The following is a 72089-nucleotide window of genomic DNA, read 5'->3' as shown; positions in this document are numbered from 1 at the left end:
ATGAGGATTCTCCCCCCCATGCCTCTTACAAAAGGGGAATTGAAGGGGGGTTTAAAAAGTTTTGGGCCAGGGGGATGAGAATATGGTTTGGCTGATCGTTAGTGGGTGGATTACAGTAGAGGCTGGGTCTGTAGCTTTAGACATGGCTGCCAACGTTGGCACATGGCGGCATAATCACCGGCATAATAATGAACAAGTGTGTGCAAGAAAAGAAAATACGTAAAAAAGAAACACTGAAAAATGTTACTTTTTTCCAAAAACTTGATTATGTTGAGTGTCCCCTCGCCTGCATCCCGAATTAGACTGGTGGCTGCTGCACTGTCTTTCTTATTTAGTTTGATTGATGGTGCTGCCTTACTGCTCACGTTCCCACAGGAGCATTTCACTTGTTCCATAGGCACTGGACCATGACCACGTAGCTTGGGCTCAGAAAGCTAAAGTTGATGTCCAGACAACCTGGCCCTCGTGGACATGGTTGTGGAATACAGTTTTGGTTATAAGATGGGTTCAGGCTCAGAATGCCTGCTCGCCAAATATACAGCGAAACGCACGGTTTAAGAGTATTTCTGAAAACTGCAAAATAGCACGTCAGTGTTTTTTAAAAACTGTAAAATAGTGCTGAGTGTGGTTTTAAAGTTTCAGATGCTGCGCTAATACAAAACCCTAGTTTTGGCGCTGATACCAAAATAATACTCTTTTCAATAGCTTTGTTAAATAAAAAGAGACAAGAAAAGAGTTTTTCTTCTTTCCATTTTTCTACCTGACAAAATATGTCTCAGTGCATCATTGTTCATTGTGCCTTAATATAAGCCTGCTGTACAAGAACTTGCATAGTCTCAAATTCACAATGTTACAATTTAGATGAGGAAATATCTCGTCAAGACTAAGAATCCTAAGCCTGCTATGCCTATCAGTGATACCCAGTTGCACACATTAAGACTGGTACAAAGTGTATTCAGCAGAAAAGGCAGTCAACTCTTTTCACTTTCATTTATTTTTTTTGTTTTTTTCCTATTTGTTCCACCTATCGACTTAAAGCCTTTTTAGTTTTGCCAGAAGTTTCTCACAAGTTACTTTTAATCACATCAGCAAAGCTGCCACTTTCTATTTCCAAGCAGTTTTATTTTGCAAATAGAATTGTTTTTAGAGGCCATGATTTCTGCTCCGCTGGTCCTCTGTATCTCTCTCCCAATTTGAACAATAATGTGAAACCAGGCGTTTTATTGCTGCTAGATTAGAGCACCTGGCAGAGCTGTATACCTGTCTCTCGGCTTAACAGATCGTGTTGCAGACAGTCTTCAAGTCATTGTGACACCCTGCGCTGGCCCTCTGGCAGATGTTTGACAACCAATCACTAAGAGGCAATTCCAAGTGATTTGAAGGAATACTACTCTCCAAATAACTGAACAGTGCCAGGGATCACACTGACTTAAAAGAATCTGTTTATTTCAAATTGTGCTCCCACAGACATTCAGAAAAAGTCACACTGGAGATCTTAAGACTGGCAGAATTTTCCTAATATAATTTATTCTGATTTGTTTGCAAAAAAATAAAAAAATCTATCATTTTTGTACCATAGAAGAGGAGCTCTGATTACTGCAGTGTGAACAGCAGGGCCAAACCAACTCTTCGCGATCTTCACACAGCCCCACTTCTTTCCACCCCTCGCCTGCTGCTGATGAACTTTGTAATGCGATTCGATGTGCTTTGGGATGTATTTTTCCAATCTACTTGTTGTTTTGAGAAGTTGCACAAGCAACTCTGTGGACTTCACCCTCCATAATACCTCCAGCTGGTGCAGATGGCATTAAATGAACCGACCTGGAGCTGCAGTGGCTGCACTGGGATTTGTTGAAAGTGCTGTACTCCAGTTTCTAAAGCAGTGAGGCAGCCTTCAACATAATTTCATTCAGAGCATACTGCAACTTAAATTGCCTTTAGGTGTGAATAGTTTAGTGAGAAGTGTGTGAGTGACGGATTTCGTCACTGGCAGATATTTGATCACTGTAATCATTTCATTCTGGTTGTGAAATGACCCCTTTGTACGATATCTTCATTCTGAACAAGCCCGCCTGAAGCTTTAGCGGTCCGAGTTAACCAAACCAAGTGCCTATTTTAATCAAGAGGGTATTAAAAAGTCTGCAGCTTTGTAAAATACCCACTCGATTTGGGTAACTCGGACTACAAATTCAAATAAGGTGAAGCCAAGCATTCAATAACTCTTGAAATCTACATATAGGAATCATTGTTGTATGAAGACAGACTTAAAAATCTGTCTGTCGGTTAAAATTTCATACCGGCTCAACGGTTTTTCTTTCACTTTGAGAGGCAGATGTTGATGTGAATATTTGTGTTAATGCATTAGATGTGTCAGAGCTGGTGGATGAAGTGGCGTGTCTCTCGGACTCCACCTCGGAGGATCACTCGCTCAGTTCCTACACTTCCGAGTCCTTCGATGACAACGGTAAGGCTGCTAAAACGCACAAAACAACCCACAACATTTTGCACTCCTTAATCTCTCACAAGCACAAAAGGCTGGAAACCACTGCTGTAAATACCATTCCCTGAATGCCTGGCACTATAATGCATTAACTGTAAGCAAGCAAACAATAGACCAGCGGAAATGTTTCATGGAAGGTACCTTCATGCACTCAAATCCATACATCAAAGGCAAATATACAGGGCCTTCTGTGAAAGGAAAAACATCATCTCCTTTTTTTTTCTGAAAAACTTCTCGAGAATTCTGTAGGATGCCTTTTTCCCAGATAACTCGATACCATTGATCTTTCCTCAGCTAAGTATAAGGAAGTCAAACACTCTAATGATCATGTGTGCGTGCATGTGTGGGGTTGTGTTCCTGAGACAGAGAATCCATGTCGATGCTTTCTTTCCTGTCTAATTAGTGGAGCGCCGAAGAAAAGAGTTCTCATGTGTCTCACTCTCCCTTATAAAACACATGTCACATGTATGGAAATGTGCTGGTGAGATTAAACATGCCTCCTTTGTGTTCTCAACGCATGTGCACACACATGCTCGCACACATTCCCCATATCATCTCAGTTACACTGAAAACATGAAACTATATCCTATTCATAAATACACTGACATTGTCTCTGCTCTTGTTCTTCTCTTCTTTGTGTTCTGCCCAGCCTCCATAGTGACAGTCATACGTCTTGTCAATGATGCTGTTGATGATATTGAAAGTGAAGGTATGAAAGAAAATCTTTTGTTAACTCCTCTATGTCTTTTGTGTCTGTCTTCTGACGCCAAAATGTTTGTTCAGTGCTGGAGCACAAAGATACAATATACTGTACTGATTGCAGCCTCCTCTCTGCTGCTCCGTCCCCTTTCTTATTGAGAATAAAAACATTCTGCTTAGATTTCTAATATTTTTGTCGGTTTCTGACACCGGATCTGTCCGTGTTTCAATTTTTCCCCTTTGGTTTCTGTGTTGTTTGCCTCAGTCTTTCTCTGACTTTCGCTTTCTCGCTCTCTTTGTAGTGTCAAACATGGACAAAGAACAGCGGCGGAACAGCCCTGGTGAGTGAGATGCAAAGCAGCTGAAAAACACTGTATGAACTTGCCATCCTTTTGACTCAATTTCTCAAGCTGTGATCCCAAAACCCAACCTTTTACTTGCACTACATTATTCTCTCCTAATACTTTTATCAGACCCCATACAGTATGGATTACCATCTCTGTTTGTGCCATTATCTTGTTTCCAGACTTTCAATGTAAATCAAGACTTCCAGTTTATAGTTTTTCGACCTTGAAGGTCAAGAAGAATAACTACAGACTGATAGGTTGTATTGTTGGGAATCCAGCAAGAAGCACAGAACATTCAAGAAGCAGACATCTCATTGTTGATTTTGGTCAGTTAAAATAAAGGATTGCCTACATGCAACACATTTCCAATGAAAGCCACAGTTTGGTACTTAAAAAAAAAAAAGCATTTGGTCAAAAATATTCCAGAGCTATTATATACAGTAAATAAAATAATTTGAGTTATGATGACAGTTAAATTGGGTTCAGTAGTCCTCGTGCCAAGCAAAGCAAAGCTTTCACTGCGGCCTTTTAGAGAGTCTCGGTGGATTTTAGGGCCACTTTGAGCCAAGTCTCCCATCTGCACACAACAGTGGAGGCGAAGGCAGCTTCAAAAGCTTTCTTTCTTTTTTTTTTTTGCACTAAATGTGGAATCATTTACAGTCTGACCGCTGACTTTCCGTTATTGCAACAAATGCTTGGTTTTCCTTTTAAAAAAAAAACAAATCAGGGTAATCATGATCCAGTTGCACCTATCCTATAAGATCTGCATGTCCCTGGGTGTTGCTTGTGCTACACTCTTACAATCAATATTAATTGGCTCATAGTTACCAAGTCTGTTTGTTCTCAGTTGCATGTAATTTACTAGGTCTACAAAGCACTTCATTACTTACCCAGAGCAAGGCTGTGTTTATGCCTCTGTCACTGCCAGCCTACTGGAGCAGAGGCAGCTTTATATCAGACAGAGAGAATTACATGATGATTGAAATTGTTGTCCAGTTGGTTGTTCCAAATAGCTCACTGGGTTCAGTATTTTGTGTTGATTTAATGTACACCTATTTTGTTTTCTCCTTTTTCTATAGATGTTGTCATATGTTTATTCTTAAGTAAAGAAAGGTGACAGGACAAAAATCTGATTTATAATGAGGTGAACAGTATTTGTGTCTGCTGTTCTGAAATAGGACCATTAGACATTTTATCTCTATTTTGCTATATTATTAATGGTGGTTGCATGAGATTCCATTTTGTGTTTGTGAGTACAATTACAGTGTGCATGTGCACATGTATATTATGTGTTGTCAATTTTGTTTGTGGGTGTTTTTGTCTGTTTACATGTATCAGTGATGTGCTAAATGGCTCTCAGCCAGCCTCCCATTATCTAGTGTGTTTTTCTTCTCTGTCATAATTCACTACGTCTCTTGCAGTGTCTGTGTCAGCTGTTTTTTTGTTGGTTTTTTTTTTGGTGAGACTTTCATCATCAAAGGTTTCTTGTCCCATGAGATATTTGTTTTGTTTCCCACTCCATTGACAGCAAGTCGCCACCTGCAGAGCAAAGATGAGATTTGTGTAGAGTTCATCAAAGAGTACATTGTGGATTGTAAGAGCATTTATTTTTCTCCCCCCCCCCTTCCTTAATTTGAAAGTATTTCAATTAGAGGTTTCAGCAGCATGGCATGGCTGTGAGAACTCCCGAATGCTTTGTGGTTTGTTGGCACGTGAGTCTATTAGGTATCTCTGTCCACACATGTGTCATGCATTAGGAGCTGGCACTACCCAGCCCATTAATGAAGTCTAGTCTCCATCCTACACAGAGGGTGACTTCTCTGGCTCCTCACTTCATCAATATGATATTTTTTTTCACTCACAGCTCATTAACCTAACGATAAATTATGCAACCTGCATGCTGTAGTTTGTAGGAAGTAGTTGTGGATTAGTGGGGAGTTCTATGTCAGTCCATTTAGCAGCAGCATGAACTGAAATATATTTGTAAAAAAAAGGAATCTTGTCGACTGATTTTATTTGCACATTAGTAAATAGTAAATGAGAAATGGAACAATTATGCAACATAAACACACAGGAGAAACTCCAGCGAACACATAGTAAGCCCCATAGTGACACAGTAAGAAACAAAGCCATTCACGAGCCTCCTGCCGCATCCGACACACAAACTCTCAAATATGCAGCACACATGCACACAACAACCAAGCAGCACTTTTCTGCAAAAATAAACCAGATCAAGGAGATGAAATAATAAGCACAGGAAACACTAAAGAGGAGGAAAAAATAGAAACAAACAACAACAAGGCAGGTTAGAAACATGCAATTCATGAATGAAAATTGGCCGGCATACTTAATTTTAAGCGAAGGAAGTTTGCTTAATAGGAGGCAGTAAATTCCAGATTCTGGCACCTTGTGTTTGCGGTTTTACACCTCGAGATAACTGTTGTGGCTTTACAAGGGCAGAGATGGAATCTGCAGGGATTTGAGTAATTGTGAAAATCTTCAGATCAGTCCTGCAGTAACTGAGGCACAGAAGCATGCTCACTGGTGTCACCTTACTTTACCTCCCATAGATAAGATTGCAATGATACTGTTGTTTTAGAAGTGAAGTTGATTTATTGATGTGGCACCTTTCGCCGGCTGATCCTATTAGAAAGATAATCTCTTTCTTCCTCACTTTCCTGTGAAATGCAGAGAGGCTGTTTGTAACACACACACACACACACACACACACACGCTCAAGTGAGAACTACATACTTCCAGTGATTTAGTAGTGATTGTTTGTCCAGGGAATAAAGCCTCGGGCTCCTAACACAGAATGTTAACTCAGATCCCTTTCTTAACTCTCCATTAAATCACACAGTTTGCCACTGAACCTTTTCCAAACTGTTAAAAAGATATTTTTTTATTCTTTCTAACTGTCTTTTCTTTTCAGCATACCGCTGGGAGTCTTCCTGTCAGACTTCGAGCTGGTTGTCACCATCCCGTCTCCGTCCGCCGGAGGTAGGATCCCATTACGACCTCAGTGACACTCAGCAGAACATCAGACGTGGAGGGAGCACGCGCTCTCTCCAGCTGGACTACAGAGTGATGGGCTACAGTGGTGACAGAGGCTGTGAGGTGGGACAGGAAACCAGGAGGAGAACCTTCCAGTGGGAGAGGAATCAGTCTGGCGAGTGGGAGAAAAAGCAAACCCTGGAAACGGAAGAAACGAGGAGGCAGGGTGCAGAAGGGAAGAACGCGGGAGGCGTCAGGAGCAGAGACATGGGGGCCCACCTGGAGCACCAGCACCACGGCCACGACAGCTGCGAAGACAGCTCCTCGCCTGTTTACGAGGAGTACCAAGAGTCCGGGCGTGATCCAGAGCAAAACGAAGACACCGAGAGCCTTTATGACACTCTACCCCCAACCCGGCGAGCCTACGAAGGATACCCATCAAGCCCCCCGGGCCTCAACCTGCACCCGGCTCAACTCCTGCCCCCCCTCAGGGCCTGGGACCTACAGACAGGCGAATGGAGGGGATCGCAGGAGGATGGCGGCGGGCTTGGCTCCAGCGGCCTGGCAGGCTCCGGGGATGAGCTAGAAAGACTACTGAACCTGGTGTCGCTCAGAGCCAGGAGAGCCACGCGAATAAACAGAGCTTCGACTGGATCTGAACCGGCAACAGGCTGGGAGGGATTTAAATGAGCACACAGGACTGTTTATAACAAATAGATTTAATAATCCTTTATAAATTACAGAGAGGCAGTGATCCTCTGTGATTATACTTGACATTTATGATACGCCACCATTGGTCCACCACCTAAAAATAATTGAACAAGAATATTACCATATGTACTTTTATGATCCCGCATTATTATCCCGGCGTAAACAAGCAGTAATCCACCACCGATCCCCTGGCTCACTTATAAGCTGGAGGAACAAGAGGAAATATATATGGGTTCTCTAGACAGCTTCACCTGTGTCTGCATGAGAAATGGCCACGATTGGCTGTGAATCAATGTTTTTATGATTATTACTTAGAGTCAATGAAGCACAGCATCGGGAGCAAGTCTGTCTCTGTTTTAGACGACACCAATGTATGTACATGTGTTATCGTGTGTTTTATATACGTTGCTCTCTCGGATTGCAGGCGCACACACACACAGTAATTTTGTTAACCGAACCATTTAATACTTAATGCACTTATTATTTTTACTGACACATGCTCAGGGTTGTTTTGAAGAAAACTGTTCGCCCACATCCTAGACGTAGCCTGAGAGATGCTACTTAGATTACCAGAAGCTGATACCAGGGGATCTTTACTTAATCATTTAATTACTCGATATTTATTTATTTAATAATTACACTATTCATTTGTGTGGGTTGCGTATGAGCCTCTTAAAACACACACACACACACACCGTGGCTATCTGGCTTGTGTAACTATGATTAAATACAGCACTTTAGGTAATACAACATATTTTTTTTTTTGTTCTACTCAACGATAGTTTTGACATCTCATTATGCTCCGCAGTTATGAAAGACAGCGTGTGGACTTATCTATTGTAGTATGACTACAAATGTACATTATGTATTTTGTATATATATATTGCCAAAGCTGAACTTTTAGCAGTGCTTTCAGATAGAGTTAAACCCACCTTACACCTGGTATTAACATGTGAAATGAATTCTCAGCCATTATGTGCCGAAAGGCTTAGAGATTTGTGTGGAAATGCGACCGTGAAATGCAGAATCACTCACCCAGGACATGTGCACATGGTTGGCTCGCTGATAACACAGTGTAAATGCTGCTGTGTTCCCAGTTCACACACAACAGAGGGAATGCAAATGGAGGTAAATTCCATGTTAAACAACTATGGAACGCATTCAGAACAAACAGGTGGCAGATAACTCGGAGTATTTCAGGATAAACGTACTGTATTCGTAATGGCAGTTGAAGACAATTGGGGATCACGAACAATGCCAGATGCCTGCTATCAGAAGTACAGTTTGAAATGGAAGTGACTGCGCTAACCGACGTCTCAAGCCTACCATATGCGTCTTTCTGGTAAACACGCGTGCAGCAAATCACAGCAAATATACATAGCAAACGGTTTTGGACTAGATGCATAAAGTGTAAATACAAATCATCTACATCTGACAATATGTAATGAAAACTCAAGGGCACACAGCACAGTTGTGCCGTGATCAATTTGTTGTCGCTAGAATGTTTTTCAGCTGCAGAGAATGTCATAACGTGGTTGTGACCTGGTTTAGTGTCAGCTAATGCATCCGTGTCTCACAGTATGGTGTCCATCCATCCATTCATCCTCTTCGCCCATTCTTATTCAGGTCTACTCTGTGAGTAGGTTTGCTGAAGTGTGTCCCAGCTTGCATCGCGCAACAAGCACAGAAACATCCTGGACAGGTCAGACTAACACGTGGACAAACACATTCACACCTGTGGGCACTTTACAGTTTCCAGTTCACCTGGCCTTCATGTCTGTGCACCGTGGAGGGAAACCGGGGCACCCGAAGGAAACCCACAGGAATACTGTGAGACCATGCAAACTCAACACAGACCAGCAGCTTCCAAAGGCTAAAATTTTAAACTCAGAACCTCAGTGCTCCGAATCAACACTGCTAACAAGTGAGACACCTTTGCTGTCATGTTTTAATACCTTATTTCCGTGCATTGCTGTTGAATCATCTTGTAAACTACCTTTCAAGTCCACTGGGTTTTAAGGTATTTCAGGTTGATGATGTGCTGAAGCACAATTTTGTACTTGCGGGGATGTTTGAGTGGCTGCACATTACAAGGACTTGAAGAATGTGCTCCAATCAAGCAGATTCATGCTTTATTGGAAAGAGAGCGGTAATTGTCCTGAGGGTGAATGTGTACCTGGTGTGCTCTAGCAGGTTAGCTATATCTCAACCCAGACTACATGAGATAAATAATCCCCATAAAATATTTAATCCTATCAAGTCAGTCTTGTCACGCCTCTTATATGTTTTTCTTTCCCTCCCCACCGGAATCTGGCAGATCCATTTAGCAGAGCTTAAAGTCATCTATGTCCTGGGAAGACGTGAAGGCGTAAGAATGTCTTCTGGAATGTTGACTGCATAAACTGTGTGATCAGTCAAACAATGATTTTTTATTTTGAAATCATTTGAGGTTTTATGAAAAGGCTGTTATGATCATGGCTTAGATTGCTTTGGCTGTCTACACTGTCAACAGTTGAGCAGATTGCAGCATAATCTTCGCATTATCCCTTTTTGTTTACCTCAGGAACTGATTTCTTTGCTGACTTGAATAAATGTATCCGGCTTATTGTGTGGTACTCTTTGTCCCTGTGAGTTTGAGTTTATTTCCACGCTGACCCAGCGATATGATGAAATTATGCAAACCGTGCATCTCTAAAAACATGTATCTGTGATTAGATAATACCGCTGCTCTCTCAAATTTGTTGAATCCTGTGCATCAGCTGTGCATGAAAACAAGAACATTCCAGAGCCTGGGTCGCTATTTGGTTACATGCACATCTGCACAATATCCAGATTAATAAAGCAGCCCTAATGTTACAAGATCTGCTCCTGGCGAGTAAGGTGGCATTTCCTAATCGCTTTATCTATGTCCTCAAAAGGTGACCAGCCATTAATTCTTGACTGGTGACAAAAGGTTGAAGGCAGGCGGTGGTCAGCGTGCTCCGTGTCTTCACTCTGCACCCACTCTGTTTGTAACTAACAAGGAGATGCACCAAGGAACCTTTGTGGTTTTTGATTATTTCCTCCCCCCCACCCCGTGGAATTGACACACAAACTTGTCCTTGTTATCATCCAACCCTCCTCCTATAAACACCACCAGGCTGACTATGTGCCAGAAAACATTCCCATGGCAACCAGACATTCCCCTGATTGTGTTAGTGTTTTATTTTTCTCTGTCACATTCAACACATTTTGGCCAATTAAGAATCGAGGAGGCGTGTATGTGTCTGCGTGCATACGTTATGCGTGCACATTTACTGTATATATTTACATGATATTTTTCCCTGCACGCTGTTCAACAGAACACACCTGTCTTCAAAACAGTTCATGTTTCCAAGATGCAGTGCTATATAAGAATTGGGCCAAACACAGTTGTTTGGCACAAGAGTATGCACTCACCCACTCCTAACCATGTGATATGTAAGTGCAGTATGTGAATCCATTGAGATAAGTCAGGATTTAGTTTTAACATGCGTGCCAGGGTCTTGGGTTATGAGGCAAAAAAAAAGCTACCTTAAAATTGTTTTCTTTAAAAACATTTCAAGAATCTGTCATTTGTTTAAATGGTTATTTGCAAAGTGTGCATTTTAAGATAGCCAACAAATGCAGCTTTAGCTGTATTTCCATGACAGCAATCATTTTGCCAGAGTAAGTGTAACATTTTCTGAACAGTGGATATCATCTTTTGAGTGAAACACTTCATATATCTTTTAGTGCATGCCAGTTTGTGTCAGTGCAATAGATGGAAATAGCTCATAGTTAAATGTTGGCTGGCTTGTTCCAGTTCTGTTCTCTCTCCCTGCAGGAACCGTGAACCACAAAAGACTCAAACAGGTACAAGGCAGAACTCGAGGGAGATGAATCTCTATTTTTCTCAGCCCAGGAAAAAAAAAAAATGCATTACCGTGTAAAATGTTCATAAAACTTGATGAAACTTGTCACTGCAGGAAACACTCGAAAACTTCTATTAGCAACTTTAACTGCATCAAAAATAATCAGCCCTATTTTACTCCCTAATGTGATCACAACACCTGAATTTATGTTTCTTCTATTACCCCAGCCTGTCACAACAAGGCAACACAGGAAATTAGATTTGATCAATTAGCATAATATGCTACGTATTTCTCAAGTGATAGCAGCCAGGGGTCTCTAGAAGGTGCAGGTGCAGCTTTCTCTGAATCGACGCATTTGTGTGTTGTTTTTGTGCTCATCCACTCTTCATTTAGGTCTTCACAGGGAGGTTAAAAAGAAAAGACGAAAAAAAAAAGGAGTCATTACCCTTCTGGGTAAAACCTTGCATTACATTACCTCTGCCTCCAGCTGCTATGTGTGGCACACGCATAATCAACAACAAAAATGTAAGCAGCGCACCACAGGTGAATATGGCCCTGCTGTTTGGTCAGAGGGAGGGGAAACACTACAAGCAATTTATTCATCCAGATTTAGAGTTTATTAAATTATTCTGACAAGGATTATGCAACATGTCCCAATAAGTTACATAGTCTCTCTGGCAAACTCTTTTGATGACCGTCCTGTTTGTTTAACGTATTCCAAGCATGCTGGCTGTCCTAGTGACAGGCACTGGGTCAAACCAAAGGCAAATATGAGGGAGTGCGAGAGAAAAGAGAGACAGAGCAATAAACAAAGTGACTGTTGTGTTTATTCATCATGCATCAGAGGAAACTGATGAGGACCTGCCAGTCCCTTTAGCTCTGCTGGCTTTTCATTGGACCATCTGGCATTTACAACATAGAGTCAGCTAAGCCACTTAAAACCTCTTTTTACCCCCCATTTTTCCCCTCCCCTTCTTCTTCTTCTCCTCCTCCTCCTTCTTCTCCTTCTTCTTCTCTGTTCCATTTTTCACAATGACTTTCCTCCAGATCTGGCTGGACACAGCGGGGGAAGAGAAGGGATGGACAGAAGGATGAAAGGATGTTACATAAAGGAGGAGGGGATTGAAGGATAGATCATGTAAGAAAGGCGAGAGATGAGTGGAGAAGTGGGAAAAGTACGAGAGATTACCATTCCCCAGTTCTTGCTTATTGAGGGGTAGCTGTGTGGGTGATTATAAATCCATGCTGTTCTCAGTAACACCAGGATTACACACCCAGCCAGACCTAATCTATGTGCCCAACATCTGCCTCTGATGACACAGACACATGCATGCACGCACGCACGGTCACGCATTGCACATAAACAATCACGTGACCCTAATGGTTACGAATGCAGCCGTTGTCTGAAGCAATCTCACAGCATGTATTATTTATGAATACTTTAATCTCATGAGTATGATCACACAATATGCCCCGCACCGCTAAGGCAACAGGGGATGGAGAAAATTGAATGGGAGGAGGTGACGTCCGTATACATGCATGAGAATATGAATTCACATCAGAGAGCCGCCCTCAGCCATGTGTGGAGGAAGCTGTGTGCCAGCCCTATCCCCATCGCACCCCTCCCCCTGCTGTTTTAAGAGATTATTACTAAGGCAATCCTCTGGCATATGCCTGCAAAACTGCTATGTGTGAGACAGCGAAGTTAACCGTGCACTTCATGTCCTTTATTGGATTTTCTTATGTGATGAAAGTGCATAAATGCCATCGGATTATGTCACATTTACACTACATTAAAATACAGTAATTGCCTCAAACTTTGGGACATTTCTTTGGGTGGGATGTTTTTCTTTTTCCCTCTCTCTTTCTCTTTCTCTCTCATGGCCACTTTCTGCGAATTACACAAAGAGCACAGGGGAAGGAAAAAAAAAAAAAAGTTGAATCCCATTTTCCAGGATGTGTTTATTTTACCCTCTATAAGTCTTGGCTTGAGCTCCGATATGCTGATTTGACAGGGGCCTTCAGTGTTAACGCTGTTGGAGTTTATTAAAACGCTCCCTCGGTTTGTTCTGATCTTGTAAAGAAGTGCTGCCTTAAACAGAGGTGAGACAGAATGATGGATCAACACGCTGCTGAGAAATTTGGCTGCATCATGGGCCTCAGAGCTCAGCTTGTTATCTGCTTTAGCTCTAAGGAATTGGTACGCTGTCACCCTCGAGATTGCTGAGGTCTGATTTTGTTAAGAAGGAGGTCTGCTCTGTGTTGTGCTTTGATCATCAGGGTTTTTTTTTTTTTTTTTATGCTCACCAGCAGAATAAGCATCTAGATTTGCTGAAGCCGCTACAGTTGTAAGATTTTTATTAGGTCCTTGTAGGACTGTGCGAGCGTAAAATGCCGATGGTAATAACCTTTACAGTTCATCCGATGACTCAAATGTTAGAACAATGCTAATGCGCTAGATATCTATCGCTGCTACACCTGGGGATACTGTTCCTATCGCTAACACTACCACGAAGGGAGTAGCAGCATCTACCTCTTCCCTCTAAGTCTTTGTCTCTCTGCCAGACTCCATGTTGTGGCTATAAAATGATAATCTAATGACACACATTCCAAATCCAGATTACACCAAAATCTCTTCATGTGTTACTTGGCTCGGGACCCATTAACACAAAATTTCACACGCTATTTTTGCGCCAAATTTTATGAACCGAGAGACCGGCTGCACGATGAATGAGATAACTGCTCAAAACAATCATTCAGCACAAGCAATATAACAAATTGTGATGCCACTTTCTAACCAGAGATTATTTATAAAGGGTTTTTATGCATTACTAACGTGATAACAAAATCTGTTTTATGCAGGTACTCGTTGAGTAATTATAGCTGGTGAAATTCTATTATGTCACCTGCAAAGATAAATGTCATTAAAAAAAAAAGAATAATCAAGCAATTGGTCTAATCTGCAGGTATAAATGGCGATCATTTAGTATTAAACTGGTTTTTGTACGAGTATTGTGCAGTTTCTTTTTTAAACAAACAAAGAAAAGTGGTCTAATGGTCTGTTGGGTCCCTATGAATTACAGCTAAAAAGACAAAGCATTAGGAGGCTGGAGGAGAATAAAATGCAGCCAACCTGAAAGCTGCTTATAACTGACCATCAGGGTTTTTTTAAACATAACATGAGATGCACTAATACTGACCCCTCCATTACACGTTGTTTGTTACTTGAATAGAACACAAAAAGAGCCATCCTAGGAGCTATGTGAGGACAGAGTTTGGAGGAGTTTTTTTCTTCTTTCTTTCTTTCCTTCTTTGAGCTAAGTAATAGTCAGTCAGGATTCAACTTTCGAGGATCATCAAAATTCTGTACCCATCCATCATGTACGTGTCAAAATATCTCACATAATACCGCGGAACAGCTGGTAGCAGGGATAAAATGAATGCATTTATTCAATAGTTGTCAAAATGTTTCATTAAAAGACAAAAACTTTAGTCTCACGGAGGTGCTGGAGAAAATATCAGGGGATCGCCAAAGTAAGTAAAATGCATCCTCTGGGGACCATAAACCTCTGCAGATAAACATTAGATCCCCTCCATAGGCTGTATATACAACGGAATGACCTTGACATCATTGACTGGTTTATGTATGACAGTTCTGAAGCCTCGACTTTGGAATTTGGCCATCTGGCTCTTTTGAAACCAGACACAACAAGAGAGGAATGGATCTAACTGAGAGGTGGCGCCACCCTAAAGCATACATTGCTTTATCGTCTATTTTACTCTAAATGAGACCTAAATTTACTAAATTAACATAACGGCGCATTGAAAAAGCTTTAAAACTAGCAATTGAGACCATAAACTCATTAGGAAAAGGTTTACCGAGGTAACAAATGGAATGAGAAGTGGGCACATTTTCCTCTATGCAATTGCAGATTTAATTCCAGTTCGTGTTGGCTTCATTTTTCAAACCTACAGGCTACACCTACTAGAATGTTTTATATCCAGTCTAAGGTTCCCACATGTAATAAAATTACTAATAACAAAGATCGGCCCACAAGTTCATCAGAATCCCCTCACACATCCATTACACAACCGTTAAGAAACATATCTGAATAATAATTACGTTTCAACCGGATAATTAATGATCGTAGCATCTTTCTTGTCAGCGCTGCTGCTAAAAGGACTAGATGTCTTTGTTTGTATCCGCGCCTGCAAATACAAACATGGTTACACTTGTTACATCTCGCAAAGAGATATACAGCGCGTGCCAGTAGTGTTGTCTGGCTCCTTTTCCCTTGGTATTCTTTACACCCTGTTCTCCAGACATTTGTTTTGGTGGTACCATCTGGTGATTTCAACAAAACTCACCGCGGAACAATGGCTCGAGTTGGCAAACAACGACTGCGTTATCAATATTAATAAGCCATGTTGTCCCGTGGAGTACAGCACAAACAACATGTCCATATGGAGCAGTTATTTTACTGGTTCTTGCAGAGGACGGTGTTGATACCCAGCTGCTGTGGCCAGTGTGTCAGAACATTATTCATCCACTTCCCAATTTCTGCTTTTTTTCTTCTTCTTTTTCTTTTTTTTTTATTCCCACAGCATTATGCTTCACTGCCATAAGTAAGTGCTTAAGATTATTGAAAGTTCTCTCAGAACCAGGCAAAACTGTAATCACATTGGCTATAGATTCAGAGGCCCGTGAAGCACGTCCACCGCAGTCAGCAAAGTATTATCAGGGATTTGCAGTTTTCAATTAGCAGATTCATGTTTTGCGTTCTGTACCACCGAGGCCATTGATTTTTCCTGATGTGTGATATTGTTATGCATTCATCCGGTCCCTGCTTGTTGGGGTTGTTTCCACATTCAAAGTGTGTGCTCTACACGTGTGAGCCCCTGCCTATCTGGGCTGACCTCACAGTGACAACTGTCTTGTCTCTTGGTCATCACATCAGGCCTCTGGAACACATCAGCCTGCTTTGAGGCTGACACTGGGCCGCTCTAATCTGTTCCCTGCCTCTGCGCTTCGGGGCATCCGCTGCAGCCACACAGCCAGCAGTGAAGAGTTAAACAAGAGGGAACGGCGCTGGCCTCAATGTGTCACCCACTGGCACTGACAGTATTGATGACATACGAAATCCACTGGATCTGATGGAAAGTTTGACTGCATGGCTGCCACCAGTTACCCGTTTGTTCGGGTTGAATGGTGTTAGACTGCCACCTCCACTTGCTCTGACTGCACTGTGCGCAAAGTGAATCATGGTTCAGAGTCCAAAAATGGCACCCTGGTGGAGGCATGCACACACTGCTGAGGGATATTGGTTCAATCAATAGTGTATTGTATTTGCAATTGAAAGACTCCCATAGATCAAACTGCTTTAGGATTATTCCCATGTTTTCATGCTTCTTTTTTTTTTTTGGAAAAAAGGTTAATAAATGAATGCATATTAGTATGACAAAACCCACAACAAGAGAATGCCTGATTTCTTGTTTGTTTCATTCTTTCTTTTCATTCATTGCATTGGAGAAATACGTTCATGCTGAACTGTGACAAATGCTTCACATAAGTCACAGTGTGCTGATTGGACTTCCCGTGCCGACCCACCGCTGCGCGCACACTTAGATCACCTCCGAGCATTGTGCAGAGATCAAAGGCAGATTCTGGGAGGTCACGCTGGGAATAGGCAGGAGAGAACACGAGGGAAATCTCGGTTTGCACGCACATCTCGGCAATAGCAGGAGGATTAGAAGGGGGGAGAAAAAAAAAAAAGTCCCAGACAGTAAAGAGGAGAGAGAAACGGGAGAAACACGTAGAGCCCCAGTCGGAAGGCGCGTAACGTTGTTTTCGCGAAGCCTTGTCTCTCTCTCTCTCTCTCTCTCTCTTTCTCTCTCCCTCCTCACTGGATTTCTCCACATCCTGATGACTGAGGTGGCTCTTCCGTGATATTTTGCCACCAGTGCCATCTCGCCACGCACAGCGCCGGTTGCGTCGCAGCCTCAGAGCATGGCAAGGACACCTCAAACGGTGAGAGAAGACCATTCGTTCCTCCGGTTCGTTCGGAGGATGGCACATTAAATCATTCCCGAGGGCTCCACGATGGTTTGACATTATTATTTCTTTTTTTTTAAAGGGAAGAAATATCCTTCCAACGTGGGCGCATGAGGACGGAGGAGAGTTATGAGATGTCAACCTGCAAGACAGGGACACTTGGAGAGGATGAAGACTTGAGCGGTGCGAACCTTCTTTAAGAAATAATTTACATTCCTCACCAGAGAGGAGGTGTGGCGGCGCCGAGCTTCTTTTTTTTTTTTTTTTTTTTGTGTTGTTGTTGGATGGATGACTTTTGTGCAAAGATAGAAACAAGAAAAAAGAGCCAAGAGTGCGTGTAACTTTATCTATCCCACACGTGACCCGCCACAGAATATCAAGTCATTCTTCTCGCCTTTTAAGTAGCAGACTTTACGTGCGCTCTTGTGGAACTCGGGGTAGGAGCGCTCCATGTTTCATTTAGGACACACCGGTACCGACGGTACCTGCGGGACATAGTAATAATAATAATAATAAAAAAACACCCACACCCTCACAGTGAAACAGCCAGTGATGCCGGACACATTGACACTCATAAAGAACCGGACAGAGCCGCGGTTGGGGCAGCTGGAACGCACCCTGGCCACGGAGGGGAGCGCCCGCCCCGCCTGGGTCATTGCAATCCTGGCCAGTGTTTTGATCTTCACCACGGTGGTGGATGTGCTGGGGAACCTGCTGGTGATCATCTCGGTGTTCAGGAACCGCAAGCTAAGGAACTCTGGTAAGATCTTTCCTCCCTTGCAGTAGTTCTGATGATGATGATCACTGCCACCAGTGATAGATTTGAGTGGGATTGATGTTGCCTTTTGCGTCTGTGAATCCCAGAACTTTTAATGTTCATGGATTTGCATAGTAATGTAGGTTATGTGTGCTTGTGTGTGGAATCTGTTCTGGGATGGATAGTGGGTTAGTTTTTCTTTCTCTAAGCTGCTTGTGCTCATTTTATGCTTTGGCCCACAGACCTCTGAACACACTCTGACCCATAATATTCATCAGTAAATCCAGTGACAAAAAATCACTCACTTAGTGCATTTAATGGAGCTTCAACTTACCACACACACAACATAGATCAATAAAGTTCTATCCATCTATATGTAGTTTGAACTTTTGCATCCCTGTGTCTTACTGCTTCCAAGTTCAAACACAATGGCTTTCCCTTAATTCACAACATCATCCAAACCACTAAATGATTCACATTTTTCCTGAATGGGGAATGAATGAACTGTGCCGTCCTGAATGAACAAGACTCATGGGTGCTGATAGACGCGGTGACGGCTGTGATTTAACCTACATTTCCAGTTAAAATAGTGCGTTGAAGCCACTGCTGGCCACTTCACAACTTTACATCACAAGGTATCAATCAAGCTGTCACCGGAGCCTGATTGATACAGTGCACTGTTAGAAACTGCTGTGACAGTCTGGCAGCTCCCCCCCCCTTCTTACCCCTCGCTCAGGTGCTCTTCACTGGTTAAAAAGTCTCAGCCCGAGCCACTTAAAATTAAAGAGCTTGTTAATGAGCACAGGTGAGTCCTTTTGATAAGCTGACTGTAATGGTGGTGATGAACGCACTCTGATGTGAATGTGTAAAAAATTGCCATGCAGGAGCTCTAGTAGCAGCAGTATAGTGAAGCATAATGTCAAATCGTAAAGCGTGGAAGCACTCTTTGACTGAACCCTCGCTCCTCGGAGGTAATTCATTTCTGTTCTGATGAAAATGAATGCCTTTCAGGAATTTTACTGAATCATGCACAGGTCTTTTTTTTTCTTGTACTCTATACGACAATCTACAGACACATTTTCTCTTTACTGAGAATCAGTGAAGTATTTCTGAAGCAAGCGTTTCATTTTAATAGCAGATTTTTATTTTTATTTTTTTTAAATGCTTAAAAACAAACCTGAAACCAAAAACTGGTCAAGATGGATATTTTATGCAGTGAAGTCTGCCACACTGTGCTGACTGGCTATTTTGTGCCTTATCAGGCAACAATTAGGGCAGGAAATATGCATTTATTTGCATAATCCGTAAATCAGCAACTATTTTTTTAGCCACCAGGATGCAACCAGGAATCTTCTTTTTTTCCCCCCCTTAGTAGTCAATGGGAAAATACCCCCAGGATTCATCAAAGCAGCTTCAACCTTTCATTTAAGGACATAATGAACCTGGCCTTGTGTTTATTCACAGGGGAAATCATTTTTTATTTTATTTTCCTTCAGTCAGATGGACGCAGTGATGGCTGAAGTATTTGAATGCTACCCAGTCTTCACACTCCCACATTCTGCACTCTAGCACCGCTTTTTTTGTGGCAAAAGTTTAGGTGAGGCGCATCTTATTCAAAGCTCTGAATTGCCTTGAACCATGGTTTCCTTATTCGTTGAAGCTGTGAAGACGCAGAATTCAAAAAGTTAAGAAGAAGAAAAAAGTGCGTTTGTGAAGTAGGGCAAGTGTGTAAATCTATCTTAATAAACTTTATGACAGCCCTAAGACAGCTGCATTCACAGGATTGAAAGGACTCAAACACAGTTCTCCCCGTTTCTTGAGTGGATAAGAAAGATGATTGCTTATTAGAAAGGGAGCTTGTTTAACATCTTTGCTCTTTTCTATTGTTACTTGCGCATTCATTCGATCAAACCTTTTTAAACACAAGACACTTGTATCCTTTGGTGTGCACTCATGGGAAATATTATAGTGAGTGCACACAGTCAAGTAGCCCAGTGAGTATAAAATATCAACTGTGGTGTTATTTGTCCTGCAGAAATCTCACACAGACTTTTAAGAGGACGTGTCTGTGTGTGTGTGTGTGTGCGTGTGTGTGTGTGGCTTGGATGTCAGGGGAATAGGTGATTTTTTTTTTTTTTTTTTTTGCTGAATTCGGACCATGATGACACCCCTAAAGGGGCTTAACAGCAAATTGTGCATTCTTGGACGCGTAGTACACTTGTCAATCTCATGTGCAATTTCAGGAAAGATTGCCTGCACAGTGACGCCAGACTTCTGTTTAATCGCCCGTTCACAATTGGCTCCATCAAAACCAACAAAAAGATGAGACTATATAACAAAAACCTAATTAAAAAACACTATTCAAGATATTCTTGGAGGGAGAGGGTTGGTTTTTCTTTGTTTCTTTTTCTTCTATAGGGTTTCCCAGTCTTCTAGAAAGAGCACCATTAAATATATATATTTGTGTGCATGTGTAGTTTTGGTTTTTTTTGTTGTTTTTTTTCCCCTGCCACTCACACGTTGCATTTCTGCCTTAAAGCTGATCTCTCTCAACTCAAACAGCCCACTCAGCAGTTCAAAAAAAACCACGCTGAACCCACAATCGTGAACTCAAAGGGTGGCTATACTGTAGATTGAAACAACCCACTCAACAGTTTAGATGGGAAAACACCTGAGTTAACAACAGTATATTACCAGTCGCAGCAGGAGCAAAGGGCAGCATATTATTACTCACTACAGTTGTCATAGCTTTGCATAAGTCCCTGCTGTGGCAGAGCGCGCACAAGAAGCTGACCGCTGTGTCGAGTGTTTTACCAGAAGCTGCATCGGTGAGTGACGACTAGCTCTCCTTTATTCTCACCTGCCCACACACGTGTCAACGCTTTCTTGTAGTAAAAGCACAGACTCATTATTAGTCTGACAATGAACTGGCACCAAGATATCTGTGATTCACACAAATCAGAACTCTGAAGTGTGTTGGTCATGTAACCAAACTGCTTTAGGATTGCAGAGGGATTGCACATTACCCTCCTGCCTCTCTCCTTTTTTTTTTCTTTTTTTCAGTTTTGTCTTTTCAAAGACCTCAATGTTTAATTTAAGGGGCTTTCTCTCTCATCATGTGCTATTATATATCAGCGAGGATAGACCACAGACGCACAATAACAAGAATGCATTTATGAGCCATTAGAGGTATTTGTCTGTCGGAACGTGTCTTTTCAAAAGAAAAGTTTTGATTCGCACATAACTACGGTAACCTACAAACGTGTGCCCGAGTCGAAACGCATAAATCGCAACAAAGAGGAATACGGTACAGTGAGTCTACAAACGGTATTGTGATAACATGCTTTCTTCTATAAATGCGTGTGCGAGTATGTGGAAAGTGCCTTGTACACTTGTGTGGGGCAGAGGTTTTTGTCCCCTGAGATTTGTCTTTGAAGGTGCTTAGGTGTTGCAAACCTTCAAAGAGAGTTAGACAGGATCACACATTACAGAGACTCTCTTCAAAGAGACTTTATTTACATCATATCTCTCCCCCTCCCTCTCATTCCCTCTCCAGCTACTTTTCTCTAAAGCTCTCTGCCTGTACAAAAATAATGCTTAAAATATTCCTTAGTTAAGACTGTGGCTTGAAAAAAAAAAACCCACTCTTTACCCAGTGCAGAGCTTCACAACCATTTGCGCTCAGTCTACCTCTATCCATGGTGCTGAAACCCTGAAAACCAGTCTCTTCATCCGTCTGCGTGTCTCTGTGGTGCTGAAAACACTGAAACATAAGTCTTTTTTCTCGTCTGTGTTTGTGTTCTTGTGAACTTCTGTGAACGTCATGACTCACAGCACAAGCACTGTTCCGTTTCAAAAGCGTGCACATAGCCGAGAACGATCCAAATGAACTGAAGTGCTCCACCCATTTTATCAGCTACTTGAAAAGTCACATGCTTGGTTTTGTACAAGTATCCAAGTTCCAAACAATAGTGATGGTGGGAAATTAGTTCCAAATCATCAGTCGTAATTTTCAGGTTATTGTGTCATTGAATTAAGTTTTGATACTAATTTGCCAACTTGACAATGACCTCCGATGATAACCTTTTAACCAGGTCAGGCAAGTCGGTCATCTCCACTGGTAGCTGGCCAGCTCCTGATATAGCTGATTGGCTAACGTCCATGGACGTCCAAGGTGAGAACAGTCTTCTCTCGCCAAGCCATTTGGTAAAAATAAATACATAAATAAAAAGCTGAAGGACAAATTCACCAGTGGTTCTGATGTATAGGTAGAGCCACGACAGAAGGTGCAGTGCCCGTCCTAGAGAGAGGACATCATGCACAATTCACTATTTAACATTGAAAAACAGATGGATAAGTGATGATGATTTGGCACACGGATTATCTATAGAAACTGGTGTTTCAGGGACTATTCAGACAATGTGAAGAACACGGCATTAAAGTTAACCTCTACAGACAGCATCCAAGAAGAAAACTGTTGTTGAGAAAACGGCACGAACGGCACATGAAAGGAAGCCTGATGAATATTGGCAGCGCAGAAGAAACCAAAATTGGACCAGGATGGGTCAAGCATGTGTGGCATGGACCTGGCCCCAGACTACCACAGCGGCTGCATAATGCCATCAGTGAAACATAGAGGTTGGAGTGCTCTGATATGAGGCTGCATGAATGCAAACGATTCAGGGGGAATTACATTTACAGATGGCACTATGATTGCGAGTTTGCATACCCGAGTAGTGAATGAAAGGATGGCTCCCAGTCTCAAACAGTTTGGCAGGAGAGCAATTTTCCAGCATGACATTGATCTCAATCACGCCGCAACAAGCGCACAAGAGTTTTGAAAGAAGGAAAAAGAAAAAAAAAAGTAAAAGTGATGACCTAGCTGAGTGTGTCCCCTGACTTGAGTATTTTAAAGGTCAAGCAATAAAAGCCCTCGCAACAGAGATCAGCCGAAAATAATCATCTGTGATGAATGGTAGAACATTTATCTCTGGGTTTATGAAAAACTGGTATCATTTGTAAACCCAGAGGATCAAAACTGTCATCAAAAATACAGTTCAGAATATGTAATATTAAAAAAAAAAAAACATGGTCAGTAATGAATGATGAACTGACTTTTGGTACACTGAGGCTAAACTATGGGGTCCATATTGAAAATAGTCTATCTAACCGGTTTTCTTAGAAACAAGTACCCCATACTTTAGTTTATAGTAATATTAGACAACTAGACTTATTGGAAGAGGATCTCTAACATTTTGCAGATTTTGCATATAGGACTACACCAGATGTCAATGTTTTTTAGTAACATTGAATAATTACAAATATAAATGAAGTGGCAGCATGGTAGTTAACTGCTGACTGACTTCATCTCATAGTCGATCTAGCTGAAAGTTCCAACCCCCCCCAATTCCTGTTCGTGAGCTTTGACTGTAAGGTTTCACAGAATAGTTGCATAGCTTGGCTGAAGTGTACTTGATTCCCTCCCAGCTGAGCAGGAATGTCAGCAACAGCACCACTCCTCCACCTGCATATAGAGTGCACTCCGTCCTTCCGTTCTTGGGAGTTTTCGTCTCCCAAGCTGAACTTATCAAGTTTGAACTCGCACAAACGTGAGTCGGAACTTGGAGAACTCCATACTGAGAAAGACCTCCAGTCACTCTGGCAGAAAGCGAGAGGAAGCGTGCACACGTGTATTTTAGAGAACACAAAGTTATATTCGTGTGGGGAAACTTTTAACAGCCAATTCAGATGGCGGTTTGGTTTGTGAGGGCATTTAACCTGGTCCTGACACCTGAAATGGATCGGTTTTCTTGTTATGACTATGGATTTAGTTCCAGATTGGGTTTGAAAATGCTGTAATTATGTAGCAGGACGTCCTCAGAAATGTGCTAATGTGTGCACAGGAGTGGAGGAAGAAATGTGGCAAAAGTCAGACAGAGACAGGACTTGTGTTGAGTTGCTAATGGACGGCCTCAGCTTTCTAGTTTATTAGAGTTCCTAAGTCTACGATTCACATTTTTACATTTTAGGCATTCAGCTGACACCTTAATCCAGAGTGTCTCCCAATGAATAAGTATGGGGGATTTTTGTGTCTTGCTCAAAGACATTTTGACAGGACATACAGCTGTTGGCAGACTACTGCAGACAATCTCTCTGAATACTAACACCACCCTGCTACCCTGTCTAGCCCGATAATTGTTACTAGATGTACATTAACTGTCAGTCTGAGCAATGGGCTATTAACAGCTATGACATTCAGTGATTTTAGGAGAATTAGGACTGACAGCTCTTCGCTTTGTACAAAGAAGGAAGAAAAAGTATTCCTGTTACACATTCAGAAGTGATTTGTTTGATAAATGCCAGCTGGAATTAATCCGAGCCGAGATACAGTATAACAATCCATTGTATCATTTTTCCAATATACCAGGGAAGTCTTTCACAAAAATTGTATTGCCTACAACTGAATAGCTTTTTTCCCTCATTCACTTTTACTTGCTAATACAATGCAACTTACAGTCATAATGTGTTTCAAAGTGACAGGTAACAGAAAGGCACCCGTTTATTTATTTGCCCCTACAGCTGTATTATTCTTGCTTTATTTACTGCAGTCATGTAGCCTACAGATTTCTGAGACAAAGGTTTTAACCAGGTTGAAAATCCTCCCTAACCCTCAACTAGTGATTCTTCTCTGCTCTTTAGTTTAGAATGGATTTTAATATTTCACTTTTAAAACATAGTTATGCCCTTCATTTGCACAATGACCCAGCAGGCATCCTCAGATCACTCCGTTTTCTACTATAATTTATGCTCCCGACCAAGGTTTTTTGCCATGGGGGTACTTGGATGTTTGATTTTAATTCATTAAAATCAAAACAGGAGATAGGCAAGTTGGACAGGTTGTCAGATCAATCAGATTTTCTTTAATCCCGAGGAGCTTTCTCAGCTTTCTGGTGCACAGTTAAAAAAAAAAAAGTTCTCCAAACCAGACAGCTGAAGGCAGACTCATACCATACACCCAACGACCCTATTGGAACCTTTTTATGTGCATAACAGAGGAGATGGAGAAAAGCAGGCAGAGAGGGAGAGTTCACGGAGCAGATGAAATGGGAATAGAGGAATGTTAAGCTGTAGCTCAAAAAGAAAAGGGGAAGAGATTAGACGCAGGGGCTCTGCAGTTTGATTTGAATTAATCCATTTACTTGATATTGAATCATTTTGAATCACGCATGAAAATTGCATTTGACATCCCATTATACATCCCATTGTGACAAATATTAGCCACTCAGTCTAGTTTCATCATGTAGTTTCATGTAGAATCCATAGGGGAGCTGAGTTACCACTGATCTATAATGCATAGGAGAAGAGTGTCTGCGGGGCTTTGGGGGATTTTCTGTATGTGTTAGGCTTTGCCATATAATTCTTTCATCATCTGGCTTTACTGTTTTTTTTTTTTTTTTTGTCTTACTCAGTGAGTATTTAGGCAGAAGTGAAGGTTGGACATGACTGCTGGGGATGTTTTCAGCAGCATTAAGTGCTCTGGGAGTCTACTTCTGCCTGAGCTGTGCCCAGGCACTGTCCTGTATCTTTTGGGTGAAGCATGACTTCTGTAATTCCCTTGAACACAGACAGCTGGATAAAGGAAACAGGAGGAGCTCAGACCAGCTAGATGGAGAGCAGCGAGCACAGAGAGAGAGAAGGAGCTGCAAAAGGAAGGAATGGTTTAGGAGCAGCTCGAAAAATCTGAAAAATGATAAGGACAGAGGCTATAAAATACAGACAGACAGCCCAACATTGAGATAAGAGAGGAGCAGGACTGAAATCTCCCGCTATGAAAAGTAGGAGACTGACGCTGCGTTATAGAGGCACAGCCAAGACAATGTAAGAACCACTGTCATGTGTCATCAGAATCACCCAGTTGTTATTAGTACTTTAGTGCTGAGATGGGGGATGATTCAGTAGCACAAGTTTGCACATACGCGCACACACACACAGCACAGCAACTGACAGAACAATTTCCTTTAATCTCAATAACCATGAACATGATAGATTGACCCATTTAATCTGCAAAGCAAGTGATTGGTAATTTCATTCCTTTATTCCTTATCATATCCCGTAATGCCTGCTGTATCTCCCCCATATCCATAATACATGCATTGTGATAATTTGAAGTGCATTATGTAACAGTTTCTCAAAACCCTTAGGCAGCAGTGGGTGAAGAGGTGGAAGAAGCGAGGGATTTGCTGCAAGAGAAGGAGGAGAATGAAAGGAGGAGGGAGGTGAAATAGAGAAGACGTAAAAAAAAAAAATCAAGGGCAATCTAGGATGAGAAAATGAGAATAGGAGCGGGGTGGGGTGGTGGGGTTTTTTGTTGCAGGGACGTGCAGAATAGTATTCATGCAAACGACTCGGCAAAGAAGACAGACAGTCACAGTGTTTGTCTCAGGCAGACGCAGCGAGACACAGTGAAACAGGATGGAAGCCATTTCCTAATCCGCTCCTGGATGCGACCCCACAGAGATGTAGATGAAGATGGTCAATGTACATAAAGGCTGAGACGCCAAATGTGAAGAGTGTGATATTGGTTTTAATGCATCTGGGAAGTTATTTTATATTTAATTAGCACAAGTATTTGTGTTCAGATTGAGGTTTGGCTGTGATGGGATTAGTCTGTTTTTCTTGGTGGAAACTACGGGGGTAGTGTTTGAACTGAAATCCCTCACAGCACAACTGATATCATAAATGCACAGCTTTATGCTTAGAAAATAAAAACTTATAACTTCCAGCCAACTATATCAGCTAAAGATTGAGAGCTACAATTTGATGCGTTACACCCTGGCGCCCGCTAATATCATTCAAACTTTGAGCCGCACCATGTCCGTATTTGCTCTGCTTAAAAAGAAATTAAAAAGATGAGAAGTGTTTCGTTTTTATTCAACCGGTTTTCTATTTGTTAAACCTTGAAGTCATGTTAAATACAGTACAGCGGTTCAGACACATCTCATTAGAGATGGGCACATAATCAGTCTCCTTAAAAAGAAACCATGGATTAAAGGAAATGTGAGAAGGGAACTGAATCTGTTTCTGATTGATTTCAAATAACCTGAATTGAATACTTAATCAAAACGTATTGATTTCGACTCGTGCATAGTCTGGTCTTTCAAACTCTCGTCGAAGATGCTCAAGGTTCCAGAGGCAAAATGTGAATCACCTTTTTTCATACAGAAATTTTCACCAATTGAAAGTTCTTTTTAGAAATGTTTTTTTTTTTTTTTTTATGTGATACTTTTGCAGCCAAACAAAAGAAGCAGTAGAATCTTGAAATCAACTCTAAAACTCACAGGTAACCAGTGAACGGCACCAAGGATTGATATGATGCGGTTGCTTCTCTTAGCAAAATCTGGCAGCATGAACCAACTGCAGTCTTGGTATGTTTGGCTTGCTGAAGCCAGAATAAAGTGCACTGCAGTAGTTCAGTCTGGAGGAGATAAAAGCATGAATAACCTTTTCTAAGTCTGCAGGGGAAAGGAGTGACCTGATCTTGGTTAGCTGTCACTGTTGTGCAAAGGATGAGTGTAACACTTTGGTTACCTGGGTGTCAAAAGACAGCTTCAGGTCAAAAACTACCCTAGATTGCAGGCCTTCTTTTGTGCATCATTACATAATGCACTCAGACTAGAGGAGGGAATGTTTGCACTGCTACTGCCGGAGCCAGTGGGGGGTAATGATGATGACTTCTGATTTGGAGTCATTCATTTGCAAAAAAATCGTCTGCCATCCAGCTTTTCATTTCTGCCAGACAGGACGTAATATGTGAAATGACGGTGACATAACAGGACGTACAGTTGGGTGTCATCTGCGTAACAGTGGAAGCTGATTCCATGCATATGCTGGGTTTGCTATTTTATTTTTAATGTTAACAACAAAGGAAAAAACACAAAAATAAATTGATTTGCACACAAAATTTGAAACAAAGATATAGGAATGATGTCACCTTGATGTGCATAAAATATGAAAGGAAGTGAATCCCTGGAGACGCATGGAGGGTGACCAGGATGAAGCAGCTGGATGTTGCTGCAGCTATGGATCTGAATGGCTTATTAGGTAGTATCACCAAACAGGGACCCCATACTGGCCTCTAAGTGCACCCTTTCAGCACTTGGAGCAGGCAGCCGGGAGTGTCGCTTCGGTGGAAGTGGTGGGGGACACAGGGTCATGGGTGTGTTCTGCCTACAAAGCCCATCTCGCAAGGGCAACTACTGGTCCCCACTGGCTGCAGCCTCCACCAGAGGAGGCCTAGTGCACCACGGAGGAAAGAGAGTGCACAAAAGCTATCAGGGTAGAGCGACAGAGGGTGAAGGGGCTCCATTATCAAGGGATGTCATATGCCGTTTATGAGCCAGGGAGGACGCACTCCTCGGGTTCGCTTATGTAACCCAACTTCGCATTTCCTTTATGTGGTTTCACTTTCACTGGCATCAAATGCATTTCAGTGAAACTCAAACATTCTATCAAACAACACGCCTATGTAAACCTACTGAGCGTGGCTGGAGCAGGGGGTAATTTTTTGTCGACAATGCCACCTGGGGGAATTTTACCTCGAGGAAATTCTAAATTGAATCACTTTGAGACTGAAAAGGTTGCACAGGTTCGAAAACACTTGAAGCGTGAGACTAGCTTCCACAAAATATATATTTAAACATTTTATTACACTTCTTCTTTTTGAAATGACAGGTTAGAACAGATGTCGAATGTAACAAGAAAACAATAGCCAGAGAACTTGCTGTAGCAAATAAGCTGCCTGTCAATTATTGCACAATACTCCGTAGACCTAGTAGTCTGCAAGTGAAGCAGAGGAAACAAGGAGGACGACTGGGGCTTAGTGGAGCAGCAGGGAGCAAACTGGGGGGAGTTTAAGTGTTAGCAACTGATAATTGCTGCTTGTGCTATAGAATAAAGCCACCTATTGATACCTTTAGATAAGTACTAGCACAGTAAGCTACTGTGGCTACATAAAGTGATACACTTAAAACATCCACCCACACAATCACACGCACTTGACCAGCAATTGAGAAAACTCAACACGCAAGTAACCTTTTGATAATAACACAATTAAAGACACAACCCCAACTAGTAAGCAACTTGATGAAAAACAATAAATAATATCAAGTAAATTCATTGACTAATATTCAATGACTTTTGGGAAAAACAAGTCCCAAGTGCAACAAATTCATTTCTCTCCCCGGCTGAGTCGAGCGCGAATTAAACTGCGAAGTCAACCATGAGAAGTGCCAAACAAACGAAAGGGAGAAACACAAAACAAACGAACAAAAGCCATAAAAACCAATATATAATAATAAACTCTTGGGTTGAAATTAAACTGCTGCCAAGTCAAAACCGATGCAGAAACCACCAGAGACCTCAAACCAAAGCGAAGCTGCATGAAGCAGAGGCTCAAGCGAAGCAGCTACTTTGTATGCAGCCACAGACTGTAACAATCACTTGCGGAACAGACCGCAAAAAGACACGCCACCTCAAGCAGCCACGCTAACTGCAAACATTACTGCAGCAATGATGCCAGGTTTTAGGAAGGCGTAGAACATGCATTTAGGTGCATGTGGATCCTCATATCTAGTATGGTGACAGGTTGGGGGGAAGGAAGAAACAAATAGACTTTACCTGCCACAGTAACATTGTGTCTCGTACAAATACATATTTGTATTCCAATCTGAACTAAAAGAGTGGCTCAAACATCTGCAGCAGCAAAGATTACAACACGTCTTATATGTAGTAACAGTATATTTACTCGTTTGATCACAAGCTTTATTAAAAACAACTAAATCTAAATTTGTAATTGTGACCTAATAAAAGGTGCATGTGTGGAAAACGTGTTAAAATGTAGATCGAAGCGCATCAAGAGATACTAAAGATAACTGCTGTCGCCCAGTGACTGTGATGACGAAGTTAGCTTTCAGTTGGTCGTTTCCAATTTGACAAGTCCAGGAGAAGTTAAAGGACAATCATAGTGCATTTTTGTCCACATTCGAATACCATAAAACTGTGTTAGCCACTTTAGGTAAAGCCCTAATGCTGTCTGAAACCCAATGTACAATTTGTGAAGCCTTCATTTTATTTGTCAAAATGCAAAAAAGGGAGACTTCACTGCTTTTTTCTCTCTTTTGCATCTTGACCACATTAGACGAGATACACCTATAAATAGACAGAAAAATTTCCTTTCACATTCATTTACCGCATGATTAGAAACTTTGGCCACGTTAAAGGAAAATGAGAATAGATCCTCCTTTAAAAACAAATCACTTTCTTGGGGTAAGGCTCATCAGACTGCTCTAAGGGCATATTAATTCCCCAGAAATCACATTGTGGCTACAGTTAAATGAACAGAAGGGATATTTGTGGATAAACACAGACAAAAAAAAAAAAACAATCAAACAAAGTCACTTTTCTCCCCCGGGGGGCTACATGTCCTTCGGTTTCCGTTCATCTGTTTCACAACTCATGATCACAGCATGTTTGCGGCCCTGGTATAACTTGGCAGCTGGGACAGACAGTTTGAGTACGCAAATGCTGAGCATCCAAAATGCCAAGTTTTCTGATCAAACACAGAATGCCCAGAGAAATTAAAGCCCTTCAAAGGCTGCAGTCGGTCAACTGGATGTAATTCTGTAAGTAATTATGTGGAGAGACAAAGGCAATATTTTACATAATGACAGAAGTTGTGCCTTAAAGACTCTCTTTGGTGGTTTCATAATCAATAATGTCAATAGGCATTTCTCCCATTGTGCAGTGTGGCTTTAATCTAGACTTTTATTTTTCTAAATGTTCACTGTTATAATGATGAGCTAAGACAGCTTTCTGATTTAATCATCTGCTTTGCTTTACAGTTCAGTGTGCACTTCAAAGGTCAATCTCCTAGGACTAAACAGACTTAATATCTGCCTGCTGTACTCAGTAGAAAAGCCAGTACGCCACAGAATCACAACGTTATGTGGGTCCAGCATTTAGATGTACCAGGTGTAGTGTTATAGTAAGAATCTACTTTTCAGGATAGTAACCTCTTTTCTCCTGCGTCGAAATGAGAGTTTGTAATATAGGGAATATACTGTATGACAGGGCATTACATTTAGGAGATTCTTTGCACTTTGCACTGCTTCTTCTGGCGTAGATTTCCTAACTGAATGCTGAAGTACTGCAAATAGCCTCTGAGTTTAGAGACAGAGAGAGGTGTATCTGCTGTTAAACCTCACAACCTGGTAGGCTTGGCAGCATGTGCCGCCAGACTGAGCAGAGCGGCATTTTTAATGTGAAGGAATAGAGGGGAAAACGGACAAGGGCCGGTGTTGTGCATTCTAAATGTGGGGGGGATATGAAGGGTTTGGCTTGCCTGAGGCAGAGTCCACAAAGTGCATTTTGAATGTGAATTGTCCTGATCTGAGTTCATCTCCACACTCAAACAAAAGCTTACCAACAGATGACAACTTCATCAAGCGCACGCGTCATTCGTAGCCTCGTGATGCGCACCAATAGTTTGTCGTATGTTATTCGCTTTTCAAGATATTCGGGAAGAATCATCAGGCTTGAGAGGCAGCTTGAGCTGGATTAACAGCTTTGCAAAAGATAAACAGTTGGCAGCAATATCTGTCCTCCCCTGGCCTCTGCAAATCTGACCAATAACTTTCTTACTTTACTTTCATTTGTAGTTTGCAAATAGGCAGAAGTTTTCTACACCTACACACCTCTATAGAGGACGCTGACAGCCGGATATACTTACTGAATCTTGCTGCAATTAAATGTCTGCAATTAAATGACAGGAGCCTCATAATCCTCATTAGAGCCTGCTTCTATTATAATTGATAAATGTCAACATTATGTGTCTGTTTATCAAGTGAAAGTTCTGCATTTTCTGCTTTCTCCGGGAATTAAATCACCTTAACAACACAAATAGATGTTATGGGCCTAGTTAATGGCTACGCTGATGAACGCTTTGAGTGTGCATCAAACATTATGCAGTCATAATTACTTTAATATACTTTTCAAACATTATTGAAATCCATATTTTTTCCCCCCTAATGTTCGCATTTTGTAATATATATATAACTGCTGCCAGCTTGTGCAAACTAGACCATCAAAATGGGATTATTTACAAGGTAATGCAGTTGTTGTTGAACCAGACTGAACATTTTATCTAACATTGCATATGTCACCTTAGGTGATGAAGGCCAGTGATTCTTCCAATAAACATCCACCTCCCAGCACTCAAAGTGAGATGTAGCTCAGGAGTCTGCCGTTCTGTTTGAAAACACATCAATTACAACAACAAGAAGTCAGCTCCTACCAGGCACACACATACTATATGTGGCACCTCTGCATGTTGGGGAGGCAGGGAGTGTAATTACAGGTGATAGAAAAACAGCTTTTTACTCAGAAATCTGGCCATAAAATGTATTGACATGTGATGTGTTTATTCTTGTGCACTCACACTTGAGGTCAGGCTGGAAAACCAGTGCCAGAGTAGCATTACTAATGTGGCATGCATGGGAGACACAAATTGAAAGTCGCTGACAATGAACTGGAAAAAATGACATAAACCATTCATGGTGCTTATTAAAAATTTGATGCTTGAAGAAGTTGGAGCAGCAAGGAAAAGAAATGTGGATATGATTAGCAGATTAATTCATTAGTGATTATACTGGCAATTACACTCAGCGGAAGCCATTACGCCTTTCAGGCCACAAGAATCAAAGATTCGTCAGCGCTGTTATGTTCTCATCATGATTCAGTGGGATGTTTTAGAGGACAACGTAAACCTTTAATCTTTTCCACCTTGTTTTCATGTATTAGTCAAACTGGTGACATGTTTGTAATGTCCACAGTCGCAGTCAGCCTGAGGCGTAACTGAACTAAGCAGGTGCTTCTACGGTGCCACAGCAAACATGAGGCCACACAGAGCATGAAAAAAACAAAGGGAATTTGTTTTTTCAACTATTCCGCCAACAAATATATATATATTCACTTCCAATATTATGCTGCGTCATGATTTACAGCATTCTTAGACTTTAATGTCCTTATTGGTCTCTTGTTGCACCAATTACAAAGACAGATTGCCGTTGTTACATCGATGGACGCTTTATTGTCCAACAGTGAGACATTTGTGTTCACAATCTTCACATGTTCATGTCTCACAGGAAAAGAAGAAACACACAAGGACAGAGCACATGAGGTAAACCTATAAAACATACACTCGCCTGTGTCTCCTCACAAGATACACTCACACACATATTTTTACTTATCTATTCAAAGAACTCGTGTGGTGTTTTATTTAGGGCTGCTATGGCAGAGAGTCCAGAACTCCTTCCGAAGACGGGTCCCTCCTACATTTCTTCTGTATCTGAGGCCAGATGGAACTAACTTGAAGTGTAAAGCGTGTGATGCACTGTTGTCGAGGTCAGAGAGGTGAGGTATCAGGTGTAAGAAGACCACTGATCTTGAAAGGCAGTGTGTCTTATGCTGTTGAACTCGCTGTTGGCCACAGTTGGCAAAGTGCAAACGTGTAACAGGATGGGTTGAATTGTGCTTCGGTATAGCAGCAGCAGCAGCAGAAGGTGGACCACTGCAGAGCTCGCAAACAGGGTAAATATAATCAGTGCTTCCTCTACATTTATTTAAGAGTGGCGGGCCGCCATTCCTAAATCCTGGCCACCGCTCCTTCAAATGTATTTATTTATTTTTATTATTGTCTCCACCTTCACAGCAGAGTTCTGCACTGGGTCGGGTACTCGCAAGCACGAAGGTAAACTACAGATCTATCTTGCTAAGTATCTACTCTTTGGGGGTTAATACAACATTAATTACTGGCGAGTACGAAGGTAAACTACAGATAACTATCTTGCGCAGTACACTTTGGGGGGTTAATATGACGTTAACTCCTCGCGAGAGCGCGGCCTTGAAAGTGATGTCACGTCCAGCACCAGGCTCCAGGTCAGAGAGTCAGAGGAGGGTCGTCTTGGAGAACAGGGCAGCGACTTACCGGAGGAAAGGTAGACTTATTAGCTTAACGTAACTCAGAACAGAGTTTACAAGTTAAACAGACATTTGCAAAACATTGATGGCCAGTGGTACGTAACATATCGGTATCTTAAGTTAATTGGGCTCAGTGCCAACTCAGTGTCGCTAATGTGAGTAAACTAACTGATAGCATTAAGCTACCATCTACACACCATGATGGAACTGCTGACTGCATCTTCAGATGAGCTTGTTGAAATATTTCTCTAAGAAGAGAAAGACACCTGATGAAGATGACACTAGCCAGGTATCATTAGCCTTTTACTGACTCAGAAATGATGATGGTCAGGTAAAAAATAGTTCTAACACTTGTAATCAGCCTGAGTATGAACTTTGCCACTGATTCTACTGCCCCATCAAGAAATTGTTTATTCTTTTTATTTTTATTCATTTAATTTTATTGTTTTAGTTCTTATTTTTTTTAATTTCTACATTCAGCCTTTAAAAAGCCATTTTCAATTGGCCAAGTAAAATCTGCAGTCAAGTGTCATTTGTTTATGCCACCACGGGTCTCAGAGAGCCTGCCCACGCTGCTGAAAAAAATCCTAGAGGAAACACTGATAGTGTTTCGTTCAGCTCACTGATTTGGTTTTCCATAATTTGAATCTCTCGATGCTCTCATGCTGTTAACAGATACACCAACAACAAGTTTGGGACCAGCTGATGAGCATTGTAAAGCATTAGTTTCCATGGAGGAGACCAAAAACAGAGCTGAAAGGTCAAATTATGCCACGCAAACGCTGTTGAATGCTTTATAACTGCTGGACATTTAAATAGAGAACTGTTTCGTAACATGTTTGCCTCAAAGTTTTTCTCCAATTATTGATCAAACTCCTAAAAACTAATCTCTGTGAATTAAAGTTACATATTTAGAAGTTTTTTCTATTAATTTTTTCAAATTAAAATGTTTTAAATGCAACTCTACACAGTTGCTTCTTCCAGAATGTGCAGATCTATGAAGTCCCTGCCACCCCTTCACCCATACTGCCGCCATTCACTACAGCTCGAGCACACCAGCTCACCAATGAATCTGCACAACACAATGCCAAGCAGTAGCACTGGATGAATTCAGTCATACATGGTGAAACGTGAAGCCCATTCTGAAGAGGAAGAATATTACAGAAAGTCCCAATCCGCAAGGTGACAGGATTGGGTTCTTAAACATTAAATATGAAAGAAAGTCTGAATTTATGTTTTTGAGACTATCATCAGTTGAATTCAAGGTTGAAATGCTCCTGACTTTTAACTCATTATATACATATTCTAACATACAAAAAGCACGGTGTGGATGTGTTAACAAGAGGGCAAACATGTTTTAAACAACTTTAAAGGTGATATAACATCAGCTTTTTGGAAGAGGAACTTTTAGGGCTTATTAAATCTCTCATTCACTTCTTATATCACAGATCTTAAATGTTTTGATGGCCATTTAAACAGTGCATGGTGGAGTGTAGATATTAAGTCAAACTGAGGATCTTTGAAAGTTGCCATCCATAAAACTTTTACATAAACCAGTTATTTCATTCTACTTCAAATTAATTATCCTGTGGGACACATTCTGAACAACAGGTAGTAATTTTTTTAAGTTGTCCGAGTTGAAAAGGGATTTCTGTGAGCCAGAGTCAACCTGCTGAAGAAAAAAAAACAAGGGATGCGGCTGATGATATAGTCCGGGGTTACACAGTAGCTAGCCGGGCTTATGAGAAGCCTGCTGGGCCCTTCAGCAAAGTTGATGAGAACTGAACTGCTGGGAACCAACAGGCAGAGCTGACTGGCAGTATTTGCGCTGCAGTTTCCCACTGCAAGTTGCCAAGGAAAGCTTAAGTAAATCACTATGTTGTTGTGAATTTCACCATGGTCTGTTATTTTTTCTTTGGCCTATGTTGCTGACATCAGCGCAGAGAGGAAGATGCCAACATGTGAAACTGTGAAACGGAAAGAAGATAAACTGAAAGGATAAACAAGCGGCAAGCGGAACAAGAGACAAGCAGAAGCATTCGGTCAGTTATTAGACACAATGAGACGATAAAGAGCTCACTCTCAGGGCGATGAAAACATGCTTCCTCGGGATGGGCTTTCTTTAAGTTTTTATCTTCACCGGTTGTGCAGGAATGATAATGTTGGTACAGAGCCATGAAATATAAAAAAGGCACAACATATCAATTCCTTCAAGGATGAATCCTACCTACTTTGGTGATTCCACATGTAAAATCTCTTGATACTGCAAGATGAATGATCAGACACTCCTTTCCTCCATGTAAGCAAAACTGATTGCCATTAGCCTTTGCTGTATGTCATATTTAGGGCTTTTTAGCATTGTGCTAACATGCTAAACACGAGGTTGTTAACTCATGTCTAGTGAGGTCACCTGTTCTGAAAGACCCTGCGAGCGTATGAGCACCTGTTAAACCGACTATACGGATCTTTGACGGAACAGTCCTATGCAGATGGGAATACTTTTGCACTCTCCCCATTAACATTAAAAAGGATGTATCATTAAATACTCATTAATCATTAAATACATTGTATCACCAGCTGCTCATTTCACCTGCTTGGCGAGCTCCAAACACCTGCTTTAATCTCCAGCTCTTTGATATTGATATTATCTCAATGCAGTGCTCCATCACTGAGGTAAGAGTAGTGCGGGAGGTGTTACAGGGAGCTGGAGATAACCTTAAGCTTCCTTCCTGGCCCGAGCAAGTCAGTGTGCACGACGCGTACGTTGGATGAACTTGAACTTTAGCGCACCGAGTCCTTGAAACTTCGGATGCTTCTTCGGTGATCAATACAACATTTTAACTTTTACTGCAGTCTCTTAACTGCTGGATTTCATAGTTGTTTTCTCATTTTCCTGGCAGCTCTCCCTCTCAGCTCACTTTCTCTTTTCTTTTCACTTTTCATCTCTTTAACACTGTCTACATTAACTTCAGGATTATGCACTTGCATTCAGGTCCACAGGTCAGCGGCTGTATCCGATACCAGAGCTTCATGCCAACGTGTCAGAATCTTAGTTTTAGAGCGGGTCACCGAAAGTATTCAAATAAAAATGTTTTTCTCAATTTTCATTCAACCACCAGGGCAGATTTGTTGTATTTGCTCAGGTTTTGAGATATCCTCTGTAATTTCTGCTATCACCCCATTGAAATGGAAGTGAAAGGATTTATATTTCTTTCTTTTGTGGTACTTAGACTTTTGTAAAAAAAAAAAAAAAAAGGGCAACATTCAAGCAATATCTATTTCCCAGTTATTCTGGATGACCCACAGAATATGCTGTTCGCAGACTTTCTCTGTAGTTAAATGGAGTTCAGCGAAAAGAGTCATAGTTGCATAAGGTGTATGAAGGATGCTTTTTATTTTATTTGTTATTTTTTGTCTTTGGGAAGTACACTCATAACTTTTTGTACAAATGATCTAATGTGTGCATTTAATTGCACTTCCAAAATGTCACCTTGAATGTAAGGAGCGACAGAGAGTCACATTATTCGGCTTTTCAATATTTCCATCGTTCGCATTATTCACTCCGATTTCTAAAATGCTTTCACTCCACTGTAATGATTTTTTTTGACGTTTATTGTATTTAGCGGAAAGATTCTGTACTTGTAAGCTGGAGCTGTTGTATCGTGCCAATTTCTTCCAATAAGTGTTGTCTTTGACAAACCATGAGAAATCACTTGGCAGCAGCCTTTTCTTTGGGAGATTTTCACATGAATCCTGTCACATAGCAATTTCACAATACCTGCCAAAAGACATCATATTCATTGTGTGGCGAGCAGGAATGCTGCAGCATTATCATTCCATCTGTCCTTTACAGTTCGTTTTATGTCACCCATGACACAGCAGTGTGTCGCCTCACTGAGAAACCTATGCATAGGCTGTATTTGACATATACTAAGCCGGGTTTATCTTGACATGCTTTTGTTTCGAACTTTTGCACTGATGCCACAAATTACATAAATGTTTTGACTTGAATACTGTAGGTATTATGTGTTCTGTTTGCAGTTTGATTGTCTTTCCTGTCGAGCCATCTAATTTATTTTTTATAGCTTTTTATGGTGCTTATGTTGAATCCTTGGCCTGCTGAGCCTGTACGCCTGTTGTCTGCAAATGTTTCAGCAACAATGATCTGATCAGATGTACTGAGCCAAAGAAGATTTATTACAACTAATTTGTTTGGAATTATTACTGTATGAAGACACACATTTTGCCAAAGGACTGAGTTGGCTGGATATTCATGCTCAAATGTGAAGGCTGACTCTGCATATGTTTGCAAAATTCAGTCCCTCTACTTCTAATATTCAATCCAAACCAAAACAAAAAATGAAACGGAACAAAAACAAGCCTGAGTTAAATGGCTCATGTGATAGAAGCGCATTCCATTCTGCATCACGGAGCGCGGCAGTGACACAGAAAAATTTTTGCATGACAGTTCCTGAGGGTTTTGGGTTTCTGTGTGTGGAATAAAACCACCAGCTGTAAATCCTTTACTCATCCCTTCACCTGACAAGCTTGTTATCACACCACAACACTGTATCGTAATTCCACCAATGTTGTCCATATGCTCACTCTCTCGTGCAGAGTGAGGCCTGTGTTGGCCAGACAGACCCAGAAGCACGTGCCTGAACACAAAACTGCCATATGCACTGGCAGCACTAATTATGCAATGGCCAAACACTGCTTGGAAGACCAACACTGTCTCTCCTGTTTGTGCTTTCAAACAGGGGAGACATTTAGCCAAACTGCTGCAACAATAAGAGATGTTTTGATTTGATAGAGGTAATAAAAGAAATGCAATCATCAAAACTGAGAGATTTTACTTCCAGGCATTTCCTCTGATGTAACTCCAACTCTACATGCCCTCATGTATATGGTAATGGAGCCACATTTTCTAGTCATCACATGATACAGAACCATCTGTCTGCTCAATGCTTCACCACATATAACATTCACTGTATGTCCTTGGCGTGATTTAAAAAAAAGAATCTTCCTGATGTTAACTGTGTTAACTTAAGTTGTATTAAATGCATTTGTTTCTTATTCAGTTCTATCAATTATGTAAATACAGACTGAACAACAGTTGTTGTTGTTTTTTTTTCCAACTTGAGAGCAAAAGTAAAGTTTTGCAAGAAAATATGTCATGCACTCCAGCTGTTAATGTGTTATTCTCGTGCATGCATCTCGATGTGGTTTGGGTGTACGTCGCATTATTGCATTATAACTTCAACAGCATAGCCTACAGCCAGAACAACACAGTATAAGTTTGTCAAACACATGACATATGGAAACTTTTCTCAATGTGGCCTAATAATTTAGCTCAACATTGGACATTTTAAAAACAACCTCTTTGGTCATCCCAGTTCTCATTTGTCAGGGAAATGCTGCATGCTGAAAATCAATTGTGCATAGACTGTGGAGAAATATCCCAAAGGATTGTGGTCTAATGCCAAAAAAGTGTCTTTGTTTTTTTTTGTTTTTTTTTTAACTCCACACCGCATATAACAGATAACACTTTGAATAATTTATTGTGGTGCAGCTACATTTTAGAGGCATGATTTACACAAACAATTTATCCCACTTGCATGAATGTGCAAGCAAATGCACGCCACTGTGTACACTGGCACATTGTGTCAACTGATGAATGTGTGATAAGGTTCTGAATAACCTAAAGAGATAAACAACTTTGTTAAGTTGGTGTCAATGAGGGTATTCACTATGACGATGACAACACAAAGGGCAGGAAAGTGACCCCCCGTTCAATATGCTTAATACAGCTATTGATTGTTGTTTAATATGCAAATTGTCTGCACCGGGGCCAACGGATCATTTATTTGCATAATAATAAAACTGTGTACAAACATTTAACTGTTTCCTAATTAAAATACGCTCATGTGAGATCCAGCGTGTGGACTGGATTACTAATCTGTCTCGTTTGTAAAGTGGTACACATGCAGCTATAGAAAGGCAATAAAAATGAAACTTAATAGAATATAATATTAATACTAACATTACTGTGGTGCTATCATTCTTATAACTGTAGACAAGCTTCTGTTTAACGAGCAATAATGTCACTACAATTAAAATTCTTTCAGTTGTGGAAACCTCCCTACTTCCCTTCACACCTTCTTTCTTTCTTTCCTTGAGCGTGACTGAGCATGATAGAAGCTGTTCTTTGTCATTGTGAAGGTGATTTACTCAGCAGTTATGGCTGGTTTGCATGTTTGCCTGAAACTCGGGTTATGCTGCAAGGCACTTAATTGCTTCTCAGTTAATTTGCGTACTGGTAGGTTACTGTTCTTTTTGTTTTGTTTGTTTGTTTTTAGCTTCAGTGTGTTTGTTACCCTTAAACCATTATTAGAGCAGTAGTAAAATCCTATGACACAGCATCAAGTTGCTGTTTCTTTTTAGGAGTTGAAATGCAATAAAAAATTTGCATACCGCATATGAAAGCATCAATAAATATATAAAATATATAAAAAAGCAGCAACTTCCCAAACGCAATTGCAAGAATATAAGCAAAATATTTTTATTATTCTTGTAATGTGCATTAAGATTTAAGGGAGGTCTTTTTTTATGCAGTCATATTATTCATTAAGAATTATTTATGCTCCAGCTGTGGAAACTGTTTAGTACTTATTTCATCATATTGCATTAGATATCCTGCAGCTACTTGCTTAACACTGTAACGTGACCATCATCGACTGTGGTTACTTAAGTTTAATGCAATTTATCAGTGAGGCTTTGTGCTGCACATTGTTTACAACGATAAACAATCTGCGACAGCGCCGTATTAAGTGAGGTGACGGAGGAAAACAGAGAGAGAGACCTGAGGGAGGCAGCTAAAAGAAGAGGTTCTGTGCGTAACTGGGTTCAAAGCAGCAGCCGACCAACGGCTGAATCATATTCACTGAAACATTCAGCAGTCAGTTCCTACACACTTTCCCCCGTTGAGTGTTTTTGGCTTTGTAGCTCTTACAGAAACTTAACACAAGCTTAAGAATACCTGCTGACCTCCAAGTGCTGAAGTGCTGCTGTAATGTAGCGGTGAAAGAAGTAAAGGAGCCCACGTAAAGCTGGGAATGATCGGAGGTGCAACTGCCTGAAATGGCTTTTGAGCTTACTCTTTTAAGTTAGACGCAACAAACTGTAAACTGAGACTGCCCCTAATAGAGAAATACCAGCATCAGCCACTCCCTTGCGTGCTTGACTTTATCACTGTTTATGTATTTAAATGTTAACAATTCCCTAACAAGTGACGTCTTGTGGTCAGGAGGACAATAGGCACCTTACCACTACAGGAAACAGGGGCAGGCACAGGGTTTCTGGAAACTGTACTGAAATGGTCCTGCTCCATTGTAGTGTGGGAAGAATTACAAATAATTACTGGACCAATCTAGTTGGAGAATCACGTAGAAAATAGAGCAATGCAGAGTTTGTTGTATTAGCCTGCATGGTGAATTTATGACAAAATTAGAGAGGAGAAGACTGCTTCTTATCGAAAATGCTTCGAGAGGGCAGAAAAAGTGGGGCACGTCGTTTTCCTCAAGTTCAACCAGTCAGGTCAATAAAGTCAAATGTACCTACCCTAAGAGTAGGTGCTTTGTTCTCTAACAAAAACGACCCTGAAAGAGGTTGTAGAGGGGCATTTTATAGTTGGACTGCACACAAAGGTTTGGGCCGTCCTTAAATGGCCCACAATTATCTCCAGTAGAAAACTGCTGAATGACGTAACCCCGTCTCCATGCACTTGCTGTGCCCCTTTGAGGGCTGCAGCCAGAAAACACACCGAACTGGCACAAAAAAACGAAGCAGGCTCAACTTTTGTTGGACCACAGTGTGACATTATGCAGCGTGGCGCTGCTTCGGCAGTGCACATTTTAATGGATTTCCATCGTTTATCTGGTGGTAATTGCAACAAAAACACAGTTATCACAATGAAAACTTCCCCGAGTTTTAAAATCCAGAGTATTATAAGCTTCTGTGCAGTCCTTTGGTGTCTGTAAGACTTCAAACTCATGGATCTGCTAATTAAAATGTTCTTCCTGGACCATTGTGTTACAAGTACCTGAAACAACACACCCTGACCAAAGCTAACCCACACATTGTTTTAAGAAGAGGTAGAGTTCAAGTTTGTTGATGTAATTCTGTTTAGCAGGAGGTTGAGTGGTGGGAGGTGGTAAATGTCTGACTTTGACAGCAGTTACGACGCTCTGCATTCTGTTCCCTACTGACTGCGTTGATTTTATTCACTTATGCCAAGTATTTTTACCTGAACTAAAGTAAAGCTGTGGAAGATCATAAAATATAGGATGACCCTGACTATAAGACAACCTCCTGAGGGAGACACTGTGTAAAGATTTTTTTTGAAAGTGAAGAACACAATGAAAAATGAGGAGAAGAGATGTAACAAATCCCTGAGCATCTAATTGAAATTTTTAATTTAATGTTTTATCCTACTTAAAATGCAGTACACATTTTTACACTATTGGTTTTCGTGCTTTCTGTTTTCCATCTTAAAGAGCATCTGCAGCATTAACCTTTTTTTAATTGGTCCGACGCCCATACAAATGTCCATGTCACTGTTTGACGTGTTCGAGCTGGTTAGAGTCCAGTACTCATTTCCAGGTAAATTAAGATAGTCAAATCAAGAAGACTTGTCACATCTCACTGGATAAATTGCTGCACATTTCTAATTAAAATATAACCTCGGGGATGTTTATACCAATTAACTCAACCAGGCTGACTTTAGACGGAATTTACCAGAGGGTCAAGTAAATGTGTGTGAGTCAAGCCAAATATGTTGGAACAGAAAACTTGGTGAGCCATGGATAAAGTACACACTGGGATGTACTGTAGGCTGTATTTGTCCTTACTGCTGCAGAAACTGTAAGCTTATGAGACTGTAAAGTTTAACTAACTGTACAAGTTTTGCCCGAGGTGATAACCGCTGCAGCATACATACTCTAAACTCTGTGGACAGACTCAAACTTTGCTGGTGTTTTCTCTTCTCCTGTGAACTCCTTTTGATATGTGCAGAGACTGATAAAGTGCACTCTTAGGGTCATTTTCGGAACATAGCCTTTTCCAGTCTGCTTTCGGACTTCCAGTGCGGCCTGACCACCGCCTTGTCGTCTCGGCTCGTGTTGTGTCTTGTTTTCGCAGAGAGAAACTCATTCAGCTTCTGAACATGAGGCAGACAGAAGTGGAATTATTGTGCAGCGAGGAAGAATGCTTAATGGGTCGTATCGTTCAAAACTCATTGGTTGAGTAATTCGAAGAGCAGCAAAGTGAGCTGACTAAATAAAGAAACAGTCAGTGGTGGAAGTTGTAGACGGCGGTCAAGACTGAGACTGATATGTATGACCAGGCAGTAGAAAGGGCAGTGAAGTGAGGAAGCTGCTGGCACAGAGAACTGCCAGCCCGGACTGACGTGCTCCGCAGAAAGGATGATGTATAGCGTTGATGACAAGACTTTTTATTGCCTTGCTTACAACACTATAAGAAAAGAATATTTCTCCTTTATCTCGTGTCCCATCTCCCTATTCTGCCTTATTCTCCTCTTCCGCTGCTAACAATATGAATCTCCGGTGACCTTTAATCTCCTTTTATGTTCCACCACCTTCCTAATTTTACTTTCCTGTTGACAGCTTTGTTCATTCATCTCTGCAGATTGAGTGAGACATTGCCTTTTTTTTCTCTCTTTGTGTCATGTTCTTTTCCTTTAACAGATTGAAGAAATGACCAGAGGTGACAGCTTCATTACAAAATAACAGGGCCATTAACGGTCCAGATCATGTCTTGTGGGAATTGCATTATTTACCCGCATTAAATGAGACTGGCTTTCCTCTTTTAACTTTTCCACACGAAAATGCAGCTTTTATCATGCCTGACCACTTTCCCTTCCACATCACTCACTTCTGGACTCAGTCCCCGTTCCTGTCATCTTTCCCTTACCATCTATTTTTTTTTCCCTTTTTTTTGCCCCTGTTCCTTCACTAAAAACAAATTTAAATGCAAACAAGGCAAATCTGCCTAGCATGTCCTCCCACAGGAAAGATACAGGGAAAAAAAAAAAAAGCAAATGAGAGGAAAATCATTGCAATCTCTTCCCCTCGGGCATTGCTTACAGACATGGAGGGAAAATCATTTTTGGTTCTAATATTATTTAATACAGTAATCATTCACGCATTCCTTTTGTCAGAGGAAGATTACGTTTCAGTCAAAAATTCCATATGCAATTATGTACATGTGAATAACCTTGTGAAGAGCTGTCCAAACGTCAGTCTTAGGAACATCCAAACCATCCATTAGGCATAAAAAGGAGAAAAACAAGTAGCAGTGCAAAAAATAAATAAAAAAAATACTGTAGCACTTTGCATGTTTGCTAATTTCCTTTTGGATTGGTGCAGACCAAATATCTTACTGCTGCAAATTGAACTCCACACTTCAGACTGTGCATGTGCTTTCATCTAGAAATTAAAAAAAAATTCAAGGTCTCTGAATAGTTGGTTGTCCAAATTGCACCCCGTCCCCTGGAGGTTTCTGGGTAAATGAAGTTGTAAAATAATCTAAGTATAGTTTACATTGCTCTAAACCCTGAAACAAGATTACCACGTTTAAGCTTAGACTCTCATCTATGAATAATTATGAAATGTGATCATCATCGTAATCCATGGCTTAGCGAACAGATGGTTCAGAATTTTTCACAGGTGTGGCAGCGTGTATCTGTGTCTGCTCCCACATGTGGCACAGGTGTTTGCTGCTTTGTCAGATGTGCAGAGCTTTATGTAAGGCTGATGGCAGAGAAAATGAAGTGACCAGCTACTGTTCTCTCCCTCACGCACACAGAGCCACACTTCCATGTCCATGCCAAAGCAGTGCACATTGGTAATGGCTGTTTATCCAGTCCCTCTGTGTATTGACAGCATTGTGTGATCAGAGGAGCCATAAATAATCTCTCACAGAAATGATTTCTCTATTCATTTTAGTTGATACAGTAATTGCACCAGTAGTTTTTATTTATTTATTTTTTTAGCATTACAGCCAACCTATGCCAGATGGATACTGGATTCTGGTGCCAATGTCAATTTATAGGAGTAAGAAATTCAATATATTGGATGATATTGTTTACATATATATATATGAATATGTTTGAATATTTTCAGTTATACTAAAAAAGACGAACAGTGTGGTCATTGTTTCTGAATCTTTCATCAGTATACTATACAAACTAATTAGAAACTTACTATGAAGACATCGTTTGACTCCGGACCACTGTCTGCTCAGTTTTGATGCAGACTCTGCTACATGTGCTGCAGCCTGTGATGAGAGTGTTATTAACAATGGGGTTCTTTTGTTAAAACAAGCTACGTGATGACACTGGTTCTAAATTATTGTGTTCTGTAAAAGAAAGTTACAAATATAATTGTGGCAGGCCGATATCGGTCGATAGTATTGGGCCAAATAATACATCGCACCGTCTCTAGTTTTAGTGGAAAATCAACTCTTTATCTCTTTGTTTCTCATTTAACAGTTACACCATCACATCTAGTACACTCAACAAATTTGACATCATGTTTAAAACCTACTTTCCTGTTCATTGCCTCTCAAGCTAGATAAACTACTCTACCATTCATGAATGAGCACAAATGCACTTCCATGTGAAACAATGCTTCAACAATGACATACACACTAAATCTGGCAAAGCAGAAATTCAATTTTGTCCAAAAGTACGCCTGAGCAAAAGCTTCATAACAACTGCACAGCAAAGCAGGAGTTTATATAATGCTTGTTATTTCCCATGTACTGCGATGGCAGTGCAGTGGAAAGATGGGTCACTTTATGGGTCAGACATTTCACAGTTTGGACACCTTTTTAGAAGGAAACATGGCTCTGACAGCTGTGTGATAATTGTCTGAATACTTTAAAACCTGAGTACATGCAGCCGAACTGCCACTGTTCAAAATGTGCACTCTTTGCTGTGTTGTGACTCAGTTCAACATTTAAATTGAAAATGAAATTCCCATAATTATCAGAAAGCCTTTATTCAAAGTCATTTCTGACTGCACGGAGAAGCTTTTTATGTGAAAATGTGTTCAAGTTTTGAGTTTTGAAAATAGGTGAATAAGTTCTGCATGAATTAGAAGGCAATTTAAAAGAAACTGTCTTCAACATTTCTAAAAAATATTTTAACCAAAAGTGGGCTGTTTTTTTCTGTGTCTGCCTTTGCACTTTGATTTTGATTGCATGATGACTGATTCCTTTTTCTTTTTTTTTTTGTCACGCACTTAGACACCACTTAATGTTTTACAGTCTAATTTCTACTTAATGCCATAACGACCCTGATCAAAGTGATCTCAATTTCATATTCTTATTATTACAATTATACAAAACAGACCTTGATTGCCAAGTACAGTTTCTGGAACATAATTTTTTTTTTACAATGAAACGTTAACAAGGTCTATTATCCTGGTATTATTTCATATTAACCTATTCCTCTTTAGCAAGTTGAAAGGGTTGTTATGATTGCTAACATTTAAAGAAAATAAAGATGTTTATGAGCAGAAGATTTCAACTCTTCTGCATAGAAGGACTAGAAAACCTAGGAAAAAAAAGTGTTTTGTGTATGTGGAAGGTAAAGTTTGCACTGAGTCTGCAAACTCTGCTCTATAAAGACTTTTACAGCTTTGAGATGAGATTATAGCACAGGCAGCCGTTCAGATTGCTCCGTCTGTTTATTTTACCTCTGTGTGCTTGTATATAGCTCTAACTGCATGCTTTATATGTGTCCTCATTCACTGTCTAATTTAATTGTTGATGTGGGACATGCGTGCCCACAGACACGAAGCTGTTAGTAATGAACGTTAATCTATCCAGCCCAAAGAGATCATTTTGGCTTTATCACATTTGGGGAGACCATATTAGGGTTTTTAAAAGATACATAACCTCATCTCTCTTTTCACGCACACATCCAATTTATATTCTAATACACTGGAAAGAATGAGCAGTGTTGGATTATGAAGTCTTATCAGACCATAATTGAAGATGGCACGGTACATTTGCCATCAACCCACACCTATGCTAGTGTCAACAGACACACATACATATCACACCCACACACGCTGAGTTATAACTGTTAATTGCATTAAATAATAACCACTGGTAACACAATTCCCCGGTGAATTTCAGCGTATAACAATCAGTGTTTGTGTTATGCATTATATATTCATGTTAATCTCATACATGTGCGAATTTAAAAGGCAGGCACATTAGCAGGTGGCCTCAGCGGTATTATTCTTTGTAAGAAAATCTCCTCTGCATGTTTAGATTGTGGTTTAAAGCACATAAACTTTTCTTCCTAGTTTTTTCACAATAGCGTTTGTCATTGACATTCACATTGGACTAACTACAAGCCATCTGTGGAAATTTGGTCACACAAGGCTTGTTGGGATATTCATTCATTTGACATTATTTGAAAATAATAAGGGCATTTTCAGTGAGCATACAATTAAAACAGACAACAACAGGACACGGTTAAGATGTAGATCTTCAATTCCAACAAGAGGAATTAATCTAAATTATCGGAGGCACATCTCTATTTTCCTGATGTCATTGTACAAGAGGTGCTGAATCGCTGTCTCCTCTCGGTGAATCACAGTGTGTCGTGACAGTTCTAGGTTGACAGTCACACACCAAAGACGCATGTGCACATGCTATAGTTGCAAAAAGAAATGTGTAAAAAGCAAGTCACGCATGGTGTAACTAAATAAATCTCCGGTGCATTTTGCATTATGCACTCTCGACATGGCATCATGATTAAACAAGACACAGCGAGCTCCTCCAATCTCGTTGAGACATGCTTGGCAATTTGACGCACAAGAGGCCTCTGTTCTCTACCATGACCACTTGGAAGGTCTTGAGGAATGATCGGTAGTTGTTGTGTGTAAGCACAAATGCACATGTTGAGCATAAATGCTACCCTGCAAATTACCGTATGTAGGCGTCTGCAGGTGAAACACAAGGGAAGCCAAAGATATGAGACCTTGGAGGTGGAAGACAATAAGACTTATCAATGCTCTGCCCTGTTATATCTTAAAGCATCTTCACAACAGTCCTTAGTGAACCTGAACATAAACCCAAAAATGATTCAGCCAGAGACACGTGCATCAAATGATTGTCTCAAATGATTATAAAGTTAGATTCAGCAGAAACAAAACAAGATTCTGATGGGAGAACTAATCCCGAATTAACAGCCATACATGAACATTAGATCTTAGCACAGTCAACAACAACAAAAGCTTACCATAAGGCAGAGGTTGGAATGGTGAAATGAGTTGCAACATAAAAGAAGAAGAAACATAAAACAAAAAAAGAAAGAAATAAAAAGCGTAACAATAAAAGACTGTCAAAACAATGATGAAAAAAACAGTCTGACAGACGGCGCTGGACAAAAACACAAGGCAAACACCTTAAAGTGCTAAAATAGAGTAATAAAGTAGACGTAACAGCCAGCAATAATAAAAAAATAAATCATAGGGGTTTCTTAATACTACAGCATGTCATTAAAAAGCTTAACTACAGCAGGCACAAAAGACCTTTCTCGATCTGTCTACTGAGTATTGAAGCATAAGCAGCCGAGCACTAAAAGACCTTTTCAATCCATTAAAGAAACTGGAGGGGGTGTTCTTCATATTTTAGAATGGTTCTCAATTGTATCCTTGTTCTTTTCTCCAACATAACCTCCAAGGAATCTGGAGGAGAGCCAATAACAGAACCTGCTGTTTTTGATCGGGTTATTTGTCTTCTCCCTTGTCTTTTGCTGTAATGCATTCCCACCCCCAACAAACAACAGCAAGAGCAAGAGGTGACTCACTGAAAGAGGTGCAATGAGTATATCGGCAGAGTGAGGAGTGTCAGGTGGTAACTGGCGCTGTGTACACCTGTGTGAGGGTGATGAGATGTTACCGGTCAGTCGGCAGAGCTGACAAATAAGCAAACTATGGAGAAGCATGGATGAAACAACTGATTCAAATGAACAGTTACACCGAAAAAGGAAACAATTGGGTAATTTTTTTAAATGAATTTTCCAGCAATGTGTATAGCAGGCTACTTAGCAAATTATCATGACGACACCACTCCACACCATTATGTGCTCTGCTGCATGTGCTGCAGACAGTGCTGCGAGGATTGTAAACAATGAAGTCAAAGCTGTTCTGCTTGACAATTTATATGATGACACTATTTATACATTTTCAAAAGCATTTTTTTTGTAATATGCTCTATAAAAGAAGGATTTTATATCGGTGTATATTGGAAAACATAGACAATGTTCATATTATATAAAAATTCATAGTGAAAATACGAGCAAGAATTCAATTTATTCAACTTCTGTTTATATTCATGACACTTCATGTCATGAGATCAAAGCCTTGCAACATTACAGGGAGAAAACCAACAATTTCCCTCTACGAAAGCACTTGGCAACAGTGGTGAGGAAAAACTCCCTTTTCACATTAAAAAAAAAAAACAGATTCATAATGGACGGTCGTCTGCTTCAACCATTTGGGGTGAGAGCAGAGCACTTCAAACTAAACAAAGCAATGTGTCATTTTTGTGATGCACTAACTGGATATTGTGAACAGACCATTCTTTGTTAAAAAAAAAAAAAAAAAAGGACCTGCATGCCCCAAGTGCTGTGTCCACACGCTTGTCCTTCTTCTCTGTCAAAACAGTGACTCTGCCATTCCTGATAAAACTTTGTCTGGGGCGAGGCAATCGGCTGTGGGGCAGAGGCTAGAAACCTTTTGTAATCTGGACCCTTTCAGCCAACAATCGCACCAAGCTGGACGTGCTGAGATAGGCGCGTAGCACACTGAAAATCGCACCCCATGCAATAGTCTGGTATTTTCTCCGCTGGCACAAAGCTCAGGATAAGACAAAGCAATGAGAACTGGTTTCAGCCAGGGTTGAATGTTCTTATCCTGACTGACCAGTGGCAACAATGGAAATAAGTCTGACTTTATCGTTCTCGCCCTGACAAAGTCTGATATGTTGTACCGTTTTCTATGTGTTGAGTGTTGTCAATTAAACTAAAGACTGAGCGCACACAGAAAAAAAAAATGACTGTGCTGAGATGAGAAGATAAGGGGTGAAATCATCACAGTCACACTAGAGGGTAAATCCTGTGTTAATAGAACTGTATAATTATGGCGTGTTTGGCATAATAAAACATGACTCATCCCACAATCAGAAACAAGTCTGTGAATACATTTAAGAGAACTGACTCTGTTTTTCTGCATCTTCCTTTCCAGGTAATGTGTTCGTGGTGAGTCTGGCATTTGCTGACCTTGTGGTAGCCTTCTACCCCTACCCCCTGGTTCTCTATGCTCTCTTCCATGATGGATGGGCGCTGGGAAACACGCAATGCATGGTAAGACCACACCACTTACGGCTTGTTTCAGTTTACTGCCACTGCGGCACTAATATCCACACTCCCAACAAAGCCTGACACCAACCCTCCACTCTCTTTCTTTCCGTTCAGGTCAGTGGTTTCCTTATGGGGCTGAGTGTCATTGGTTCCATTTTCAACATCACTGGGATTGCAGTGAACAGATACTGCTATATCTGCCACTCATTCTCTTACAGTCGGCTGTACAGCTATCGCAACACTTTGCTGTTTGTTGCCTTAATTTGGCTGCTCACAGTGGTGGCCCTTGTTCCGAATTTCTTCGTCGGCTCCCTACGATATGACCCGCGGGTCTACTCCTGCACCTTCGCTCAGAATGTCAGCAGTTCCTACACTGTGGCGGTGGTGGTGGTTCACTTTCTGGTTCCCATCGCAGTGGTTACCTTTTGTTATCTACGCATTTGGGTGCTTGTGATTCAGGTAGGTCTCCTTTGTCCCTACGAGGTTGTTTATGTCTTTACAGGGTCAAAAAAGACAGCAAAGAACACCAACCCAATAAACCAGTAAACATACAGTTTTAAATAATACACAAACCTTCGAAGCTGACAGTAACATAATCCATCAGCCTTCAGGGTTCATCAAAATTCGGCTGTTTTTAAATTTTGACCTTTAATAATTGACCTGTCACTGGACAAGTATAATTTTTTTTAAATGCCAGAATAGACGTACATATAACATATAACATGTAATGACGAGCAAAAACAGGTTCAAAACAACCTGTAAAAGCTGCTAACATTTGGCAAAGTTAGTGCCTGTGATTTCAGCTGAGATATTGTGTTTGACAGGCAGATAGATGGACCAGATCCTTGGAATGGCTGCATGTGTTGATGTCTGTGTGTTTCTGTGTGGGTTTCCTTCCTGTTGTTGTGCGTCTAAATGAGTGTGAAACAGCGAGGCAGAGAGAGAATGAAGCCACCTGACATCGTTTACAGTCTAATTTCTAACTTGTGTATGTGTTCATCACGTCCAGGTGCGGCGTAAAGTGAAGACCGAGGAGAGCCCTCGCCTCAGACCGAGTGACTTGCGGAATTTCATCACCATGTTTGTGGTATTTGTGCTGTTCGCCATCTGCTGGGCCCCGCTCAACCTGATCGGCTTGGCGGTGGCGATAGATCCGTCCCGCGTGGCTCCCCGCATCCCCGAGTGGCTTTTTGTGGTCAGCTACTTTATGGCCTACTTCAATAGCTGTCTGAATGCCATCATCTATGGCTTACTCAACAGGAATTTTAGGAATGAGTACAAACGCATTGTCACCTCTGTCTGGGTGACTCGGCTTTTCGTGACAGAGACTTCGCGAGCCGCCACAGATGGCAGGAGCCTGAGGAGCAAGCAGTCGCCGCCTCCGCCGCTCAACAACAACGAGTCAGTCAGAGATCGCGTCAACAAAGAATGAAATCGGACCCCTGAGCCCGTTAAATGGTAATTCCTGTTTTGATATGTGATATCCAGGCAGTTGTGCAGCTAAAGAGTAACGAGAAACAGATGAAACTGAAAGACGTGGCTCCGTTTTCTAGTACTTTACAGTAGAGATGTGAAGAATTCTAATTATCATGCAGACTTTTCGAAAGTTTACTGTTTTGAAGATCAGTTCAAGAACTTTGAAAGTGCTAAATAAGGATGGTTTCTCAAACTGTGATTTGCATTAACAGAAGCAAACCCTTTAGAGAAGTTACAACTATATGTCTGGGGAGAACTGAGCCATGCTCTTGCAGTTTCATGTTGTTATTACTCTAACAATCTGAATGGTACATAAATATTACATTAAAAAATGTGATATCCTTTAATGTCTGCTGCTGTAGACTCTTACAAATATTTCACAAAACCGAGTAACCACTGGTAAACATACACCTCTCTTTAGTAACTTCAAAAGCCTCAAATAGTACAAATCGCCTCACCTTGAATGCTACATTAGTAGAAGAGGAAATAATGTCTGTATGTCGATAATATATCAGTCTGAAGGAATTTTACTTGGTGAAAGTGGTCAGACTTACACACTAAGCCTAAATGCTGCAGTAGCATCTACTTAATACTGCCTGGTCTGACCCTCTTGCACTTCAAAGAACGAGACACAAAAACTTAGTAATAAACATCGTAAAGGAATTCAGGATGTTAATTCACCGATGGATGGCACAAATCGAGTCATGAGCAAAACTAGCACCAAACCGTGTAACGTGTGCTAACTAACATGTCTGTTTTCGGTATTTTTTTTGAAAGTCCCAGAGCAAACACGCATGTGTTGTAGCAGGTGGAGGATGCCTGCATGTCTACGCTATTGCTGCTGTATCCATCAGTCTACATATCACCTGTACTTCAAAGCTGCTGCCGTTTTGCCATTATGTAACGTTCTTGCAATACCAGTTCATACGATAAGGAGCTACTCTGTAGAGACTTATGAGAACATCAGTTGCTGGAAGAACATACACTCACTTACAATGTTTAGGTAAAATTTTGCACTTAAGTGTTTCAGTTTTATGCAACTGATTCACAAGCGGTAAGTTAAATTACAGTACCTCTCCCTCTACCAGATGCAATATTCGAGTGATAGATTTTCACGCCTCATTCATTATAATAATATTATATATGGTATTTCACCTGTTCTGCACAATAAGTACCTTTGATACTTTAGCGATATTATGACGCTGATCTTTTTGTACTTTTGCTTTGGTAGAAGATCTCAATACTTTTTCCACCACAGCAGAAAGAACGTAGAGCAGGACAGTCGGACAGAAAGGCTTCACAGGAGCACAGCACGACTCCATACACATTTATCGACATTACTGAGCAAAGCAATAAACCGTTCATTCGACAAAAGAGCCAAATGCAGCAGCACGGATGATTCTTTATGCACACTAATGCTTTGCTTTGCAATTCAAAACACAGTAGGTGTCAAAATCCACAATATCTAACATCAGTTGCATCTGAAAATGATATCCAGTCAAGTGAGCAAGTTCCTCACCTTAGCACATCCATATTTAAAGAAGATGTCACACTATATTACCGATTCACTGTAAATGATGCTGCTCTCCAGTACACATAATAAAAGGCCTAAGCTACACAACAAGTTCAGGATGTTCTCCTGCCTTCCACGTTAGAAAACCTCCAGCCCCTAGAAAAAAAAGGGAAGTGGATAAACACATTTACTGAACAAGCAGCAAGCAATATAGACTAGGCACAGGTTCCTCCGCCTCCTACACAATATGCTGTACAGTGTGTGGTAGTCTTATGCAGTGGTGATTCTTATTCTTCATTCTGAAATACTTATGCAAAACTTTTGCTTTTCATTTCATATGTTGTTAATCAATGTAGTTCATTAATTTTCTAATAAAAACAAAAAAAAAAACCTAATTCACCAGGGACACATTTTTGAAGCTTTCACTGTGGAACTATAACAAAGAGTACATTACAGAAAGTGTTGTCAGGAATTAGACAGAAGAGTGTCATTCGTTGCCTCTTAACTGAAGAGCATTTCAAACAATGTCGATTGTTGAGAGAGTAAAGCTCATATCTGTATTCCCATCTCAGGGTGCCTACCGAACATTTTGTTGTGATATACAGTTGTCCGAAACGTTTGCAGTTTGTCAGCTGCCATATGAGGGAGGCTGAAGACATTTCAGTGGGATATTTTGTAAATTAGTGTCAGTGTGGTTTTTAACTGTGGTATATTGTCATTGGAGATGTATTCGAAATGTGTTTTTTTATATATATATTTGAAGCTCAATAACCCCACGCAATTAACAGTTTATCATCGAATACGTATTTAACCTCTCTTCCCATTAACTCTACTGCAGTTGCAAAGTGCATCTAAAACAACCTCTTGCTTAATTGGCACATGCATTGCATCACTACAAATGCAGTTGGTTGTCAGTGTATAGTGATGGACGCAACGCTAAATTGCACAAATCAAATATCCAGGAAGGCAAAATAAGCTGTGCATTAAAAATGTAATGGCTTTGTTTCTCTTTTTTGTCGTTAAAATTTCAAATTTATTTCGCAGCACATTTGTGTGTTCTTATACAGGGTAAAATGTGCAAAGCCATAGATCAGGAACGGCACTGTAACAGATGCAAAGCTCAAAGTCAGACTATAAATATTCATAGAATAGGACAGATGTGAGAGCATTGCAAACAGAGCAGGAATGTTTGGAAGCAAACAATGACATTTGTGGTGCAGAGAAAACAGGGGTATAATAAGTTTTTGTTGAATTTAAATAAACATCGGGAGTGACTATGCTCTCCTGACAGCAGAGGTTTCAGGAAGGTCATTTTACCATTAGGGAGGCAGAAGTGGTGTCCAGGTCGCTCGAGGGAAGAGAGAGCTGAACAACAACAAAACCGAGGAAAAAAAAAAAAAGAAAGAAAGAAAGAAAAAAAAAAAGGTGATGTTGTCTTGGTGCAGAGGAAACTAATGTTGAAACATCTGGAGAGTGTTTTAGATGCACTTGGAGGGAAGCAAAGACTTCAATATAAACCAAAGAAAGGGGTATAGGTGAGGGGGGTTAGGTGTAAACACACTTTGTCATGATGTTGCTGGGGGGAAATCTTTAAAACACCTTGGGTCCCTTAAAGTCTATTTTTTTCCATTCAAACTACTGCCTTACAGTTATTACAACAGTGTCAAACTTTAAAATATTACGGCAAGTGCCATAGTTTCTATTAATAATGAACCCATTCAGCAAACCTGGTTTGCCTCCATACCGCTTCTTTTTATGTATTCAGGACAGTTGTCTATAGAAAGTTTTCTCTACAGCATTGCGCTGAAGTTCAAATGCAGACCTCAGGCAGGAAACTCAATTGCTGAAACAGAAGAACAAATATTATCTTTTTCTCCTTTGTGTTTTCTTTCTATATACCCTATGGCAAAATTACGTAACTGTGTAATTAAAATGCTGTTTCCCATCACATACGGCACAACCTCACAGCTTTAGTTTTAAAAACTAACCACCAGGCTGCAATTTCTCATTGGGCCTCACCGCGTTCCAATAAGGTAACTGTTTAAGTTCTCCAAATCATATGACAAATCTTGTGTTGCTAAATTTGAAAGCCGTCAGTATTAAAAACGGTCACAAACCATGATCTTTAGTGCCTGGCTATTCTGTGAGCTCCCTGTTTTAATAAAGAAAAATGTATGCTGGTGTTTGATTGCCATGCTGGACTATGTTCAGAGTTGCTGCAGCAAAAGTGTTGTTAGTGTGTCACAACTGTAGCTACTGCTGTGCTTGTGCTATGTAGGACTGTAAATGAATCAAAACATTTTAATTTCTGAATCCAGAAAAAGAAAAAAAAAAAGTGTACCTATGTTTATTTTTATCATTAAGAGTAAATTTTAACAGAAAATTTGAATTTACTTATTAATGATGTAAATACAATTCTGCCTCAAAAAAGAAAATAAACAAACACAAGGAAGTAAGCAGTGAAGGTTGTGGCTCTGTTTTTCATTGGAAGATGAAAGCTGAGGTTTCTGTGTGCTACTAATCCTTTCCGGTGCTGCATTCACTGAGGTGACACGCTCTCTGTCTGCCTATCAAATCTCTGCATTATGTTGTTGACGTCCCTCTCACACCCTCCCCGAACGCCGCCAGCCATATTCATGCATGGTTGACATCTTGCTAAAAGAAGAATTCCCTGATAATTTGACTTTTTCTTTTTATTTCCACCATGAGCTCTGTGGAGGAATACAAAAAAAGTTGCATAAGTGCAGCTGCCACTTGCATTTCAAAATGCGTGTACTTGATCGCCGCTATAAACTTCTGTTGCTCCAAACCACATAGATGACAAGATATTACAAAATTATAGCACCTGATGAAGTCTGAATTCATTAAAATTAGGTGAATTCACAAGCTAGGATAAGTTTATATGCAGTTGTGATACTATCTGCTATACAAAAACTCATAAGCAGGTATAAGAGAAGAATAATTTAGACACTTTCCCACTCAGCCTCTGACTCCGCGCTACCTGGCTGCATGGCATGACAAAGACAAGTCAAATGTAGACTAATATAGTTTTTATAGGCTGGAGGATGCAGGCGCAGGATTAACCTTTAATTTGATCTGGAAAAACTCTCTCTACAGTATCCGGTTTGTGTCTGTGTGTGTGTGTGTGTGTATATGTGTGTGTGTGTGTGTGTGTGTGTGTGTGTGTGTGTGTGTGTGTGTGTGTGATTAATGGATTATGTCATAGCATGGCAACACCAGCTGACAGCTAAAGACAGAAAAGGATGCAACACTGATCAAATTATGCACAAGGTACCTTCACAAAGATGAAAATAAAATGATAAGCCTTGAGAACATAATTGAATGCACTCACGGCGTACTGTCAGAAAATCCAACTGCAGAAAAAAAAAAAAAAGGTGAGGGAAGTGGGACGTGGTTGTGTACGCACCTCCTGTCGAGTTTGCAAACAAGAAACAAATCTAGCCTATTTAAAACTGTGACTGTGAAAACATTAATTAAAAAAAAAAAATGAAAAAAAAAGGCCATTAGACATTTGCTAAGCACAAGTGCTTTTTCACCTGATTAATATTTACACTCAGTGGCCACTTAATTGTCTGCAGCTCATTAGACACAGGTAGCCTTTCTGTTTGCCTGCTGCCTGTAATCTTTGAGGCATGAATTAAACCATATCTTTGTAATGTTACACACGTCCTGTTCATGATGACCTGATGCTGTTACAGAACATCCATTCAAAGGATCTGGGATTCATAACGGAAAAACTGAGTGTGTATCTTTATGTCATAAATGGCTTTTTGTGAAAAAGAAAAAAAAAAAAATATTTGTAATGCTTTATTACTTTTTGGCGTGAAGAGACACCAGATTAAACAAGACAATTAAAATGTTGAAAAATTGTTGACTGAACTTGCATTTCAGGCATTTAGCCACTTGACTACTTGTGTCATGATAAATGTCTTCTGTTCCAGAGGCCGCGCGAATGTGCATGCTTGTCTGGTCCTATTTATGAGTGATGCTCATTGACAAGAATACACTAACAGGGACAGGCCGGGACGCCCAGAGGATGGTCTGAGTAACCAAAGGGAAATCTGTGGAATGTAATGGAATTTAAAATTTCAACACTCAATAGACTTGGTTTGTGACACCGAGTCTCAACAAAATGAACTGCGTGTAAAAAAAGGACAAGAAAAAAAAAAAAAAAAAGATATGCATTATGTGTACAGTTCTCCTGAAACACAATGTTATGGAAAATAAAATGGACATGTCATACTTTGTCGGACTTGGTCGTTCATGCATTTTGTGAAATCAGCACGCTCAGAAAAGATTAACGTTTTCCAACAGTGTCTTCCATATTTCATACCTTAGAGTGGGGTTAAAAGATCTCTTAAAAGCCTGAACTCGCTAAAACCGACACATCTCTCTGCACCGACCAGAATGCCAGACTTTTTAAGTGTAATTTCCTTTTGATGAGGGACCCTCTTAAGGCTCAGAATTGAGCTGAATTCGAGTTAGAGAGCTTTTGCCAGCAAGTGGTGCATACTTTGAACTCCCTGATGCCACCAGGCCCCTCTGCTTTGCCCTTGCGGTGCATATGTGACTCTTTTTTTTTTTTTTTGGCAGTTTTTTTTGGATATGGGTGGGAGAGGCAGATAGATAGTTTGATCGGGGAAGCATATTGCTGCCCTTAGTTACAGAAAAGGTGAGGATTTAAATTGGGGTAAGCAGCTTGTGGAATTAAAGAGCATGTAAAGTTGGGTCACATTAGGCATGCTTGCTGCACTCGCAGAGAGATAAATCTTAACTTTTGGATTTTCTGCTCTTGTTTATTCATAAAACTTCAAATTTAAATTCTTCCTTTTGAAAAAAAAAGAAGAGGATATTTTATAGATTTTATGCTGTCATCTGATAGTGACAGTGGAGAGAGGCAGGAAATATGGGGAAGGAGAGACATGCAGCAGTGGTCCAGTCAGCTGGGAATTGAACCAGCGACTCCGCTCAGGCTATTTGAACCCCTTCTCGCCCTAATCACTCAGTTATCGGGTTGATCCAAATCTAAATTCTTCTTGAAACTCACAATGCTTTCAATTAATTTACAGTCATCCCATAAACATCTTACATCACGCCACAGAGTGTGCGTGTGTGTGAGAGGAAAGAACTGCCAGGCAGAATAATTTGGAAAAGTAAATGCAGATTAGATTTTTAGCAGACGGCGGGACACAGACAAGTGGCTGGAGGTGATCCAGCACCGGAGGCAAAGACTATGATTAAGAAAAGAGGGTGTGGTTAAGAGAAACTGCAGCTTGCTCATGATGAATAATTGCAGGGGATGATATCCAGATGGTGGTCTTGACTCATCCTCATTATCAGACTCAATGGACACATCGCCATTATAATGGGATATTAGAAAGAAAAGACAGAATAAAATCAGCAAGCCACACTGCACATAATATTTTCTCAGATATGTAATTAAACATTTTTATAAGTATAATGGGATAATTTCTGACAAGAGGGGTGTCATAAGAAATTTTAAAAAATATATATTAAGTAAGGGTTTCCCATTGTAACCCGTACCGCTCCATACATCAGATGGGTGCCCTTTTCATGAGAAGACAGCCTTTTAAATCACAGTGCAATATGTTATCACAGATTAGGAGGTCAGCTGATATCAAAGTGATTAACAGGGCAAGTACAATAATTTTGCTCCACCATTCATCATTGCCACAGTCTACACTTTCCACCTATAAAAAGACGTCCTCTCTACCTGCAGTATCAGTTGGCAAGTGGCCACACTGAATATCACAAGTTCAATAGATCAGCGAGGAGCTTTCACTCGCGGATGTCTCTGCCTTCCAATAGCGAGGCAATTTTCATACCAGGGCTTAACGGACTGGTTGTTTTTGCATGTAATAATTCTGATTAACATTTAATGTGTAAAGGGGGGGGCTCTAATTGCACCTAATGCATGGATTAACAAAGATAATCCATGCATTAGATTAACTTTGGTAATCCGTGTATTCATTTCAACCAGAAACAATATTAAGCAATTTCATTTAATTTACAGCAGATTAGAGGACACTATTTAACAAAATTACAACTATTTACTTAATGTATCATCATCACAGATAATGTAAGGTTAATATCGTATGGATGGATCTTTACGTAGAAAGTTTAATTCATTTTTTTTCGAAAAAGATTTCTTAGGATTGCCAAACACGCTGGTTGTATGTACAGTAAGGTGAGACAAAATGCCCCAATTCTTCGATTTAGAAAACATGTGCTCGAAAACCCCTGTGCCCTTTTGACACATGGACCCCTTCACATTTAAGACAGAAATAGCAAGCCCAATACTTTCCTGTTGAGCAGGACTCAGCAGGCTTTTAGAACAGAAAGGGATCAAAAGACTCATGTTTTTATATATACTCTGTAATAATACATTTATGCGTTAACTTAAACTATATGTCTTAAAACGATATTCTGCCTCGATTTTGTATCATCTATAACGCATTATAAAACAGTTGCTGGGATTACTCCTATTACGTTTATGACCCTGAAAGGAAAACGGTGGCGTGTCATCGATCTGTAGCGTGTCACTTTAGAATCAAACACATGAAATCAGTATTCTCGATCTCTGCTCAGCCCTTTGAACCGCTAAGGCATTTTTTACACATTTTTAGTCACTGTAGGCTCATTGTTCGCTGCATATAAACGCCTGCACCTCAGTAGAAACTGCACAACCATGGCTAGAAGGAAAGAGACCTCAAAATTGTCTCCTGCGTAATATAACACAGTTGTAAAGTCATAAATCATCAAGAAAAGCTAACGTTGGAGTTGGATTACTTATCTTACAAAAACAAAACTGGAATCAACACGTGCAGCATTTTTTCAAGTGCCCACAGGTGTTACTGGAAAATATTGGGTCTCCACATTCTATAGATATTTACATTTCTACAACCTCTACAAACTTGGCATTTTTCACACTACTCTTGCACATGGAGTCTAGAAAGATGTTTTATCACACTGGATGTGTTTTCTGACAACCTGCTCCTCTTCATACCATTTTTTTTTAGCCATGTGGCATTTATTGTATTGATCTAGTATGTTTTTATTTTCCTCTCAGTCTCTGTTGTCGTCGCCTTTCTGCTCTGTGTCAACACAGCCTGCCGTTCGCTTCAAAAGTCATTTTTGTCATGTGACTGCTGGTCACAGCTGAGCCATCCGTGGCCTCTCAGTGCAGCTGGGGAGTGCAGAAATTTTGGGGTTTTTTTAATACACAATCTATTGCAAAGAGGATTTTAGAACTAGCAATATCACAAATTTATACTTAAAGTTGCTTAACTTTCCCATCCTAACTGCAAATCACACACGGCAGTTTCAAGGACCATCTTATAGTTGAAATTCTGATGATTCTTCCTGTTTTTACATTTTCTAGATCTTGTTAATGGTGTCATTTTGGAGAATTTCTTTTAAAGATAACGCGCCCCTCATATCTAACACCAGGCTTTGGGTTTCAGAGGGTTAATTAACTGGAAATATCCAGTTTTACCCCTTATTTTCTTTGACGTAGCTCACAGTGTCATATTCATGCTCTATCAGATTGTTCTTCAGCTCTTCACTGAAGATATATGACGTCTTCGATGTCTAAATAAAACATTCAAAGCCAAGACCTCAAGCCTCACATGGCTGCAGCACATTTAATGGGAATACGTGTGTATTAATACAAATTTCAGCTTGACATAGCTGACATCTTTGGAAACTTTGGGACTTTTACTAGACATTCCACCAATTGCAGCAGTGTTTGGCTGTGCAGCGTGAGTTTGGAGAGACTGACCCACCGATGAGCCACAGATTGTTGAGGATTAAATAAGTCTGAGCTGCGATAGCATAAAGACGTATGACCGTTTATTTATAACAGCAATATATGACTGAATCTAATTCTAATTAGAATTCTAATTACTGAAATGGCTTTTTGACTCTTTGCAATTATCCTTGCCTGTTGACTTTGTCAGTCCTAACAGCCACAGTGAAAATATTTTCTCAGAAGCAGACTTGGCTCACACGCATGGCCAACAGAAAACTACATCCGAAACTATTGACTCTGAACTGCCTTATCCAGATTACAGCCCGGGTCCCGCTGCCAACAAGCTCCTCTTCAGCTGCTGAAGAACAACAATCATGATCGCATCGTTGCTCCACTTCAAACACTTTCAATTACTGTACTTTGCATCTGCCAGAAGTACACTGACTAGCTGCAGCAGGAGTCAGCTGTGTGCTCTTTGCTGAAGACCATGGGAGCCTGAAGACAGCTGATAGCTGCTGAGACCTCCAGTATTGCCCTATGGTTGTCATGACAACAGACACTGCAGACACCAGCCCCACTCTGTTACAAAATCAACAGTCCTAAACAAACTGAAACTGTAACGCAGCCCAACCTCACATGCTCCTCTGAGCAAGTGTCGCGATCAGCTATTCCGATTTTTTTTTATTCTTTTCAGTCTGTTTTTTTTTTTATCAAAGAATGAAGTCTGTGGTCTCGAGCACCATCCGATACCATCAACGCTACTCCTGAACATACTCGAGGTCTTTGTTGCTGTCGCTCTGAAGTGAGCTGAAATCTGGGTTGGATTTTCTGCTCTTTGCCTCGTGAGCCACTGCAATATCATTTTCCATTTTTATGCACTTTTACAGTCACACATTCAATAGTTTTAGATTTACCTGGTTTTACTAGTACTAGTTCATTTGTACACCGCCTCATTCATAAAGCACTGACTCATGTCTATATGAGGTGAAAAACATGAGGATCCATTCACAGAGAAGGCAGCATGCCTTTCAGTTGTTGAGACTGCTCTTTTTTTTTTATTATCGCTTCCCTCACTAATGCACCATTTTAAATGCAATAAACTTGCTTCCATCACCAAACGCTCTCGACCGTCTCTCATGCCTTTACGTGAAAGTATGTATGGTAGCAGAGTGGTTTGTGTTGCTGCTGTTTGCATGTTTTCACTGTGTGCTGTGTGGGTTGTCTGTGTGGGTTTTCCAGCAGGTGCACCATTTCAATCCCACAGTCCAGTGACACGCAGGTCAGGTGAAACGAGAGCTCTAAATTGTAGATGTGATTCTGAGTGTTAATACGTTTGTTTGTGATAGAGTGAAAACCAGAACGGTTGAGAGACGCCGCGCGCTCCTACCCAATCGTAATGGGCTAAAGCCTCGTGTGGTCCTGGACGGGAAAAGGTCAAGTTGTTTAGAAAATGGATGAATGGATGTTCATCTTTTTTTCTTGTTTTTTTTTTTGGGCCAAATCACAGCCAGAAATGTGCTGTTTCACCTCTCACACAATACACAGAGTAACATTGTTGTTTAAATGTTAACAATAACAATTGCAATCAGCGCAGAGTCAAAAGAAATATAAATTCAACCAAGTGACTCACTCCACCAAATTTCGTTCTCAAAAATTCATTTCTTCTCTGCCCACATGCAGCTTTGCCTCTTCAAGAATCACTTCACACCCTCTCTCCCCTTGAATCACCTCTTCTACACCTCTCCACCCCTACAGTCTCCTCTCCCACTTCCATTATGCATTCTTCCTAAAGAAAGTTTAACTTCCATAGCCTTACTTTTTTTTTTTTTGGAAATAATTCTTCTAAGGTCAGAGGAATGTTTTACTACGTCGAGTGTCATCTCTCTGGCTGTGATGTGAGCACATTTTATTATTGTTTTTGGGTGTGATTTATTTTAAAAGGTAAAAAGCCGAGACTGACTTGTTGTGCGGCTGCGAACGGTGACTGCGAAGCTGTAAACGCAGATTCAAGGGGAGCTCGAATAAAATGTGCATGTACACACACAAACTATGTTTCAACATTTGGACTGAAGGCTCTTACTCAATTATTCATTCTTGCTTAGATTTGAGACTCCTACTTGCGCAGACTACAGTATGTCATATGAGTTATTATGCCTTTGCCACTATGTGAAATGCATACTAATGTATCTATCTAAAAAGTCATTAGAATAAAGCACGGATAAGTGTTTTTCTTTATCAGGGAACTTAATAAGGAGAGTCTGTGGATTTTTAGCCCAGATGATCAACTTTATCTTAAATAGAACTAGACAGCGAGCACATAATTGGTTGAACTGGCTTTAATTTAGACCCTGCCCTTTTGCCCTCTGTACCCTTTTCACACTGAACACTAAGATGAAGTTTTTTACAGCAGCATGTGTGAAGGGCATTTAGTATTTCCACGTGGCTCTTTGGACCCGACGCACATGACTTAGCTCTTCTGGTCAGAGTGAAGCACACATTTTTTTTTACGAGGACGTATTAAATTCGGCATTATGTCAAAATTTCAATCATATGCATACTTCCTTTTAATAGTCTTTTGTTCATGGGGTGCCTTTGAAAATGCTTTTACTGCAGATGAAAATGTGCTTCTGATTTATTTTTCTATGATTTTTGTTCTCTTCCTTTTACTCCCCCCTTTTCTCTCTTTTACTTCTCTAACAGAATATTCCTAAAAAAAAAAAGAAAAAAAAAAAAAGAGGGAACTTAAGAGGAATTTATGTGTGAGGTTTGGAACGGAAGCCTGGTGTAATTCAGCCGGAAAGGGATAACATCACTGATGCAGCGGTGGCCAGTTTAACGGTCAATAAATTAGCTAACTGCAGAGTATCCACTGTGTAACTATACAGAAGATGTTAGAGCGACTGGATTTAAAGAGTAATGCACATGTAAAGAATAAAAGGGGACAATTTTACAGCCGCCAGCAATAAAAAAAAAAGACATTAAAAATCTGAAACTACACAGTGTTTTCTTCAAACTTCCAAATTTGTGTTGCATGGTGTCTTAAAATGATCTTCTTTTCAACACAATATTACACTGATGCATGACTGCATTAAACACAAGCATGCATTATCATATTTGATTACGAGTACTAAGAGGACCAGTGTGTAGGATTTAGTGGCATCTAATGGAGACCAACTCCCTCAACCCTCTCTTTCCAAGCGTGTGGGAGAAGCTTCGGTGGATCAGGAACACAACGCGAAAGACTCTCTCCAGGGCCAGTGTTCGCTTTGTCCATTGTGGGCTACTGATGAAACACGGCTGGCTCTGTGGAAGAGGACCCACTCACTGTCGATATGAAGGGCTCGTTCGCTTGAGGATGTTTTATGTTATAATATTTGCTTTGCTTCGGCTATGAGAAAGCTCAATTTACATCCATTGAATTAAAACTCCTTATGTTTGCTAGGGTTTTATGCATTCCATCCCTTATCAAACATAAAATGTATTGGTTAGCACATGCCAGAAAATGAACGCAATTCATGTGATGCTTTGCAAAGTCTGTATAGCTTATTTATTAATTAATACAGACTGGGGGTAAAATATTTAGTTAATTCATGTAGCTGCTTTTTTGCAATGCTGTTTACGTGACACTTGCTTTGAAATAACCCGTCATTTTACATTTGACAACACTTTTTTAGTTGCATGCTTAACTTCTTAAAGTGCTTTCTTCACAGTAGATGATTATATCCGCTAAATGACTGCAGATGTTTCCCCTGTTCCATTTATTTATGCCAATTATTCAGTAAGCATGAACAAGATCGATAGTAATTACGGCGCCGTCATTTTGTCATTTACTGTGCAGGCATGCTAAGTGCCTAAGTGGCATTTCTAATGGAACGTATGTAGATCTATGAGACAATCTCGACATCTGCAAAACCAGCGATGAAAACGCCTGCGAGATGAATAATGGATACGCCTTTCGTTTCCGTTTGTATCACAGATGAATTGTGACAACGAAATCTTTCACACGTTTTAATTTCAATCATGACTAAAGTTCTCACAGCGTTCACGTTATGAAACTGTTTCCCAATGGCATGCAGTGTCAAGAGTGAGAAACTTGCATTTCATGGTTAACTTTACAGATAAATGCAGTTTGGTTAATGGGCTATTTCCTGAATACATTTCAGTCAGTGTTCACATGCTGAACACTCACTGTGCTGATTGGCAGGCAGTCCCAGCTCTCCTGATCCAAATCTGCTCAGCAGAGGCAGTCCAGAAGGTGTCTCAGTTGCCTGACTGGAAGGATTAAAGACGACATCAAACAGTAATCTGAGATCTGTTCATTACAGCTCCTCTGATAAAATGGAAATATGGATGTGAGTTATGAAAGTTGAACAGAGGGAGAGAGTCTCTGAAAACTGTAGAGGTAGTTAAATGGTTCAGGGACAATGAGAACCATCGAGTTGTCTTAAATCACACAAATCATAACCTGTCCATACCATCAAGCCAATAAACAACTTTTGCAAACAATCATATTTCTTCACACAATGTAATTAAACTCAGGATTACATGACAGTCTGGCCAGTTTATCATAGTATGAAAACGATCTAATTCTAGTTTTTATAGGCAGCTCAGTGTAGTGAAATCCATTCTGCCAAAAAAGAAGAGGCTATGAACTGCTCATTGCTCATTACACTCTTTCCAATACTTTCCACAAAAGGTAAACTTAATAACCTACAAACAGAATATAATTCAGGTTGCATTGCTTCACGTCCAGTAGTGCAGCACATCATAATGCTAAAGTGCTAATCAAACGGCTAGGCCTGTCTAACCTCATATAACATATCGCCTTGTTTTAAATTAAAATTTCAATCATCCAAATAATTTGGTCGGTCTAGCAGTTGTGATACTTAAATTAATATAAGTTATATTTGTCATCTACCTTTTTTGGCAAACACATATTTATCATTTTAACCTTCATATTGCACAGTGCATTTCACACTGCAGCTAAAAAAGCTTTTGTTCAGACAGTAATAGTGATATTTGTTCCATGTTGCTCTGGTTTCTGGTTCATTTCTATCAGCTGTGGCAGTAATTGAATACAGTTTTACTTTGTCTTTTTGTTGTTGCTGCAGCTGAGTCTTCCACCTCCATTCCTCTCTTGCCTTTGATTAAAGTTTTCCTTGGTTGCGTGGCTTTATGACACATACTTCATTAACAGACTAATGCAAATTACATGCACAAACGAACAATGTTGTTTGACATTTGTCTTCTTGAATAGAATCAGAGATGAATAGCTGATTGGGATTCAGACTCTTTGACTGTCTAAGCTTTGCAATGCAGATGTTAACATGAAATGCTGACTCCATGATGGTGTATAATTGGTACCACTACAGATATAATGTCATTGTTTTTATGTGAAGAGTCTAAAAAGATGCCAGAAATATGAAGCATCATCAAACCTAGTTTCTTGCTGATGATGTGGAAAATTTAATTCCCTGACACTGTGTTGATTGTAAAGTGCTGATCTGTAATATTTCTTGCATGTGTATTAATACCGTATGTTGATTGGTTCCTGAAAAATCTGTGCCATGCTCTCTGTTTGCCATATGTGAAGACTGTAATTTTACTAAGTAGCTGCTAGCCATGTGATGGCAGTTCCAGCTCAGTAATCACATTGACTCAGTTCTCTCACTGGTTAGCGCCTGCAGAAGAGGTGGGTCCAGCTATGAGCAGTTGGCAAGTTTGATAATGAGGTGTGCCCCGTCGTTTAATTGGCTTTCCTATCAGAAAAGACTTGGGGCCTCAAGTTTGGTTGACTGGCTCAAAGAGGAGGAGGGTCAAGCTGCTTAGCGAGTTGCCCGCAGAAGAAAGCCGTCTGACTGGTTAACTGATTCAGAAAGGAGGTCAGGGCAAGCTGTCTGATTAGACGCTCATGTAAAGCCTTCCATCGACAGTAATGCACTGCCTGGGCACAGTCTGGACCTGGCTGCACTAAATCACCAGCGAATACCATCCAACAACCAAAATAGATAGCCCCATACCAGAGAACAATCAATCTAATGAGAACACACTCTGCAGTCCAATGACGAAATGGATCAAAAGAAAACTACAAAAAAAAAAAAAAAACACCCAGCCAGACTCCTCTCAGTTGTTTTCTCTCCGCAAGGTCTTTACAAAGCACATTTAGATACTCTTACGAAATGTGTGTTCAGAAGTGTCCTCATATAACTTCCATATGTCTTCAAGGACCTTCAGCATTGTGTATTCAGTTGGCTTTTCTTTGTATGGCCGTGTTTACCACACAAACACTCTGTGCTTTACTGTCAGGGGTTCTCCTGAATAGAAGCATCCCTCAGCACCAAATGGTTCACTTCACTTTACTCTGATTATCACTTTTTGCATCTTTTTGTATCTTCTTACACTCTGGAGACAGGTCATATGCTGTGCTTTGTACTCTTGCCATGATAAGGCACTAAAGAATGCTTTTGCTACACTTCACAAGCTTTTACACTTTACTTTATTGAACATTTGGGGAATACCGCATTCATTACAATAGGGTTTCCATCTGTTTACTCAGGTTGCTACAACACATGAGCATTAATTAAATTATTGTTTGTCTGAGTCTGGCCGCAGGCCACATTTGGTTGTTAAATTTTGTCCCGGGTGACTAAAAAGAGGTCCATTCTGCCCACAGGAAAAAAAAGCTAGATGTCATCAAAGACTGTAAGTGCACCTCTTCCAGAAAAACAAGAGACTGCAGTGCAAAGGTGTCTTGTTGTTTTCAAATATCACAGAAGTTCCATCTCAATGCAGTCATTCCCAGCCACATGTACTCTGATGTGAAAAAATAAATGCATGCAATGGAGACTTTTTCAGCATGTTTAACAAGCAAACACTGTGAAAACAGTGCCTACTGATCAAAGTGACACATTCAAATAAATGACACATAAAACTGACATTTTGTTGTAATTTAAATAATTTAACTAAATATTTTTTAGAAAATGCTCACATGGGGAAAGTGCTGATTAGAATTTCAGAGTATGAGTCAAACCTTTCAAAGCTGATAGTCAACCTAAAGGTGTGATTTAAGTTTGATTTGCCCCTTCATCAGATGTCCTGAAGCTCTTGAAACACTATGTGTTGCGGAAGTAGCGGAAATAGTGAAAAAGCTATTTAAGATCAATTTTAAAATTAGGTGAAAGAATGAATAATGGAGAAACAGCAGCAATAGTTATCTAACAATATAAATTAATAGTTAAATTGACTTCAAGTAAATTAAAAGTAAACAGTTGAAATTGATAAATAAAATGAATAAACATAGAAATGTAGAACTGTTAAGCTATCAGCTCCTGAGTAGAGGAGACAGAGCAGGGTGAATGCAAACAAATGCTGACAATCAGCTGTGTGAAAGTGTAATGATATCTACTTATACAACATAAATGATAGAGATAACATAACCTCAAGTTTAGAATCCCTTCAGAGGAGAAGATTTTGAACATGACAGGAGCACTTCAACTCATCTGGTGGGAGTTGGGGCACCTTCGACAAAGTAGGGAACTGTCAGGGAACGGCTTTGAAACGTGTAATAGCTGAAATATGTGGCGGTTTAAGTACTGATTTCCAAATGTGTAAAATCGTCCTGAAATTTACCTCTTAGTGTCACCGTCATGTCTTTGTCTATGGCAAAAATGTTTTGTGCTCCGGGACAACACCTGAACTGCGGCTCTGAGAACACAGAGCTAGTTTTTAACAACAAGTCACTTCCAGAGGCATGGTTGATAGAAAAGCATTGTTACTTCATGATTACCTTACCATTAGTTAAGTACTACATCTCCCTACCCCGCTGAGCACTGAATTTGTAAAAGCAAGGCATGAAAAAAAATAATAATAATAATCTTTTCAAAATTATGCTAACAGCAACACATTTCAGCATGGGTCTCCAACCTTCAACAATATGTAACAGTCAGAGCACAACACAGACTCATCTCCCATGTCATCTAGGACAGATGGAGCCTTTTCCGTGTGTTTTAACAACTCAGAGGTGTTAGATATGGAGTCCCCAATGTGAAATGTGGCACCCAGTTTTTTGTTTTTTTTCTTCCATCTATTCATTTGCTTTGAATAGGTTTGTTACAGCACAAAAAAACAAGTAATAACCTGTAAAAAAATTGTTTAAAAAATGAAATGAAAGGGAAGGGAAGGATAATTTGAGCTGCATGGGCCCTTTCAGCTGGTCTGCTTCTTCTGTAAGGTTAGCAAAGAAACTTCTTTTTTTTCCTCTGCATGTGTGTAACCGATATGAATAGTGTCCGTGAATCCTGCTCTCTTAGTTAAACAGCTCCACAGACATTAAACATGCGTCAAGACTTGCCATAAGCACGCTACTGGCTACGCAGTTAAAGGCATTTGATCCATTATTTAGGCTTTTTTTTTTTTTTTTTGACGTCATCTGGTTCTGTATTTTATTCATGTAGTTTTTAGATAGAGACGTAATTCAGCTACTTTCAGCTTGTACCTTTGCTCATGTGTGTAATATCTAATGATTGTAGCTTTTACATTTAAAAGAATATCTACATTCCAGCACATATGCATACAGTATACAGCACTGCGACACACACTCAGCACCTGTGCAAATGTCACGAGTGAGGATGCTCTTAAAAATAGACGAGTTCTTATTTATCAGTTGCAAATTTTAGTTCACACAAAAACACCGAAATCAGATCAGTGTTTTTGTGACTTCAAAACAGCACCAGCTCTTCACTTTGCAAAAGTTCTGGCAGGGTTATTCTAAGCATCTTGGAGAACTTGCCGCAGTTCTTCTGTGGTTTCAGACTGCCTTTTCATGCAATCCCGGATTGACTTGAAGATGTTGAGATCAGGGCTCTGAGGGTGCCACGCCATCTGTTGCAGTACTCTTTGTTCTTTTTGTTGCGCAGGGTGGCTCTGTATGACTCTGGCTGTATGTTTAGGGTCATTGTCATGCTGCAGAATGCCTCCCTGACGGTACCGTGTGATGGATAACGTTTTTCGGTGCCAAAAGTGTCTCAAACCTTTGCACGGTTCTGTATATAAATTGATAAATTACCAGCTGATTATTTAAAACACGATGACTGAACTGATTGATAGCTCGGTAATGCAAATCAATTTTTTTTTTTTGTTCATTACAATCAGCCGCATGTGTGTGTTAAATATAGCTACCTCAAGAATACGATTTACATTAATTGATCAAGAAGATCATGTTTATCTATGCAGTGGAACAAAGTTGACAAACGCCAAACTTCTGTTCATCGTAGCAGGTGAGTGTGACTGAAGACAAAACAGCGGCACTCCCATCAGACGCTCAGAAGTGCTGAGGCAATATCTGAAGCAAGTATAAAAACAGTGATACATTCATTTCTGTCGAAGGAGGATGTGATTGTAAAGGAAAATAAAAAAAAATGCCTCAAGCCAGTGGGGAGGGGTCCATAAGGAATGGATTCATTGTGGTGTTGGTGGAGAGCATGTCAAATAGACATTAAAAGCTTCAAGACCGGTACTTGCACCAGAGGGCACAGAGAAGCTGTATAGAGAAAAAAACTTTATAATTGATGCCAGTGCCCTCCTGTTCAAACAAACAGATGTTTCATTTCAGACCACTCTTCATCAGAAAAATGAAAGAAAAAGTGAGCAGTTTGATCTTTCTTCAGTAGCAGAATAGACAGAAAAATGAAAAATATTCACAGCCTTGATTGCTTCTTTGCTTCTGCACTTTCAACACACTGCAGGAAATGTGCAAGTTGTCCCCTTTTCTCGTATAAAAGCAGAGCAAGCTTTTATTGTTGTCCGGATAATATATTGTACTGTACGCACTTAAGACAGAGGACAGACTTATGTGGGTCTTGATATAATACTAATGGACATTATAAATGATGGTGCTTATCGTACAGTCAGGTTGAAAAACAACTTGCCCAGGGTTCTTTATACATTTCTCAATTTATTTAGCTTATCAACCAACAATAGCTTGCTTACCCAGTCCAACTAAAGACAAGATTGATGCCTTAGTTTGTTTCTTTGAATAGTTGTTTAGAAGCACTTGGAGACTAAGCAAAAAGTTTCCCCAAACTCCGTCCACCACCCAACTGCCTCACCCTTACCTTCTACATGGTGCATGCTTTGTCCTGCACTGAACACAGCATTGGGCATAAATTTCAGAATCCTCCAATATGGAAGTAGTTCCAAAGAAAAATGGGCTGTTGAGTTACGACTGCTGGCCCTGTGATTCTGTCCGGCGCTTATTAAAATAGTGCTTTACCACCTCAGCTATAACTACTGACGCTCCCGTTGACCCGATCGGCAGACCTGGTCCCCATCTGCTCCCGAGTTGCACCAGAGCTCTGTCACTTCTGATTCACATTATCACCACTGGAAGCATTTTCAAAGCAGAGCGTCTTGTTTCAGTAGCTACATTTGGGGTATGCTAATAGTTTTGGGTTATTTTGCTGATATTTTTCGAGTTTTATAGGTCCACTGAATAAACACCTCATTTCAGTGTGGCAACAGATACTTTGTCACTGAACCTTACAATGCAATCTTGCATCTGCCTACTGTATTTTAGCAGCAGGAATACTCTCTCTGTTCTCCTGTTCTCCTTTACACTCGCTTACTCAAACCCAAAGGCTACGAAAGTATAACAACGGTTTGCTATAGTATATGTGTAAAACAAAGTCAGTGAAAAAAATAACATGAATAATTCAAGTTATAGTAATCGTAAATGAATAGAGGCAATATGATAAATTCGAAATTGGACTGCACTAGACCATATCACAAGAGCCCCTGGAGCCAGTCTTTGCAGAGCAGGCATCACAGCCCACATGCTACATGACAGTGAGCCCCCCAAGCTCAGCTCTGTATGTCACTGTAG

The 72089-nt window shown here is 40.4% G+C and overlaps 2 protein-coding genes across 2 annotated transcripts in view; both read left to right on the top strand.

Annotated features, from left to right (window-relative positions):
- Positions 1-7230, top strand: part of fat3b (FAT atypical cadherin 3b) — a 64245-nt gene extending 57015 nt beyond the window's left edge. The window contains exons 48-51 of the mRNA XM_008277894.1: positions 2366-2464; positions 3150-3209; positions 3502-3540; positions 6479-7230. Coding sequence (XP_008276116.1) covers positions 2366-2464; positions 3150-3209; positions 3502-3540; positions 6479-7230 — 950 coding nt within the window. The remainder of the gene's footprint in view (positions 1-2365; positions 2465-3149; positions 3210-3501; positions 3541-6478) is intronic.
- Positions 7231-17727: 10497 nt separating this feature from the next.
- Positions 17728-51861, top strand: mtnr1bb (melatonin receptor 1Bb). Its single transcript, XM_008277866.1, has 4 exons — positions 17728-17935; positions 50314-50432; positions 50544-50888; positions 51439-51861. The coding sequence occupies exons 1-4, from the start codon at positions 17728-17730 to the stop codon at positions 51859-51861; spliced, it is 1095 nt and encodes a 364-aa protein (XP_008276088.1).
- The last annotated feature ends 20228 nt before the right edge of the window (positions 51862-72089 follow it).

This window comes from Stegastes partitus, unplaced genomic scaffold (genome assembly GCF_000690725.1).
Source record: "Stegastes partitus isolate 25-593 unplaced genomic scaffold, Stegastes_partitus-1.0.2 Scaffold109, whole genome shotgun sequence".
In the NCBI taxonomy this organism is placed as follows: Eukaryota; Metazoa; Chordata; class Actinopteri; family Pomacentridae; genus Stegastes; species Stegastes partitus.
Note: the sequence above shows the minus strand (reverse complement) of the source record. Positions and strands in the feature narration are given on the sequence as shown.

Coding starts and splice junctions, on each gene's coding strand:
- mtnr1bb (XM_008277866.1), top strand. CDS start 17,728: ATGCCGGACACATTGACACTCATAAAGAACCGGACAGAGCCGCGGTTG. Junction 17,936..50,313: donor CCGCAAGCTAAGGAACTCTG/GTAAGATCTTTC, acceptor CTTCCTTTCCAG/GTAATGTGTTCGTGGTGAGT. Junction 50,433..50,543: donor TGGGAAACACGCAATGCATG/GTAAGACCACAC, acceptor CTTTCCGTTCAG/GTCAGTGGTTTCCTTATGGG.